Source organism: Primulina eburnea, chromosome 17 (assembly GCF_022965805.1).
Source record: "Primulina eburnea isolate SZY01 chromosome 17, ASM2296580v1, whole genome shotgun sequence".
NCBI classification, from domain to species: Eukaryota; Viridiplantae; Streptophyta; class Magnoliopsida; order Lamiales; family Gesneriaceae; genus Primulina; species Primulina eburnea.
The window spans coordinates 1,356,243-1,425,804 of NC_133117.1; the positions used below are offsets into that span (position 1 = coordinate 1,356,243).

General features: G+C 34.2%; 13 protein-coding genes across 19 annotated transcripts in view; 4 read left to right on the forward strand and 9 right to left on the reverse strand.

The window, feature by feature from the left end:
- The first annotated feature begins 7,184 nt into the window (after positions 1-7,184).
- On the forward strand, positions 7,185-9,496 carry LOC140818301 (myb family transcription factor PHL5-like). Its single transcript, XM_073178226.1, has 7 exons — positions 7,185-8,028; positions 8,121-8,289; positions 8,377-8,453; positions 8,558-8,597; positions 8,741-8,795; positions 8,871-8,940; positions 9,029-9,496. The coding sequence occupies exons 1-7, from the start codon at positions 7,495-7,497 to the stop codon at positions 9,113-9,115; spliced, it is 1,032 nt and encodes a 343-aa protein (XP_073034327.1). The 5' UTR covers positions 7,185-7,494; the 3' UTR covers positions 9,116-9,496.
- Positions 9,497-11,265: 1,769 nt separating this feature from the next.
- Positions 11,266-12,666, forward strand: LOC140818756 (uncharacterized). Of its 2 annotated transcripts, none has more exons than XM_073178807.1 (2): positions 11,266-11,533; positions 11,985-12,666. In XM_073178807.1, the coding sequence occupies exon 2, from the start codon at positions 12,021-12,023 to the stop codon at positions 12,450-12,452; it is 432 nt and encodes a 143-aa protein (XP_073034908.1). In that variant the 5' UTR covers positions 11,266-11,533; positions 11,985-12,020; the 3' UTR covers positions 12,453-12,666. The 2 variants fall into 2 exon arrangements, with proteins under 2 accessions (XP_073034908.1, XP_073034909.1); XM_073178808.1 differs by having other exon boundaries at positions 11,266-11,470.
- Positions 12,667-12,734: 68 nt separating this feature from the next.
- Positions 12,735-14,569, reverse strand: LOC140818755 (uncharacterized). The gene is made up of 4 exons (XM_073178806.1): positions 14,414-14,569; positions 13,590-14,105; positions 13,235-13,300; positions 12,735-13,139 (listed from the first exon to the last, which is right to left on the reverse strand). The coding sequence occupies exons 1-4, from the start codon at positions 14,495-14,497 to the stop codon at positions 13,080-13,082; spliced, it is 726 nt and encodes a 241-aa protein (XP_073034907.1). The 5' UTR covers positions 14,498-14,569; the 3' UTR covers positions 12,735-13,079.
- Positions 14,570-15,362: 793 nt separating this feature from the next.
- Positions 15,363-19,487, forward strand: LOC140818228 (rhodanese-like domain-containing protein 9, chloroplastic). Its single transcript, XM_073178129.1, has 6 exons — positions 15,363-15,603; positions 16,355-16,605; positions 16,690-16,840; positions 18,821-18,906; positions 18,984-19,088; positions 19,173-19,487. Exons 1-6 carry the CDS (start codon positions 15,557-15,559, stop codon positions 19,241-19,243), a joined length of 711 nt encoding a protein of 236 aa, XP_073034230.1. The 5' UTR covers positions 15,363-15,556; the 3' UTR covers positions 19,244-19,487.
- Positions 19,488-19,636: 149 nt separating this feature from the next.
- LOC140818754 (uncharacterized) lies at positions 19,637-23,857 on the reverse strand. Of its 2 annotated transcripts, none has more exons than XM_073178805.1 (9): positions 23,217-23,857; positions 22,665-22,805; positions 22,073-22,453; positions 21,564-21,668; positions 21,123-21,267; positions 20,666-20,865; positions 20,427-20,519; positions 20,181-20,292; positions 19,637-20,090 (listed from the first exon to the last, which is right to left on the reverse strand). In XM_073178805.1, exons 1-9 carry the CDS (start codon positions 23,703-23,705, stop codon positions 20,047-20,049), a joined length of 1,710 nt encoding a protein of 569 aa, XP_073034906.1. In that variant the 5' UTR covers positions 23,706-23,857; the 3' UTR covers positions 19,637-20,046. The 2 variants fall into 2 exon arrangements, with proteins under 2 accessions (XP_073034906.1, XP_073034904.1); XM_073178803.1 differs by having other exon boundaries at positions 20,666-20,869; positions 21,127-21,267; positions 23,217-23,851.
- A 386-nt stretch (positions 23,858-24,243) lies between these two features.
- On the reverse strand, positions 24,244-27,373 carry LOC140818460 (FT-interacting protein 1-like). The gene is given in 3 exon segments (XM_073178414.1): positions 24,244-24,383; positions 24,386-26,276; positions 26,278-27,373. Coding segments are annotated over 3 exon segments (2,391 nt in total). The 5' UTR covers positions 26,731-27,373; the 3' UTR covers positions 24,244-24,336.
- Positions 27,374-29,875: 2,502 nt separating this feature from the next.
- On the reverse strand, positions 29,876-32,125 carry LOC140818196 (cytochrome P450 93A3-like). The gene is given in 3 exon segments (XM_073178080.1): positions 29,876-30,911; positions 31,035-31,790; positions 31,792-32,125. Coding segments are annotated over 3 exon segments (1,548 nt in total). The 5' UTR covers positions 31,942-32,125; the 3' UTR covers positions 29,876-30,269.
- Positions 32,126-33,683: 1,558 nt separating this feature from the next.
- Positions 33,684-36,323, reverse strand: LOC140818213 (protein POLYCHOME). Of its 3 annotated transcripts, none has more exons than XM_073178104.1 (3): positions 36,093-36,154; positions 35,551-36,006; positions 33,684-34,449 (listed from the first exon to the last, which is right to left on the reverse strand). In XM_073178104.1, the coding sequence occupies exons 2-3, from the start codon at positions 35,977-35,979 to the stop codon at positions 34,063-34,065; spliced, it is 816 nt and encodes a 271-aa protein (XP_073034205.1). In that variant the 5' UTR covers positions 35,980-36,006; positions 36,093-36,154; the 3' UTR covers positions 33,684-34,062. The 3 variants fall into 3 exon arrangements, with proteins under 3 accessions (XP_073034205.1, XP_073034203.1, XP_073034202.1); XM_073178102.1 differs by having other exon boundaries at positions 33,685-34,449; positions 35,551-35,991; positions 36,148-36,323; XM_073178101.1 differs by having other exon boundaries at positions 33,685-34,449; positions 36,148-36,323.
- Positions 36,324-37,161: 838 nt separating this feature from the next.
- Positions 37,162-39,862, reverse strand: LOC140818481 (receptor protein kinase-like protein ZAR1). The gene is made up of 2 exons (XM_073178439.1): positions 38,296-39,862; positions 37,162-37,897 (listed from the first exon to the last, which is right to left on the reverse strand). The coding sequence occupies exons 1-2, from the start codon at positions 39,557-39,559 to the stop codon at positions 37,281-37,283; spliced, it is 1,881 nt and encodes a 626-aa protein (XP_073034540.1). The 5' UTR covers positions 39,560-39,862; the 3' UTR covers positions 37,162-37,280.
- A 5,640-nt stretch (positions 39,863-45,502) lies between these two features.
- Positions 45,503-48,445, forward strand: LOC140818166 (uncharacterized). The gene is given in 4 exon segments (XM_073178053.1): positions 45,503-46,236; positions 46,967-47,073; positions 47,076-47,297; positions 47,849-48,445. Coding segments are annotated over 4 exon segments (1,431 nt in total). The 5' UTR covers positions 45,503-45,622; the 3' UTR covers positions 48,337-48,445.
- Positions 48,446-50,387: 1,942 nt separating this feature from the next.
- Positions 50,388-53,885, reverse strand: LOC140818168 (zinc finger A20 and AN1 domain-containing stress-associated protein 8-like). 2 transcript variants are annotated; one of them, XM_073178054.1, is made up of 2 exons: positions 53,728-53,885; positions 50,388-51,190 (listed from the first exon to the last, which is right to left on the reverse strand). In XM_073178054.1, exon 2 carries the CDS (start codon positions 51,177-51,179, stop codon positions 50,658-50,660), a length of 522 nt encoding a protein of 173 aa, XP_073034155.1. In that variant the 5' UTR covers positions 51,180-51,190; positions 53,728-53,885; the 3' UTR covers positions 50,388-50,657. The 2 variants fall into 2 exon arrangements, with proteins under 2 accessions (XP_073034155.1, XP_073034156.1); XM_073178055.1 differs by having other exon boundaries at positions 50,388-51,229; positions 53,728-53,858.
- Positions 53,886-59,929: 6,044 nt separating this feature from the next.
- On the reverse strand, positions 59,930-62,066 carry LOC140818045 (H/ACA ribonucleoprotein complex subunit 4-like). Its single transcript, XM_073177853.1, has one exon. The coding sequence runs from the start codon at positions 62,006-62,008 to the stop codon at positions 60,206-60,208; it is 1,803 nt and encodes a 600-aa protein (XP_073033954.1). The 5' UTR covers positions 62,009-62,066; the 3' UTR covers positions 59,930-60,205.
- Positions 62,067-66,325: 4,259 nt separating this feature from the next.
- The window catches only part of LOC140818799 (DNA-directed RNA polymerase I subunit 1), a 16,701-nt gene continuing 13,464 nt past the window's right edge, over positions 66,326-69,562 (reverse strand). The window contains exons 18-21 of one of the 2 annotated variants that reach the window (XM_073178848.1): positions 69,264-69,562; positions 68,473-68,613; positions 67,185-67,947; positions 66,326-67,070 (exon numbers count right to left, since the gene is read on the reverse strand). The exon at positions 69,264-69,562 is cut by the window's right edge and continues 39 nt beyond it. In XM_073178848.1, the coding sequence (XP_073034949.1) occupies positions 66,456-67,070; positions 67,185-67,947; positions 68,473-68,613; positions 69,264-69,562 (1,818 nt within the window). In that variant the 3' untranslated portion in view covers positions 66,326-66,455. The remainder of the gene's footprint in view (positions 67,071-67,184; positions 67,948-68,472; positions 68,614-69,263) is intronic. The other variant, XM_073178847.1, reaches the window with a different exon arrangement.

Consider the following 69,562-nt stretch of genomic DNA (forward strand, 5'->3'; position numbering starts at 1 on the left):
GACGGAAGAATAATAGGATAAGATCATTAAATGAATGCTTGACAATAATAAAATAAATACATTGAATCTTGCATGCCCACATCAAACAAGATAATATTGAGGAGACGATATATATATATGTAATGAAATCAAGTTGTATATATTGGTGACTAAGGAAGATATCAACTTTTGAATGGCAAAAGCTGTGAAGATACACCGAATCAACCACAACACCCTTTTTAGTTTGGAAAACCAAATGAAGTTGTTCACGTTTGGAACACAAATATATATATGTCAATCATTGGAACCCCTAAATGTCTTCATCATAACATAGTAATCGTATTTAATTAGACATACGCGCCATATTATATATATTATCAATATTTTTACAATTTCTTTCTCAAATCTACATAAACTTTTGTATGATAGTCTCACGAGTCAATCTTGTCAGATAAATATCTTATTTAGGTCACTCATGAAAAAATATTAGTTATTATTATACAAATGAGCATGATTGATTCATTTCACGTAAAAGGATCCGTGAGACTGTCTGTCTCACAACATACATACTATTTAATATAAGTTCAACCTATAACTGGATATTGATGATTTAAATAGTCGATTGGTTTTTACGCGATCTTCGTGTATAGAACGTATGCAACCGCGCGTATGTAAGTGCTGACATAGGGTTTCTTCCAGCTTCATAACATGATGCAGTTCGTAGCTGCAAATGTATTAGGATTTCTACGTCCTATGCATTCATTATATGCACAATGACAACACATGCATGCATGTATTAGCTCAAGTGTTTCGTGTTCATGTATGAAAGATTTAGCAAATAAATGGTGACGCCATTTTCTTTGCCGCTTCATGCATGCATGTATTTTACAATATTAATTGTATTTTCTACCTCAGTTTATTATCAAGAATTAATTAATTTATTTTATTAGGGCTTCAACTAATTAATGATATATACAGGGAGTGTTGGACATACAATTTAGACGTACGATTTTTTTTATTAATATTTTTCAAGATTTAGGACAAACCAAAAATGTTTTAAAAATATTTGTCTTACCTTAATATCTTTTTAGGCAAAAATTTGTGTAAGACGGTCTCACGGGTCGTATTTTGTGAGACAAATCTCTTATTTGGGTCATCCATGAAAAAATATTATTTTTTATGATAATAATATTACTTTTAGAGTGGGTCTCATGTGAGACCGTCTCACGGATCCTAATCTGCGAGACGGGTCAACCCTATCCATATTCACAATAAAAAGTAACACTCTTAGCATAAAAAATTAAAATTTTTTATGGATAACCCAAATAAGAGATTTGTCTCACAAATACGACCCGTAAGATCGTCTCACACAAGTTTTTGCCAACTTTTTATTGTGAATATAGGATTGACCCGTCTCACGGATAAACATCCGTGAGACCGTCTCACAAGAGGCCTACTCATCTTTTTAATATATATGTAATTTTAAAATCACTATTGTGTGAAAAAATACAAGATTTTTATTTAGAGCAAGACACGATTAAAATCTTAATTTGTATATTGGGCAAATAAAATTATCAACTGGTGCCCAATAATAAAACAAACAAACAAATAAAAGATAGAAAAGCCAGAGATGGAGAAATAAATAAGTGATTTGCTTCTAGTAATACCAGAGCTAGCATAAAACATTCACAAACAATGCAAAAACCAATCATTCTATTATGATATTAATCTCCATCGTTGCCTCATAGTTTTCCAGATAATTCATGATAGTCGCCAATAACAAGATATCATACTTGGGCTTAGGACCAGAGCCGATCCTAACAATTTTTAAGCTAGAATTTAACTTTAAAAGAGATATCTAAATTATAATGTGTATTCATATTCTTTTAGATTCTTAACTTTATTGAGTTAATAACTAAATTAAGTAATAAGATCAAACATGTATCTTGGAATTTTAAAGTTACAAATACCACTCAAATTATTCAGTACTTCTTTATCAATTGATAACATAACCGATTCATTCAATATTTTTTTTGTGCCATGATTGATTGAAGAGAAAGTTTTTGATGAACTTTAACTTTGACAAATTTCGTTTAACACTAGTATATGATAAGTTTTGTAAAAAAATTATGGACCAAAAAAAATAAGCCCAAGTCGAACGACTTTTTACCTCCAAATAAGAACGGACCTGCCTTGGACTCACAATATAAGTAGATAATATATAAAGTTTAGACATTTAACAAGAAGTCACGTTAACTTTAGTTGGGTATTTGTTTCTATCGCTGCTTTTTTAAATAAATAAAAAAATTATGGAGAATTCTTAGCTGCTACTTTTTAGATATGTACTGAGTAAATGATCGTGCTTAATTAACGTTGTAATTCACTTTCTATTTCTATTGTTGTTCTTAATATTCAGACCAGTTGATACATTAATGGGAATATCCAACTTTTATTTACTTTAATTTCTAGATTATTCATGAAATCAATTAAGTCATTTTCAATAATTCACGTACCGATTTGACAATTTATCAATGGTTCGTTCGTGTACTAAAATGATTTTAATTTATGGATTAGCTCGGTAACAACTACCATGGATATGATTGTCAAGGTCGCAGTTGGATCAGTGTAATTGAATTTAGAAATTAAAATTAATTAAAACATTTGAAAATTCTAAGGTTTTGAAACATTAATATATAGTTAATAGACATTTGAAAATTTTCAAAATGTATAAAGAAAAGTGTTGGAGAAGAATTTTAAAATTGAAATGCCTAGCAAAAAAATACACATAATGGATTTGAATTAAAAATTTAAAATAAATTAAAAGTATTTAGATATTTGCATGAAATTATGAATAAATCTTATAGTGGAATCTTTCGGTAAATAGAAGTAGGAGAGAAATAGAAATATCTGACATTGAAACTGCCATAAGACAAACTTGTCTCTATTCAATCTATCGCATTTACTTATTGGTATTGTTTTGGTAGCCGTCGTTGAAATAATTTATGTGTTATATGAAATACGAAAATTATTTGTTTGTTAGTTTTAAATTAATTGAACAATGTGGTGGGAAGTCGTTCAAAATGGAACAAATAAGGTTAGATGAGTTAGCTTATATACTATTTCACTTCATGGAAGCGTAGAATGTTGTAAGCCAAGATGATATCTCTCCGCATAGGTGCACAAGAGAATGCAAATCAAGGGCTCGATTTGTACTGATAGCTCGACTCTTGCATGAGCTGAGGCCTGGGCGGTCCAAGCCAAAACTGGTCAACTCGGCTACTTACTTCCAATAGATATATATCTACTGACTCGGAGACAATGTCTACTGACTTCCAGTAGATTAACACTGTCAACCAGTGAGTGATCTTGTGGCCTATGGGTTTGATCCAAAAAGCATGCTGAGTTTCCGGGCTGACGCTATGATATTTCAGCACCAAACCCAATAGTTAAAAATAAATAAATTAATGAAGCGTTTATATATCAAGAAGTAAATAAAATTTGACTATATATATATATATATAGTCATATTATTTAATCGATCAGTTGATAATGATATATATGTATATAGATAATATCTTCAAATAATATTTTTTCCCAAAATTATATAGTGTGACATCACCTCCATAACTCTATATTCTCTGTTTTTGTGCTATCTATTATTAATTACTATATATTTACAAAAGAAAATTCATAATATAAACCCAATATTATGAAATTATTGTAAGTAAATTCATCTTGTTATTATTAATATTGATTTTCTAAAAATTATCAAATTCGTAAAAAAAATCTAATATATATATATATATATATATATATATATATATATATATATATATATATATATATATATATATATATATATATATATATATATATATATATATATATATATATATGCTAGAACCTAACATTTAAATTGATCCCCGTGAAAATATATATATAATTTATTGATTTTATCGACCAAATTAACTTGTCGATGAGTCGATTATTATGATCCTCACATCAATATGAACTCTACACAATTTTCTTTTCTTTTTTATCCGTAAATATCCTTTAACTGCTCGTGAACTCTAATATATTGGCTAATATTTAATAAAAATATTTTTTAGGCTTCAAGTTGAGTCTATATATGTGTGCGCGCGCGTGTGCGTGTGCGCGCGCGTGTACGTGAACAAAAAAATCGGTTTTAGTTAAACCGTTCCTATTTCCTTACTATTAGCAATGGTTTCATAACCGCTTTAGTTGCACCATTCAAATATCCCTCGGCTGGATTTTATCCGGTACTATGAAAGTAAGTCGATTACGATGACCAATAAGCCTAAAGTCGATTTGTCTTGGGTCGATGCCGAAGTGACCAATATCGACTGCATGATTTAGCTAGGCTGCGGGTCTGATTTCATGAATCACATAAATTATTCTACATGTTAATTGGAGTCTGTTAAAAAATTCCAAAGAAATTTCTATACATAATTAGATAGGAATCTTCAAATAAAGCATCTAATTCTAGCTTTACTTTTATTTTATTTGAGATTAGACAAACATATTAAATAACAATAATAATAATAATAGAAATTAAAATTTATATGTATATTGTTTATTCATGGATGAATATGATTCCAAGTTTTGTCCTATTTAACATTTTGGTCCCATCCTCTCCGCAAGTTTAATTTGTAACTCTCTTGGAAGTACTGAATTCAAGCTTAAGTACTTTGCACGAATGAATCATTTACCCGTTACCCGTCCCACGCCCGTTTCTAGACCTGTTGACCGAGTTTAAACTTTAGATCCGATCTATTGTCATCTCTAAATCTGACTGACTAGTTAAATCTAATTAAGAACCTAGGATGCAACGTTGGATTTTCATTTCATTTACGTACTGTTGATTGTCTTCTAAATGAGGTAGAGTAACTTATAAAATGGATGCATCACTTCTAATCCATAAAATCAAGAAATTATCGAAAATCTCTTCATTAATTATAAAAAATATTATAAAAATCCATGTTCAAAGTTATTAATTTACGTATAAATTCTAGATTTTTTTAGAGGAATTAAGTTAGTTTGATTAAAATATAATACACAAGAAAACAAGTTCTAAATGTACAAGCAATGTATAAAATATTGGTAATATTCATTAAATAATTTAACCAATATATGATATGATTATAATAAGAGCCTTTTTCCTCTTAAAAAAATGTGTCCTTTGAGGGATTTAAGGGGCAAATAGATGTAGTTTTCTATGTGACCTAACAAGAAAAAATGTCTTTTCTAATTGTTGAATCACACTATCTGTTTCCTGAATTTCCCAAGATCCATTTGCTGGCATTTTAGGATACATGCTTTGCATTTGATCCTTTCCAAATTATTAATTATTTTATAGGTCTTCCCATATCTATAAAAAAAAAAAAATATTGCAAAAACAATTTATTTAATAAAAATATTTGAATTAAAGAATATTTCTAAGTTTCCTACATGCCTCAAATCTTGAATTTTCATGTCTGAAATGAGGATGTCAACTCTACTTATATATCATGATTTCTTTATTTTTTTTTAATCGATTTATTTGGTTTCTTTTAAGAAAGCAACATCGAGTCGTGGCGTCTAGCTTGTCAATCATTAGTTTATAATATACAAATTTGAGTTTGGCAAGCAAAATCCCTAGCCTCCAACCTTTTAATTCATACTACGTTTGTATCTTGTTTAATTTATGTCACCCCCCATCATCTTTACCGGGAGATCGATCAACACATAATATTTGAGCTGCTAGTTGTATGGTTTTAGCATAGCGATCGACACGTGACACATGAGCTGTTATTCTATTTTAAAAAAAAAATTGAAATTATACTATTATCATTGTGTATAACTTTTGATAAAACTTTTGATAAACAATGACGTACCGAGAGAACTAATATTGTTTGAGGCTGTCTGGGTTCGATTGGATTATCGGAGGTCCCAATTTCAAAGTTGTAAAATTCAGGCTGACAAGTCTAATTAGCTGTCTCCATCTTATATTTATGCACACAATAATTCGAGTTGTCCTTTAATGTTTTATTATTTGGTTTTCATTTGTTTGTTTCATGGGAATGGATGCTAACGAGAATCAGTTTTGGACCGTCTTAAAATTAATTATGTCATTTTATTTTGAGGATAAGTAATTTTATATATGCTTGAAAATGGCTGCGGTAAATTATTAATGCACGAGCAGTAATTTTCAGTGTTTAAAGCTTGTCGGGTAAAAAGTTGAGGTAAAAACTTATGTGAGTCGATCTCACGGATCGTATTTTACGAGACGGATATCTTATTTGGTTCATCAATGAAAAATTATTATTTTTTACGTTAATAGTATTACTTTTTATTGTGAATACCTACTCACAAGTGGAAGAAAACGTGAGTTTTCTTTTTGTTTTTTTTTTTTATTTATTTTGGATTTGGATTTTGTTATGGTTGGTTGTCGAGATAAATTATAAATTATAGAATGTCTATTCGTGAGATCGTCTCACGAATTTTTATCTGTAAGACGGTTCAACCTCCTGGTCCCCTACCGATATTCATAATAAAAAGTAACACTCTTAACATAAAAAGTAATATTTTTTCATGAATAGCCCAAATAAGAGATCTGTCTCACAAAATACGACACGTGAGATCGTCTCACACCAACTTTTACCTATAATTTATCGGTATGTGGCCAAGAAAATGGAGATTAATTAAAAGTGTGTGTAATTAAACTATGTAATATCATTAGTATACTCAACAGAATCTTTGCTTTAATATTTTGGAGAAGGTGAAATTTTACGTTCGAATCCATTATTTTTCTTTGAGTGTTTTCCCCCCTCTTAATTCTCTTTTTTCGTCCACGTCTAGGAATCTTAAAATTCGAATTTTCTTGGCTTTTAGATAGTAATTCTATTGGAACTTTTTTCTGGAAAGTTCGTCCAAATTCCCACTACGTCAATAAGATATATTCAATAAGAACAATATAGAATATATTCCAAGAACACTATACTCTGATTATCTCCTAACTTACATTTATTATGATCTTTGAAAATCATACTAACCAAGAATTTCTGTGCGTGTGTCTGTGTGTGTGTCTGTATGTGTGTATGTGTATATATATATATATATATATATATATATATATATATATATATATATATATATATGTATATTTGCTGAGTTTTATAACAATGTTGTTATTTTAATATGCTTTGGTTTTGTCAAAACTTCACACTTCATACCTATCCACTTGAAAGAACCATTAAAATATATATTGATTGCACTCAACAGTTGAAATATTCACAGTTATATTTCGAGATTTGCAGCATGTATATAAAAAGGCTTTCATGACAGATACCTGAATCTGATCAACATTGCTACTTGTCCTCTCAGCCGATCCAAATTCGTTTCATTCTTATTGTCGCGTTCTCGATAGAGGTCTGTATTTTCTAAGAAACAAACCAATGAGAAGGAAAGAATTTGATACATTTTTCCTTTGTTGTTAGTCCTGAAGATTTTTGTAAAATGAAGGGAATGCAGCAGAACTATGGTTTTTCTAGCGATTTTTCGACAGATTTTCAATATTATTTTCCACAAAACTCTGGTGCTTGGCATCAATCTGCACCAATGGAACTCGATACTCGGTTGATAGCAGCAGAAAACGGCTCACAGCAAAGGAATTTCAGGCATGAAAATTCATCTAATACCATCTTCAGCAGGATTGGATCACAGGCTTCTGGTTTTTATGCAACCGAATTTCTCATGGGATTACCTCAATTTGGTTTCCAAGAAAATAACTCCATTCCTTGCTCCCAACAATTCAAGGATTCTTATAGAAAATTACCCAATTTTCAATCCCATAACGGCCTATTATCAGTTCCAAGAACTCTAACTTCAAACGGATTATATACCAGGCCTGACGGATTGTTCGAAAATCAATTCAGCGACCTTTCAGAGAAAGAACAGATTCTATACCTAAAAAACAGGCTACTAGGCGATCTTGATGATTCGTGTAGGGGTACCCCTTCTGCTCCATTGGATGCAAATCAGGATTTTTGTGTAAGTCCTACAACAATTAGCTTTTTTTTTTCCTTTCACACAATGACCCTTCATGATTGATATGTTAGTTTTGAACTAAATATGTGAAACAGGAACCGCAAAATTTATATGCATCTCATTCCACACATGTAAACGAGTTCGGATTGAGTACTAGCTCTGCATCTTCTGGAGCAGTTTCATCTAGCAAGAAACGAATTAGGTGGTCTCCAGATCTTCACGATCGATTCGTTAACTGTGTGAATCAGCTTGGTGGCCCTGAAAGTAAGTAATCTTTAACATTATGCATAGTTCTCTCAACACGTGATCATGACACAGGGTGGTTAATTGGATTCTGTAAATATAACATAGAGGCGACACCGAAGGCCATACTAAATCTGATGGACACTGAAGGACTTACAATCTTTCATATCAAAAGCCATTTGCAGGTACACAATGAACAGAGTCCCTTTCTTCAAAAATGGTTGTTATTTATATAAATTTTCTGAACCAGTGCTTTTTTTTGGGCCATGTTTATGTCTTCTTCTTCTAGAAATATCGAAATGCCAAGTACATACAAGAATCTATTGAAGGTATGTAACTTTATTCAGGTTTCTCAATTCATCAAGAAAATAATAGTCTTTTGAATGGAAACTTTAGCTTAGCCCAATAAAGAATCTCCGAGACAGATATGGTGTTAGTGTATGATAAACTGTTTTCTTTTCTGATCATGCAGAAAAATCTGGGAAGAAAACAAGTACAAGTGATGAATCACTGGTCGACCTCAAAACGTAAGACTTCATTTTTTCTTGTCATTTGTATCAAAACCAAACTTTTAGTTTGTGTTTAAAAGTTCTTTTTGGCAGTGGAATGCAACTCAAGGAGGCATTGCAGCAACAATTAGACTTCCAAAGGCATCTTTATGAGCAACTAGAGGTATACAAAATTTCAACATTGTTCCAATGTTGCTCCTTCGACTTAAGATAGTGTAAAAATACCTATGAATCATCTCTGTGGTATGCAGACTCAACGAAACTTACAGATAAGAATCGAAGAACAAACCAAGCAGCTCAAAAAGTTGTTTGAGCAGCAACAAAAAACGGCTAATTAAATCTTAGTGTATCCGAGTTATCCTGACAGCAAATGTCCTGAGAAAATATCAACTACATTTGAAGACATGAGTTTCCCATCCAAATTAAGCAGTCTAGTCGCCACCGAAATATGAACATCGAGCAAAGTACAGTGCGAAGTAATGTCATCATCAGATCTCTTCTAAGGCAACTTGTACAGTTGTATATCTCTCAATTTCTTGCATGCGTGAAGAATACATGAGTCGGCTATTCGCCAGCTCGAAAAAAAACACAAACCTTTCCGTGATTCATTAGAGTACACATCTCGTGTATTCGGAGTAAACATTAATGCTATATTTTTGTAAGTGAAATTCAAGATTGTCATGTGTGAAGTGTTGAAGAAGAATCATTGATTAGTTTTGTTGCTTGCTGAATGCAAACTTGAAATGAGTGAATAAATCATCCATGCGTGGTTCAAGAAAAGGTGGTCGAAAACATCGAATGGGCCGAGGCCGAGTTAAATTATAGAGCTAAAAATAGCCTGATTCCAAACCCTACCCGGTTCACATAATATTTTTCATGTGGCTGGGTTTTAGTTTTTAATATCCAAAGTCAACATAAAATAAAATATGTTGAAAAAATATAGGCCGGCCCAGCATTCGATCACCTCGGACCAAATCAACTAAATAAACTGGTTTCAGTTGCAAACTCCACTTTGAACTGGAACACTTGAAGTGAGCAAAGTTATATGTCACATTGGACGTGATATCCACCGTTCATAGGTATGAGGATGGTGTAGTACGTGTTCATAACATTTTCCCTTATTTGATGTACTCATCCTTCGTCTGAATCGTGTCTTATCCATTTATCCTCTCGATACATAGATTTTCCAAAGACAGCGAAATGTTATCAATTAAGTTTATGCTAAGTATGAAGGGAAGCCTTTCGACGTTGTTCTCAGTGTTCCTTTAGTAAGTCAGAGTATGTTAAGTATTTTGATGTAACAATTGCTTATGTTAGAACTTTTGTACAGTTTAAAATATTTGAGTTATTCAATTATCATCAATTATAATATTTAGTAAAATAACAAACGTTCGGTTCTATGTTATTATATCTCACGTGTTTCATCTGTGTTTTGATTATATCCGGCATTGAAGGAGTCAATACTAGAAGTAAAAAGACAATTGTGAATTTCACATTATATTCATTTCTTTTTCAGAAAGAACTCACCATTTCTTCAATTTTCAAGTCGTATAAACCCAATTCAAATCTGACCAAGATTCTGAGCCCACTTGAAAGAGCAATTTCACAAATGATGGCAAACGGCTGCTCTACGTGTGGTCCCCAAGCTACAATAAAATATGCACCCATAGGGCTACACAAAAAAATGCACAGGGGCCTTTTAGTCATTTCAACAGTTGGCATGCACTTAATGTACTTGAAAGAAAAAAACAAGAACAAAAGTGAAATTAAAGGCCTCTGCTTTGTGTTTGAAGATTTCAACTACCAAACAAGGAATTATATATTGTTGTCTATGTATGGTGTGATAGTCATAATGAGTCGCATCTAACCAATGCAAATTGTCACTTTAAAATTTAATTATTGGCTAAGTATTAGGGAAAGAGAGAGAGACTTTAATTTGTTATATTATTGTGAAAATTCTGATTTTTGTCGATTTAAAATGCATAAAGAAGAAAGTCATAGATTTTTGGTCTTTCATTTAATATCTAATAAAATTTGTGGAAAAAGTATTTTTTTGAACAAGTATTGTGGAAATTAGTAGTGATTCTGATTTTTTTTTTTTGTCAAAAGCTTGTGTGAGATGGTCTCACGGATCATATTTTATGAGATAGATCTCTTATTTGGATCATCCATGAAAATACTTTTTTTTATGCTAAGAGTATTACTTTTATTGTGAATATCGATAAGATTGACATGTTTCATAGATAAAAATTCACACGACTGTCTCACAAGAAATCTTTTTTTTTTTTTTTTGGTATCATGGAATTTATAAATTTAAAAAGTTAATTCTTACCAAAATGTGAATTTTTTTTTTAATGTAACAAGTTTCATTCTTTTGTTTATTCAACAATATTTGGTTAGCTTCATTCATACTTCATTACCCTGAATTCCCAAAATGCCCTTCGAAATAATTAAATTATCCTTTCACCACTTAACCGCACGCATTACTTTCACTCTTCATTTCTTTCTCACAAATTTGCAGTCTTTGCCTCCTCACCTCATTGGCTTAGTTAGCTTTCTTCAACATTCCAATGGGAAAAATTAAAAATAAAATGTTTTGAATCTTACCGAATCTTGTTTGCTTCAATCTCCGATCTGGGTTTTGTTCTTTTTTTAACCTCCTTTGCGGGTTCATGCTCTAGAAACTTCATCAGGTTATTGGATTTTAAATAGAACTTTTGATAAGTATGCAGTTCGCTGCGGCTGTTTCTTCTGAGGTCATCTTCATATAGCGTGTGCTTTTTTCTTCTTCTTTTTTTCCAACCTTTTGAACACTTAATTAATCAAAATTTGATGTGGTTTTGTGGGTTTATGATGAGTCATATTGACTTAATCTTCCACTTTTTTGTTTTCCTTTTTGTTTACCAAGTGTTTTGGTGCAAGTAAGTTTGTGCTTTATGTATAATAAGTTGATGAATGCCTGTTTACTTCGATTCTCTCTTTTAGGTCATTAGGTGGTTGTAATTTCTTTCTATGGGTGAGAGTAGATGAGCCTCAGTTTTACTTTGTTACGACATAAATAGGATATACTTTTGGCTGTGCTGTTAGACTTCTGTGTTATTGTTCATATTCACTTTCTTGGTTATTTCCAGTGGACTTGTGAAATCCATCATGTGGTTGAAGAAGGAAATTTCTTAGAATTTTGTATGGTTGTGTTCTGTCTCGCAGATTTCTTTTGTTTGATTCAAAGAGCTGAGTTGAAAAATGGGTAGAGGTAGAGGAAAAGGGAAGAAACAGTCGGTGATCGCTGCTCGTGATGATACTCGGAACAGTGGGGAAGAGAACTTACCTTTGAAGAGAAGAGTAGGAAGGCCACATAAGCCATTGAAGGATGATATTGAGAATGAAAATGAAAATGAATGTCAGATGGTAAAAGAAGAAGATGGAGGCCACGAGGACATGAAAAGTTGGGTATCTAGTGAAAGTAGCAAGAATCAATCTTGTATGGATGATGGAAGGAAGAGAAAGAGGGCTTCATTGAAGGATAATGCAGATTTAGTGAAAGAGGAAAATGATATCGTTACCAAGGCTAATGCCACCGTCTTGGTCAAGCCATCAGTTGGGTACAGACAAATTGGGAGGAGAAGGAAAAGTACACCAAGGCGGGCTGCTGAAGTTGGCGTTGAGTGCAAATGAAGATTTCATTGTATTGCTTTGAGACTATCTATTAGAGACAAGATTTTTCATTAATGGAGAAGGCTGTCAATAGTTTTTGCTATCAGATAGCTCAACTCTTATTTTTTTTGTTTTCCTATAATATTTGCTGCACAATCTTTGCTCCTCACCTAGACCATATTAATTTCCAGAGTCTTTTATTTGGAATTCGTGATACTTTTGTGTTCATCTCACATTCACAAGTATGTGTGTCTTGCCATTCAAGTACATGATATAAACTCTAATAATAATAATAAAACAATATAATGCAAAAGTGGTGATCCAAGACATCAACCGCCCTCGAGGTAACCAAACATTAATGTAAGTTACATATACGAGTGTTATCCCCTTTTTTAGATCAAAGAATTTAAAAGGCAGGACGAGGAAGAGGAAACCAACTTTCGAAATTACATCAGAGCAAATTGACTGTTTTTACATATCATGTGCTGTGGTTGGCTTGAGCTTCAAATGGCGGCAAGACATACCAGAATTCCAGGGATCCACCCCAATCATAACTCGAAAATTGCAACGACAGCATTCTCACTAGATCGACAGTCTCCGCTCTTCAGCATTATGACCAAAATTTTGAACATCTAAACAACTATCCATCTAGTGATCATCCTCATTAATCCCAGGGCAGTCAGATAAAAGTGCCTCCATTGTCTCATACTAAATATTACAAGATGAACAAATGAGAAATGACACTGAAAGATCAATCTTTTTTATATCTTTCCCATTCTTGTACACTCAGGAAGATGACGTACCTGACATCCACAAAAGAGGCAGTAACGAAACTTGTTTCTTAGCTTCATTAATACGTTTATCAAATCCTGCATCAAAAGAAACAATAGATAACCAGACCTAAGTTATTACCATAATATTTTACATTCTGAGCTGCCAACATTTTGGATTTGATTCAAGAAAAGCACACTCCTTGCTCTAGAATTCCTGATTTACCATAGTGCAGGTATAAGAAAAATAGTTCCACTTACACAGAAGAAGTTTGAGAAAACTTGCATCCATCATAATTATACATATAATCCATTAGATTAATCTACAAAGTATTAGGATTTCAACTGACTAAGGCACAATTGCAAATAAAAAATAAAAAGAAAGTACCTCCTCCGTAATATCTTCTTCCTCTTCCTCTTCATTTTCCCCATCATCATCTCCCTTCTTCTCGATTTCAACATCCCTGTTTTCCAGCTGTGCTAGTGCATCCTCTGCCTTGCGATAATTCACAATAATCCTCCTTCCCTTCCATCGTTCCTTCTGGCGACTCCCAAAATCTACAATCAATTCCTCCACTTTTCTCTTTCTAGTCTCGGCGATCTGTTTCTCTCTCTTCATCTTTTCTACCTTCGGATCCTCTCTGCCAATTCCTGCTCGCCCCCTTCTTAACTCCAGCCCCACAGGTTCAGTTCTACCACAACCTTCCTTTCCCAACGCCGAACCAGGAGTGTAGCCCATTTGCTTCAACAGTTTGAACCCAATATTGGATTCTGGAATAGCTAAAGCTAAGTTTTCCATGGTTTGTTGATCCTCATCTATTTGCTTCCGCCCCCGATTCAGTTTTCTCTGCTCCTGCCAATTTGGGCCTTCCAATTTCTTATTCAAAGAATTTAAGCTGAGACCCTACAGAATGTATGCAAAAGTTCATTAAAAAGGGACAAATATCAAATTCAGTAACTCAAATAAATTAAACGCCTAGGATTGGGCAAAGTAGACAACAAAGCCCTTTAATTTTCTTTAACAAAAGAAATCATCTGCAAGAATATAAACTCTAAATTTGTAAATAAGGCCAAAAATCAATACAATTAAATGATTATCAAAGATCGGCAACTCGGAAATTTTTTAAAATTAGGGTTATGGGGAATTAAATATTCGAATACAGAAAAAACATAAATTGATTGAACATAATGTACAAAGATCGAAAATTTTACCTGTTTTGAGGAAGATTTAGGAATTTCTGGCGGTAGAAACTGTGAAACGTCCCCCATGTAGTCATCCTCTTCTCCTCCCGCCATTAGATTATGTTCCAGCTGCAGCAACAGTTAGACCAAGACAACTAAAATTATATTTTCAATTTATATTCACTAAAAATATTTTCTCTAGAAAAATATTGAATTAAAATATATAATATCTAATATTTTTTCAATACATAAAGAATCACAAAAATAGAAAATTTTACTCATAGAACAGATTATCACTTTAATTTTATTTTAATTTATGTTAATCTAAACATAGATATTTAAAAATGATGAACTACTTAAAAATAATTATGAGCACCACACCCCAACATTACCCATATATTTTTGAGCAAGTCTCTTGTGAGACGGGTCAAACATATCGATATTCATAAGAAAAAAGTAATATTTTTAGCATAAAATTTAATACTTTTTCATGAATGACCCAAATAGATATCCGTCCACAAAATACGATCCGTAAGACCATTTCGCACAAGTTTTTGTCTATATTTTTCCAAGTTTCTTAGTATGCTCCTTCAACTATTGTGAACTTTTACCACAATTCAAGGTCAAGAAAATTCTTAAGACAACTTTTGTGTAAAATGACGTATTTTCGTTTTATGTCTATAAATCGTCGAAATTTGATTTTAATCTAATAAACATTTTCTTCGTCTTTGGTCTTTTTCGTCAATTAATGTCGTATGACGATAACATGACACAAGTTATTGGACTTTGTTGATACTGCCTGAGTCAAATTAGTTGTCTTTGGTATTTTTCGTCATGACACAAGATATTGGAGTTTGATATGCCGGAGTCTAAATTAGCACCCGTAGCAAAAAAATTAACAAAGATAAAAGTGAAAAGAAAGACCAAATTTTTGAAAGAAACTCGATTTCAACTATTCACAAGATGTAACGTAAAGCGACAATAGACCAAATTGCAGAGATAGGAATGTTTGTGCTGGTTATCCAATCCATTTCACTCCATATGCCACGTGGCAGAAACCCAATGATGTTCTTAAATTTCATTCGATCCTTGGTGGCAACCAGCATCAACAGACACGGTCTGTAAAGATACATAGGGAAAGAGAAGTGGGAGGCTTCGACTACTATCTGAGAAATGACAGGCATCCCTTTCTGTTGCTCCTCCACACTCTCCGTTCGGAGGTACTGTCAAATTTTATCTTATTTCTCTTACCGTTACCATTTCCCAATTTTATTATGGAATTTCTTGCATGTAACTTAGATGTGAGTTGTTTATGTTCATTCAAGATGAGATATTTTCTCCGGATGTTTTTAATTGGTGTTCGTTTTCTCTTGAAAATTCAGAATATTTGTCGTCTGGAGTTTGCTGTGCTTGAAATTTTTTTTACTGTTAGTGTACATTTGGGACGAAGTGATTAGTTGTCCCCAATTTGTGAACATTTTTGAATTTTTGATGAAATTGGTTCAAGATTACATTTCAAAGAACAAATGTAGATCTTCATTTTCGTTCATGGAGGTGTATTATGTTTTTTTTTACTCATTAGTCTTTCTGCTGTTATATTTAACAAGAAATCATTGAATGGGAAATCTTGTTTATATTCTTTCTTTAGAACCTTATATTCTTCTTTGTCTAATTGCGACTATGATCTCATAAGCGAGATATTGTTGCGTCTACACCGGGTCTTGAAATCTGTCATTTGATATATTGTGGCGCGGACTGTGTAAAAAGCTTCGAACATCTGTATGAGCCGCTTAAAGATGAAACAGCCAATTTGTTTTTACAAACTATTCTTGGCGCAAACGTCAAAGTCATTTTTAGTTTATCTTGCTGTTAAAACTTTTTCATCGCTTTAGGAGAAATTTTGTTTGCAATAACTACAAAGAATAGCGTCTAAATTTTAGGGGGATTAAGATAATATGGATTTGGTTTCAGCAATTTGGTAACATCTTGGTCAGTATTGGGGACTCATCAAGTACAGACACTGAAAGTGAGCCGATTGCATGGAAGAAACTTGGTAATCAAAGCAGAAGTAAATTTTGTGAATTCTGAAGAAGCAAAGAAACTTATTGCAGTTGAGGGATATGCAGTTTTGGATGTTCGTGATAGAATTCAGTTCGAGAGAGCTCATATAAAAGACTGCTATCACACCCCATTATTCATTGAAAACGAAGACAATGACTTAGGTTTGCCTTCATAGCCTTTCAATATAAGTCTCATGGTTTTCAAAACTTTTGGTTTTGCTATTTACTCAGAAGTTTATAATACAGGAACAATTTTAAAGAGGACAGTACACAACAATTTTGCTGGTTTGTTCTTTGGCTTGCCGTTCACTAAACTTAACCCCGAGTTTGTGCAATCTGTTAGGAGCCAGTTTTCACCCGAAAGCAAGCTGTTACTTGTTTGTCAAGAGGGCCTGAGGTCAGTTTCTTTATTCGGTTATAGCTTCTTTTTGTTATTTGGTTTTCAAAAGTATGAAACAAGATTAATGAGGAACATTTATTTGGTATTCACCTCCTCAACTTGTGCTGAAGAGTACGCCAATAAAACATTATTTGGATTTTACTAGTAATTGAAGTTACTGATTGCATCCTTTGTGGTATGAGACATACATGTTGAAGGAATGAAGTTTGAACAAAAGGTTATGTTTCATTTTTCAAATCATTGGTCACATTTGGTATTTGTTCAATATTTTAATGTTTAATTTATGTAACACATGTAGTAGTGTAGTATTATTAGGATTCTGAAACTGGGGTCACCTCTTGTGACTGCTAGAGCCGAAGCAGTATGTTAAACAATGCATGAAAAATGTTCTGTAAGTTTTAAAAGTGTTAGTGATGGAAGGAGAAATGCATCTCTATTAGTATAAAGTTAAAACAAATTGAAGTTGCTTTGAAAAAGTAAAATGTGGAAACTCTCTTCTTATCACTAAAAAAAGCCAGTAAAGATTCTGGATTCACACGGATTTCTGAAGCCTTCACCACACTTCTAACATCAAAACACCCAATCACTAGTACAAACAGCTAACAAATGCTCACTGTTGTCACATCCATAGACCCCTCACTATTGGAACTGTGTTAGGGACTTAAGTAGATTGGGCTTAAATAGTCTGGATAGTTTTATTATTGTGGCTGAAATAAACTAGGACTAGAGGTTACTTGGGGAAGGGTAAAACAGAAAAGAAATAAATAACACTAGAATTTGAAAAAAGAGGGGGTCGAGCAGATGGATGTATCTGTCTAGCTTTGTGCTAGGGCAGGGAGATAGGGGTGCCTTTCTTCTTGTGAAGGATTTAATCCTTGGCTGGGTGTTGTTTGCATTCAGATTAGTGTAGCTTTCTGTTGCTTTGAGTCACGGTAATCGTTCCACGTTGTTCTTTCATCTTTGAGTTACTATTTTCTATATATCAGTTTAGATTCTCCTATTTTGTATTGACGTCCTATCAAACTAGCATACAAATCATCACACTCTAGTACGATTTTGAAGCTTACTTGACCATTCATAAGGATTGGCTGTGCATATATTGATTGATGTTATATGCAAAGATATCATCCAGATGATTTATGACAATAATCTCTCTAACATGTTGGTTAGTGACTCTTCAGTTGACTATGAAATGAATGACTTAACTTTTCTAGCTCGTCTCTCTTCTGTTTCCACCATCACTTCTTGGTTTTGATGAAATTTTGCAATTCTCCTTACTTTTTTTTTTACCTTAATTAGTTCTTATATATAGTATAAGACCAAAGGTCCAAAGGAAGCTAGTCGGTATGAGTTATTTTATCTGATCGAAAAACTTGTCTTATACTGGAAGTTATCATTTCCGAATATGTTTTTGCTGGTTTATTTTCCTGATGTTGTCTCAGATGGTTGACAGCTATGCTAGTCAACACTGGTCTATTTGTTATGTTTCCGGTTGAGAGAAACTCTATTTCACTTCCGATTGAGACAACTTCCGACTAAGACAATTCTGATCTGCTGCCGGTTAAGGCAGTTCTATTTGGCTTCTGATAGATACTTCTTGTTGAAATGAGAATGCAGCTTCTAGATCTTCTTGTTGAATTCCTTTCAACTTGTCGGATAAATATAGCTCTATCTGCGCAATTAATGAAACATGTTAGAAATACAAAACTAGTTTTGTTGTCACCAAAATAATTTTGTTGCTATTCCGGTAACCCGAAAAGCTTTTTACTTTGTTCTCGTTTATGTGTAATAGCGATTAATTTTGGTCCATCATTAAACAGTTTGAGATCCAAGAATACATATTGGAATCAGATATGATAATATTAAGGTTATAATTTATACATCTTTGATATGGGTTGATTCAATCAACTAGCCCTAGTCTTTTGTATCCAGAATCCTTTACAGAATCAAAGCTAATTTTTTCTTCACCTATCTAAGGTCGGCCTCTGCCACCTACGAATTACAGGAAGCTGGATATCAGAATATAGCATGCATAACATCAGGCCTTCAATCTGTGACAACAGGTGCATTTCTGCTTATTCAAAAATCTTGGTCATGTATTTAAGCCGGTGTTGAATACCGAAAGATTATACTGTTACAGGGACATTTGACTCTATCGGTTCGACGGAGCTGAAAGATGCGGGAAAGGCCGGTTTAGTCACCATACAAGGCAAAATTTCTGCCGTACTAGGGACTGTACTTATCTGTAAGTTCAAAAGGACCAAGTCCAAGTTTTCTTGAATATTGTTCTTCGATTTTTTTCACTAATCTTAAGTTGATCACATTCCAGGTGCATTTCTGTTCATTACTTTCTTCCCAGATCAAGCTGAGAAGCTATTTCAACTGGCTCCAACAAGCTAGCACTTAGCCACCTTCACAATTAGTTCGTTGTTGAATGTAGATCGACTGTATTTGATTTTGGGTCGAGGAATGGAGACATTTTGGGTTGCATAGTGTACATTAGTTTATGTTCGGAAAGGGTATAATTGCTGATACTTGTAAATGAAGAGTTATGCCTATGTATCGTTTAGCTTGCATTGCTTTTAATACCTACAGAAAAATTATTTGTAATAAATGGTTATTTTAATAAAAGCCCTTTTCAGAATTGAATTGAATTCACACACACACACACATATTGAGATATTTAATTTAAAGACACTTTTTTATTTTTTTGATAATTATTTTATGATATACTTATGAGAGTATTTTACTTTATTTAAATATTTAATTATATAATAACACAAACCACTTCAATGTAAGTTAGATGTACATATAACTTACATTATATTTTTAATAAACATTATGTTCATAAAATAATATAAAAACTATTCTTATAACATTGATCAACCATTTTTGCAAAGCAAGATGGTTAGTGGAAAGGCTTTTAAAAAAAAAACAGGCTGTTAAATGGAATTTCCACTCTGAGATTCAGGTCTTTCATCCCTCAGAAACATGTACTTGAATTTAACAGCACCATTATTCTGGCAACACAGTAGTACAAATACAATTCAGCTTTAAACGTGTTTGATTTGATTGCAATCTACCATCCTCCTCACTAAACACCATCAAAGTCCCAGAACCTCTAGCATTAAAAAAAATGGCAAGAGGGACTTCCAACTGGTTGAATCAAGTTCTCTTCCAGCTACTATGCGTCCAGGCTGCGGCTACTCGCCGGGTAAGCAGTACAGCTGCCTGATATTTCCTGATGCTGTCAAGTCATATAAAGTTGCATCACATTTATCGTATGACTGCAAAGAAAGTAAATAAAAATGTGGCTATATTATGTAACAAATTTTACCATATAACCAATCTTTAAAACACGAGTGGATAGCACTAGATAGTTCTCGTTTACGGCTCTCTTCAAGTGGAGTTTCCCTCAAGATTTGCTTGACTTCTTCCAAATTTTTGTGCTGAGGTTCAAGAAACAAGTAAACAATCATTTTGAAATTTGAGTTTACAAAATAGCTCAAAAAGAACCAGAGTAAAGGAGTGCGTGAAATTGTATCCATAGGTGTCATCTGCTCATCTCAGCACTTGAACATACATTTTTCTGTTGTGATGCAAGATAGGCATCAGGCAAAGGGAATGGATTGTCTTTCGTAGAACCAGGTTGTTCACTTCCCAAACAGTTGGGTATCTGTGTGTGTCACCAAATCGTACATTAATTGCATCAACAGAGGAACTTAAACTAAAAACATGGAAAATATAGACCGCCAAAAAGAATAAAAATGCAATCCATTTACAGAATTTGACTACGCATAGAAAACCAATTAATGCGCATACCACAAAATTAGTATACTGATCTGGGTCAAGGCGGATGGCAGATTCGGCTTGAACATCTGCAACACCAGCTGGATGGGATAATGAGTCATGTGGATCCACCACTCCAAGTACTACAGGTTCATCCCACTTGTTGATTTTAGGATCAATTCCAACTTGATTCATGTGCTCCTCCAATTGTGAGTAGAATGTATTATATGGTGCTACCTGTTTTTAGTTAAACAGAAAAGGAAGAAAAAAAATCTGTGTGAAAATGTTTGAGAACATAAAGGAAAGGAATGACTTAAAACTCATTTCGAAGGTTAACAAGATGCATGAATATAATAAAATTCCATGCACTATGAAAGTATAAACGCTTGCAAACAGGATTATTAACCCAGAGAATTATAACTCAAAATGGATATGGTGATTACAGAACAATGAGTAGATTTAACTTTTAAGTAACAAAAGAAATGGAAACTCACCTGCAACTTATGGTTATCTCCAACAACAAGGGGTTGCTGGTTTACCCCTAAGAAGAACAGACATTCACGGCAATTCACAATGCAGATGCGTTTTGCGGCAGTGATTAGATGAACGCGTTCACAATGTTCAACTCTGACGGCCTATTAGGTGCAATGAAGCAGGAATAAGAAGTATTTGATGTTAACATCTGATATACTCAGTTAAAAGAAATCAACAAGTAAATGATATGAAAACGAGTATCATAAACATACATGCATAGGCAATGAAGTTATTGATAATGTCTAGCACACATTATGATAGATCATATACAAGGTAATAGCTAGAGTAACCATCTTGGCAATCGAAATACAATGCTATTTATTTGAAGACTCCATCAACACCAGAACTACATGTACATGCAAGAAGAATCATATTAATAGGTTCAACCATGCAGTACCTTCCCAATGGCTCCCAGAACAATTGTGGCATCAGAGCATCCATAGACCGTGGCATATTTTAGTGGTGCCAATATGTAAATTGCTGATTCGTGGCAATTTACAACCTGAGAATAACATTTACTACATAGTTATTAGGTGCATGGTGAATGAAAAATTTGTAAATGAGGAGCAAGATGCATGATTTATCAAAGCAAGGACCACTAAGGCGTAAAAATTGAAGAAACATTTATCAATATCATCAAATATATACTTATAATGACTTGTCATTTTTCCCATCTACCAAGATGACTTTTCACTAACAATAGAATTTGACAATTACAATGCAGTTACTTTAAATTTCAGATAATTTACTAAACAAATCTAGAGAATCTCAATATCCCATGATTAAAAAACTCAAATGACCAGAATTTAACACGCAAATAAATTTGATGGAAATCTTTGCAATGTTTCAACCAAAATTGTGAGAGAATTACAAGGAATGTGAGATGCAAAGATGGCTGCTTTTCACCTTCACAGATGCGCTCTTGAGATCAGATGCTTGTTTTACAACTGATGATTTGGAGACCCCCTCGATGAAACTTGGACCTCGAGGACTGCTAGAGGGCTTTGCTGAACTTGTATTGATATCAGCCATCGGAACATCCTGGTCAGAAAAACTGTTGGGCACATTTTCTTTTGGAGATACCCTATCAGCAATGTGTTCCAGAGTAGTAGATATATTTTGAAGAAGCCAATCAAGAACTTGTGATGCAGGGACAGGAACATCAGGCATGTCAGGATCCGAATTCGCAAAAAATGGAGTATTCTGGCACAAGGGAATTCTCTCGGATCCCTTTTCACCAAAATTAATCATAAATCCAAGATGCTCAAATCTATCCATAGATAGAACCTGGAACAAAAGAATACTCAGAGTTATAGTATAAAGCTCAAGAAAACATGCCAACTAGAACATGAATTACAAGTTTTATTAGACCATAACCATATGAACAAAACCATCAAGTAAAACAGAATGCGGTAAGGACAACAGATGATGGCGCCATCTCAACATAATTATTTAACAGCGAATTCAACATTAACACAAAATAAGCCAATGGACATACCATTGATTCATCATCTTCCCCATCCACTGAGTCAGCCAAAAGGGATAAAATATTGCCTAGGTGTTTTTGCAAATACGATAGCTGATGAGCTTCTTCATCAGCTTGTGATGGCATAAACCTTCGACTATTGCTGCGTACTAACTGTCATATGTAGAACCATACATATTAATAATGATAATAAATTAACAATTATATGTTAATGACATGTACAACGAAAGTCATCATCTCTTAACTGCGGGACCATAGGAAATTAAGAGCAACTGATATTAACACAAATCACAAGTAAAGTGAATAATCGCATATATAAATAAGCTACATGTCCAAAATATAACTCCACGCTCACTTCTCAATAAATCCACAACACCACCTAAAGTAGAGACATTTCAATCCAAAATGCATTTCTAATGCATCCCCAACAATATCAGGCATCACATGCTTACACACACCCAAAAACAACATCAACAAAAACATAAAATCACTTTCATATCTCAACAACCAGCTTCAACCAATAAATATTTCACCCACATTGCACATCTTAGAAAAAACTAACACCTGCAATGGTGAGAGAGCAGATAAAAACCCATCAAAAGCCGACGTTGAAGGCCACACATCAGCAACTGCCGCGGAGTCCTTGTGCCCTTTAGGCAGCAACCTCTTATAACTCTGTATATACAAGAAAACCAACAAATCAAACACATCAACGCCGACTTCATCGATATCTTTTGGGACCCTAGCATTCGCCAAAGGATCGGAATCTTTGTGGAGAACAGAGGATAGGGTTTCTAGCAGAAGCCGCGCGTGATCTATGGGAACCTGCAACACTCGGGATAGCGTTTCCGAGCTGACTCGGTAATTAGAATCCGACGAGAGGAGAACAGATTTGATTTGGGATAGCGTCTGCGTGCCATCGGTGAATATAAGTTTGGGAATGGGGAGAAGTCCGTGCTCGAAGGGCTCGCGGCGGGGGTGGAGATAGTACGTGGGAGCTACGGGGGTGGACGGTGGTTGCTCCGGTTGAGGTTCGGTGGCGGAATCCATCATCGAGGTGGCGCGTGGATCAGTAGGGGCATAAATGGAACTTTAAGTGTCGAATGTTCAGGATGAAGGAAATTATTGCAGTCAGAACGTCCAGTTGGAAGGGTAACATAAGGCAATGGACGTAAATATCGGTCCGGACCCGGCCCGAATTAATTAGCGACCACGCGATAAATGTGTTCTCTAGAAAATTATATAATAAAATTGTCTTTTTATAATTTAAAGTGTAAATTATTACTTTTTGAAATTAAAATTATAAAAAAGAAAAAATATTATGTGTTTTTTTATGGAAATATTTTTTGTTTTCTTACATAATTATTTAGTTATGATTTTTTACTTAGTAAATTATAGAATAAAACAAATTTTAACTCGTATGAGTGACCTTTCGAGACAAAAAAAGTAAATTCTTAGATTAATGATATCATTAGAAAAAATATCGGAGAAAAATCCAAATTATGATTAATTGATAAACCTTAAAAAACTCAAAATGTTTGGGATGTTCAGGCCAGCAGCCAGCCGCAAATGGCGATCACAGAACATCAAACGGACAAAGAGAGTTAAGGAAGAAACACTGCAAATCGAAAATAACAAATAAGGCAAAAATACATCATAAGATTCAGACAAAGTTGGAACTTCTCTATAACATGCTATCAGATCGAGCCGGTAATCGCCTGAAGAAATTGCTGGGACGGAGGGCATCTTGCTTCGAAATCTGGGGTGCCGAAGCATAAACAAGCCCGCTAACAGAATCACGATCTTGAATGGAGTTATATACAGAGCAACGGCCGCACAGAGACAGAAAACCACGAATATGCTCGTCGCTCTCGGGTCCCTCCAGCCCAGCAGCGCATGAAACCTTTCACCCTGTGTCGCCATGTCTCCCACAACCGTCTGTATCCTCCCCGCCACGCTTCTGAGCCTATCGTACCTCATCCGGATGATATCTTGAGGTTTAGACGTGGGGAACGTGTCGAATTCCTCGTCTAGTTCATCTGGGTGCACCGCTTCTGCCCAAGATATTTTTGTGTCCATGTGTGGTGGGTTTCTTGGTTTGTGTCTGAAGTTCCAAAGTCCGATCAGAAACATGTAGAGGAATGTCGTGGGGAGGATTAGTTCGGGGTAGCAGATCAGTATGCAGAAGAGAATGTGGACTAAAATGGTGGTGATTGGGTTCTTCCATTGGCAGACCTCGACAAGCCATTTGCTTATGGAGATGAAGCCCGTAAAGAGTGAGACGATTCGAAAGAAATTGGCCTTACTTCTGCGCATGCTCCACATATGTGAATCCACGTCTATCATGTATTCAACCACTTCTTTTCTCAGTGGTGGCTCAGCTCTTCCGAGTCTTGATGCCACAATGTTCATCGCTTGATACCTTAAGCTGTCTAATTGGCTGACTGTAAATGGATGCAGATAGTGCATTTTGGGGAGTAATGGCCGGCTGTAAAGGTACACCATGTGTGCTAATGAGAGGCAAGTGAATCGAAACGCTATCTGGAGTTCGCCTGTTTTCTTCAAACCAGATGGTTGCAGCACAAGGAGTGGGTAAGAATGGGTATAGATCCTATCAGTTTCTAATGTCGAGAGCCGGATTCTTACTTTACCTATTCTTGAATCTCTTCCGGAACCATTGCCGGCTGCTGATTTCTCCTTCCCTCCCAAGTGGCAGTTGTCAAAAACTCCAATTGTGATCACCGTGCAGGGATCATACACCTCCCACGTGTATTGCTCATTCCATTTGGGGCTCATGCTATCTACTATGGTTCGAGTTCTTACCCACTTCTGCCCGTATTTAGCTACGCAGTAAGCATCTGTAGTACCTCTTCCATCTCGTGTTTTCATCGGTAGAAGCCCTTGTGCACTCAACAGCCCTACTTCAAGAATCCCAATTGGCTGCTTCCACAGTTGCCTAGCAGTAGGCTTTTGATCACTGATATACATAGTGGACTCATCTAGTACATGGTATCCACCTTCAAGACAGGCTCTCAAATGAAGCCTTGTTGAAAATTTTAGCTCTTTTCTTCTATCTCCCTCCAAAACACCGAACCCAAACTTCTCAAGATCGAACCAACGAGAATGCACAGGCCTGTGATCCAAACGCCTCTCAAAGATGGTTAATGGCAAGCTTACCTTCCCAACAAGCTCATCTTTAGATGCGGTCAGCTTATTTTCGATAGTGAGGAATAGTTGCTCTTCGAAAGGCTCGGCAGCAACAAAGATCAAATCTTCATTCCAAAACGGATTAATGGTTCTACTTGGGCAGAGCTTAGTCTTGAGTATCTGGTTCCCAACATGAGCTTTAACAAACACCTGTGGGAGCTGGCTTTTGTCTTCTGATTCCACGTCCTGTGCCTCAATCACATTAACACGTAAGTACCACAGTTTAGGCGAGACATACACCTTTGATCTTACACTGAAAACACCTTCTCCTTGCACTAAAGCAGCATCTGAATGCCAAGATTCAGGAAAAGCTTCATCAGCTTGCGTCCCCATCCAAACTGCAACCATAACTTCCCCTTTCAATTTATTTTCGCCCCGACGATCTTCGAGGCGATACCATTGAGGGGCTAAAGGACTAGTCTGGTGGAACTCTTGTGGGCACTTCATTCATATCAAACACAACTTTTCCAAGATAATCATCCCTTGTTACCATCTCTCTGTCTCTAACAAACACTTCAAGAACAGAGGACTGAATCTTCTCTTTCGAGAATGCGAACACTTGATTCCACTCCGGGTTCGTTTTCTTCTCAAATCTCTGAGTTTTACCCTTGTAGTTCCCTAGCTTCACCTCCACATAAGGATCGCAGTTTCCTGTCACAGGGTTTGGAGGGAGGTCTCGAGCTTTCACCACGCGAACATATAGATAATACATTTGCTCGACAAGATCATACGTACTCGTAACTCTGTCACTACTAATCCACCCTCCACCACCTCGAGCTCCTCCATAAGGCCATCGCTCGCCTAACTGTGGCTTTGTTTCTTTAATCTTGTATTCATCTTGAGGAGGGTTTGAAGGTGCACGAGTGTTCATCACGTAAATCAAATTTCTTGATGTTTTTTCGGTTTGGGAAAGAATTTATCTATCTTGAGTTTGGTTCTTCGAACTTGGATTACTGGAACAATGGATGAAAAACACGCATCAGCTTTAGCTAGACCACATAAGTCTCTACCCAAGAATCCTATTTTTTTAAATGAAGATTTCATCACCTTTTGTGTAAATTTAAACTCTGAAATATGCTTCATCTTCTTTCTCACTGCCTGTGTCACCAGCTAATCATATTCTTGATTTTTTTGATGCTTCATTGAACTTAGGTTTGATTAAGGGACCAGGTAGTGTGAAATGATTAAAAGGGTATGTGCATTTGCTTTGTTTAAGCGCATTTCTCAAGTTGTCCACTTTACTTATGCTTATAAAACCTCAAAAAAACTAGAATATTGGCAACAAAAGCTTCAAATATTCTGCAATTTATCAAAAGTAGTTCTAATGGCTTATGCATGATGACAAAGGTTGTCTTTTGGACTTGAAAAACCATTTTGGCTTTTTAAGATTCTTTGATTTGTTTTTTGAAAATTTGAAGCTAATAATCATGCCCTTCATTGGAAATTTGATATCCTTATCATGTTGTAACACTTGTTGTCATCGCAATCAATATAAGCCTATGCGAATATGATTTAAATGTTGCGTAGAGTATACGTTTAAAGTAACTAGCATGATGCACGTGCGTTGTACGTAATTTCAATTATATTATAAAAATTAAATAAAAATGATTTTCTAAAAAATAATTTGAATCATTTTGTTATTTATCTGAACTTAATTTATTATCATATTAGACGATTTATAAAAACTTATATAACTTACTTTCAAAATTGTTTCCCAGATTAAAATTCAACAGTTGATTTTATGTTATATAATAAATTGTAATGAACATAATATATAAAACAAAATGAACCGAAACAAATTTTTTTAAAAAAATTATATATTCAAACACAACGTATAAATCATAATTACCTAAAAATCAACCAAATTATGTATTTTATCAATGTATAAATCATAATCTACAAAAGCTAAGCGTACTAAAGACAAATAATTATCAATTTAAAATCACTATGACTAACTCTTAAAAACAATATTAATACAAATGAAATAGTAATATTGATAGTAAAATATAACTCATAATATTTAATTTAACCTCTTTTTTTTCTTTTCTTTTTTTTTTACAATTCTATATATCATGGATAATAAATTTTATATACCGCTCTTTCGTAAACTAACATTGATGACTGTTAATTTCTTGTTAAATAAGTTTTAAAATAATAAATAAATCAATATATGTAGAAAAACGGACATTCAAATAAGATTATATGGTATATCAAATAAACTCATATAATAATTATTAAATATAGCCTTGAAACTATATGATTTTAACCATTAAAATTTGAAATATAACAAAAGAAATAGAAGTTCATATATATTTTTGTGATACTATAATTTATTACTTAATTAGAAATCTAGAACCTTCAGGTAATCTCGATCCTCATATACAATAACATCAAACCCCGATTTGCCGAAAAGATGGATCTATTGAAACAATGATCGTGAAACTATGTTGCTGATTCACACGGGATTCCACGTGTCCCATGCTACTCGGGTCAGAGCTGAACCGATCTTACCAAAATACACCATAGGTACTATGAGTATTATATCTATCATGACCATTGGACCATTTGTATCTATATGCATCAGGATCCCCATTCATGGATCTCTCGGTTGCAATAAAAATATAATTAAAAAATTACAATAAAATCATTGGAAAAACATGTAGAGAGAATATAAAGATAAAACATTTAAATGTAGTATAAAGATGAGTTATTTGATAAAATCAATATATGTAAAAAAACGGACATTCAAATAAGATTATATGGTAAATATCAAATAAACTCGTACAATAATTATTAAATATAGATTTGAAACTATATGATTTTAACCATTAAAATTTGAAATATAACAAAAGAAATAGATGTTCATATATATTTTTGTGATACTATAATTTATTACTTAATTAGAAATTGCAATAAAAATATAATTACAAAATTACAATAAAATCATTGGAAAAACATGTAGAGAGAATTAAAAGGATAAAACATTTAAATGTAGTATAAAGATGTGTTATTTGATAAAATTAATATATGAGTTACATTCTAATCTTGAAGTGTGTATAGAAGGTTAATTTTGTTATTGCACAATTGGAAAACAATGCCCTTCATCCACACTTTTATAGATATATAGATTTAAGGTCGGCTCTGATATCATATATCATGTTCTGAAACACGATATTTAGTTGGAGGTGAAGGGCATGATCACGGGCGGAGCCATGTGTTGCTCCGTCCGAGTGACTCTTTTTTCCGATATTTTTTTTTACATAAAATTTTGTCTTATTTTCCGGTAGTTCGGGATTCTATTTGTCAATATTAGCTCAACTATAGTTTAAAAAATCTAACTCGAGTAAAAATGAAAACCTAGCTCCGTCACTGGGCATGACAATGACTCGTGTAACTTGACATTCGATTACTTCGCCATGAGTGCATTAGAAATAAGAAGATTGAAGGGTTAAATTCCAAGAGATGACTAAACTAAACATGATGAAGCTTTAGAGAAGGGGTGAGAACATGCATGATTCTTGGCAATAAAGATGCTTTTAAACTTTATTCCTCTTTTGTTTACTTAAGCTTTGAGGTGTCAATATTAATACTTTCTTCATCAAAAGATTAAATGCGATTCCATTTGTTTTACTTTAGAGAAAACTCCGTACCTTTTTAATATATGTGAATTCATTCAAAATTAAAATATTTAACCCATAGAATTTTTACATATAATATTGTAATAAAATTAGAAAAACCAGTTAACAAAATATTTTTGTAATCTAAAATTTTCTTTGAATAACATTTTTGTAGCACGAAAATAAAGGGTTTACATGGCTAGACAAAAACTTGTGTGAGACGGTCTCACGGGTCGAATTTGTGAGACGGATCCCTTATTTGGATTATCCATGAAAAAGTATAATTTTTTATACTAAGAGTATTACTTTTTATTGTGAATATGGGTAGGGTTGACCCGTCTCACAGATTAATATCCGTGAGACGGTCTCACATGAGACCCACTCATATGGCTATTACTTGTACAGATTTTTTGAAATAATATATTGAGGAATATATTCTCACACTTTGCTCATCCATAGGAAAGATGCTCTTAAAATCAAAGCTAAGGTTGACAAAAGAAAAGGTCAAAATCAAGATCTTTACTATATTTAACCTAAAACTTTATTTATCCCCAACATAAGTAAATGTCTTCTTTTGGCATTTATTGATTTATGTTTCTAATAATAAATTTATGAAAATTATATTACGAAATGTGATGTATGTTTATTTTTTTTTAATTTTGTATTTGGATATATGGAAGAATTTAGGTGGATTTAATTTCCAATGAAGAAACGTGAAAATGTTAAATTTGTAGAAAAAACAATTCAAAATCTTTGCAAGGTAACCAATTATGTAAATGAACACCTTCAAAAGTCACATAGATGAAACGGGAATAGGTTGGAACCTAGCCACAGGAAAGCAAACCAAAGGATTAGCCCTTGGCAGTGTTATTCCAATCCCTTCCTCCATATTCACACTCCCATTTCCTCCCTCAACCCTCCACTCGAAACACTGGATCATGGCGGCTAAGGTTGTCTGAACGATCTGCAATGCCAATGAAGATCCGGGGCATCCTCTTCGCCCGCTCCCGAACGGCAAAAGATGGTAGTTTTGTCCCCTCACATCCAGCTGCCCTTTCACACTTCCATCATCATTCAAGAATCGATCGGGCTTGAATTCGAGTGCGTTTTCCCAATGACTACCATCCCTTCCAATAGCCCAAACATTGACAAATAGTCTAGTTTTAGATGGGATGTGGTAATTTCCAATGGTGCAGTCTTTGCTCGATTCTCTGATGATTAATGGGGCAGTGGGGTGGAGCCTTAGTGTTTCTTTTATGATGGCTTGGATGTATGGAAGGTTTGGGATATCGGATTCTTCAACGACCTTGTTGTGTCCTACGATGGTGTCAATTTCTTGAACTGCCTTTTGCATAATGTTTGGATGGTTGATTAGCTCTGACAATGCCCACTCCACTGTGATTGCTGATGTATCTGTTCCGGCAGCGAATATGTCCTGATACATGTACAAAAACAACGTATCGTTCTGTCAAAAATGACTTGAGTTTCTTCACAATAATGTCACAAAACTTGTTCATGAATATGCTGGTAAAAACGTTAATAAAGCCATGTTTGTTACCAAGATAAAAGCCTTTATATTTTCCCTTGTTAGCTTGATTTCTGAGTTTTTATCTTCGGATATATCAAGTAAAATGTGAAGGAAATCCTTCACAATCCCTACTTCCCCTTTTTGCTTCACTGATCTTCTTGCTTCTTGATGTTCGTCTATAATATTCTCCATCAACTCATCAAACTTGTCGCGGACGTCTTTCAAACGCTTACCAAATCCCTGTAAGTCCAAGTTTTTGCAGAACCAAATATAATCTGATAGATTAAATTTTCCTGTAAGTTCAGCAGTTTCTTGAATCAGTTTCCTGACTTCCCCTGCTCCACTTTCGTCCCCGGAACATCTTTGGCCCATCGTCATTCTAGATATCGAATTGTTTGTCATTCTGATAAGCTCCTTCCCAACCTCAACAGAAGTACCAGACTCGGCCTTCTTCAAAAAAAGTTCAACAAGATTCCTCATTTCACTACGCCTAGTCGGCATCATCAAGTCTAACGTCTGGCCTCCAAGAAGTCCAGACATGCACAGTTTCTTGATGAACTTCCAATACGGTCCATAAGGAGCAAATGAGAAATCTTGAGAACCGTAACTTAAGTAATCCGTGGCAGCTGTTTGGGGTCGATCCGAGAAAGAGCCTTCGTGTGTTTTGAGAACTTCTCTCGCCGTTTCCGGTGATGAAGCAACTAAACAAGGAACTGAGCCAAGGTATATGTGAATCAAGGGTCCATATTGAGACGCAAGTTTGGCTAGAGCTTGATGAGGTACTGGGAGCCAAGAGATGGAGGTGTCCAATGATCGGTAAGGCTAGAGGGCTCGGTGGAAGACATTTGGAAGAGTGTTTCTTCAACGTTGCTCGAACAAGTATCGTAGAAATGAGCAAAACGAGGAAAAGACCAAAATATTCCCAGATTTCGGCCATGGAATTTAATCTCAGAATTATGAGTATAACTTGATATACATCATAGATTCTTGTATATTAGGAGTTTGATGTACCATGAGTTCAAAATTCTTTAGCAGACTCAAGATTTTTATATGGTGTTTTCATTCAACTTCATTGATCGGCAGTGTCTGAAAATGTTTAACATGTAGTTCCCTTTCCCTGTAATGACAGTTAAGTTTAGCATATAATTATATGGATTTAGGCTTAGTTTATTCAGCTTTCTTAACCAGTTGCATCCATTATTCTTGGCATTTTGAATATTTTTATTGGGTAGTTCCAACGTACAAACAAAGTTTGATCGAAAACAACACATAGACATCTTTCGAATATTTTTATTAGGGATAGTTCCAACTTCATTGAAGGAAAACGTGTTTTGAATAACTTTTATTACGGTAATTCCAGTGTCCAATCAAAGTTTGTTTGCTCGATTGATGTTAATTAAACTAATAAAGAATGACCGATGAACTCAAGAAAGTTACCTCACCAATAAACAAATCTTTTGGGACAATATCTCTCTTGGTTTATAATATAATCTTCTTCACTTTAATTAATTATAATTCATTCTTTATTCATTTAACATATTGATATGGGACGTTTGGATATTTCACTTCGAATGTTTCGAACATAGAAAAGTGAATTTTATACATGATACACGAAATGCTTCGAAATTGTTATATACCTTAGTGGACATTTTCGAAAATATATATGATACTGATAGTGATACTGATACAATGTATAGAGGATAGGACAAAAAAGGTATCCAAAATTTTTAAAAAGAATTTCAGAATTTTGTATAAATGATTGAAAAATAGAATAGTTTGGATTTATTTATAAAGGAAAATTACTTTTATAAACGACTCACTATATTTAATTTATTTTATAAGCTTAAAAAAATAATGTTTCCTTAATTTTAATTTGAAGTAAGGTATTTATAAAATATGAAAGGTATGTCAACAGTCTAAAAATTAAAAGTTGAAAAAAAAAAATTGATGGAGAGCGGAGAAGGCAAAAACCTAAACTTCATTCATTAATTAATTAATTATTGCAAGTTCAAAAAAAAGGTTTGAGATGAGAAGTGAACTAGGAATTTTAAATTAACTAAATTTTGTTAAAGTTATAAAATAATTATATATTAAACAAAAATGTTAGAATATTAGATGTGTGTGTGTGTATCGAGAGCATATGTAATAAAAAAAAGTTACTTGTGAACCGTCACATAATTATTAGCTAAAAGCAAGATTGATGAACTTGAAATTTAATAATAATAATAATAAATAATAATAATAATAATAATAAAATAAAAATAAAAAAGATAGTAGCATTATTGTCATTGGACTGTTGAAAGAATCCAGCATTTGAAGGCCCATAATACCAATCCCTATGCCTTTGCACATTATTGATGCTTTGAACCTTGCGCAATAGAATTTAACAAGAAACTCAATTGTTTCCGATCACATTGAATATCGATGATTCAATGTGGCTTAGACTACAAATAAACACATAATAAAATTGGATACATACCAAAACATGAACCTGCTGTAGAAGCACTTCACATTTAATATCAGCCTTTTAAAGGTTTCTTCAAGTTTCCAAGTAGTGGGTCATGTATCTCAGTATCTGCCAAATCCACAGATTCGAGAAAAACAGTGGAGAAATAAGCTTGTAGAAAGATTCTATGCCACCAGAACCCATCAGAATTTTGAGGGTCCTCAATCAAAATCATGCACAAACTATAGCAGATCAAGCAAATAACAACACTAGTTATCCCAAAATAGCACTGTCATAAATTGTCATCGGTTCCTAGTCTTGCTTATTTTTCACCTAGATGTCAGCACGAAAGCAGTTGGTATTATTACATTGGAGAGAAGCTATGTTCAAATCAATACAGAGAGTTTGATACTCAGGAAAAAAAACAAGAATGAGTAGTACGAGTGCGAGTCTATCATCAAGTGATGATCAATACAACAAAGAAGTGGATCATCAAGAGATGATCATCCATACCACGCATGCCAGTAGTCCAGAGTCCTTTGACATCCCCAAAACACCACCAGGTCTCAACCTTGATTGAGGTCACACAGAATAATAAACAAATAGTTGAGATCACCGCATTGACATCAAAGTCCGAACTCTTTTTTCCCTCTCAACTTTTTTGGCAGTAGGAGTCCTCTTCAGCTTACGCAGCTCATCCATGACCACTTTTTCTACGTTGTCGATGCTGTTTAGAAGCTTTCTCTGTGGGGTTAAGCAAGCTGTTTCTTCAGCACTCTGTCGTGTGATATCAAGCAATATCTTTGGCACTTTCCCGATAGTTGGTGGGCAGTGCTTAATTCCAATTGTTGGGTGTGGAGATGTCATAGAAATATCGTGCTCGAGCTGAGCACCTGATGTAGACACAGAAGGAACACGAACTGTCTGGTCCTGGGGTATAGGACTCTCAGTTAATAGGCCTTCACTTTCTCCCCGATGCAATCTTCTTCTCTCTATTGCCTGAGGAAAGAATCATCTTAACGTAAATTTAAACAAATTGAAAGAGAACAAGTCTTTGATAATCGTTACCTGCTCAAGCGAACCTCGATATGAAGTCAAGAAAAAAAATATATCCAACCTCTATCCAGCCAACAGGTCTATTAATTAAGGTAAAGTTGAAAAGGATGAATATTTAAACACATACCGTATTTAAACACTTGATTATCAAGGATGAATATTAACTCAGTGAAAATGGATTGTTAGGCTTTTAGAAGAGTTAAGCGAATGACACTACCGCAACTCAACACTGAAAGTTTTGAAAGTTGGTACAGAATTAAGTTAGTTATAGGACAAATCAATAAATATTTTAATTTAGAAATATGGAGAAAGCATTGACCTGCAACTGAACAAATACAAAATAAAATTTAAGAATTCCATGATAAATCAACATAAAGAAAGATGATACACCCTCACAGAACAAACTAAGAACAAAAATGACAGAACAACACATCATTCAAAGTAAGTGCAAATAAAAATCCAATTCAAATTTATATTAAACTGATTTGACAGTGAAGATTCTACGGACATAGCTCAACGAGGTTTAACATAATCAGCTGAAAAAGAAAATCATGATATGCCGGACTTTATGTTGCCACTAGCCAACAAACTGTAGATAAGAAACATCTATTCCTATGGCGAAACAGAGTCTTGTTCATAATTCCAAATCCTGAGTAATTAATCATAAATCGCCTCACGCAATAATTAAGTAATGCCTGAAATATGCCAGCTTAATATTGTTACAAATCAATCCCCTGAATGCATAAATCGAATTATAGACCGAGTTTATGAACAGTACATAAAGGTGTGTGTTCAGGATTTTATTATTGTGAGATCTTTCTGCATTAAAACATAACAATCAACCAAACTTGTGCATCACTTATTCGCAAGACACAAGAAATAAAGGCTAAAAGCTTAACTCAGAGATTAGATATTAAGACTCAAAATACCAGATCAGTGCTTCATCCAAAAGCCCTCGAAGTCCAAATTAATTTACTCCATTTCTCGAAATACATAATCACAAGATGAACTCATTTCCAAGTAAAAAGGGAATTTGTGCATTACCCTCGCTACAGCAGTGATGTCACGAAGAGGTCTTCTTGGATACCAAGCGGGCAAAACGCTACTTCCACGGACACGGTAACCGCCTCGACCACGGCCACTGCCAATCATGGGAGACAAATTTTCACGCCCAAAGACTGATGCAGGTGACCGTAAAAAATAACCGCCTCGCCCGATTCTTGGACTTCCAACAATTCCCCTCCCACGGCCACCACCACCACCAGAAGCCTCTGCCGTTGGCCCAGTCATTGCCGTATCTCGCCATCTGAACGGAGTTTCAGCACGCTGCCCCTCGTCAGCATCATCTTGTCGAACAAATATCAACGAGTCACCTCTCCCAATGCTTCGATCGCCAGTGTTTGAGTTTCTTCTTCTGCTGTAATTCGCCACTACGTCATCTTCCCTCGACAACCGGTCTCTTGCCTCCGGCATTATATCAACAACCTTCAAACACTTGAACTGAATCAACCATTAAAAAAAACATGAATGCGCGCATGAAAAATTTTATGAAGACGATGAAAATTTTATCATGTTCGAAAACCCACATCAATAACATGCGAGAAAAGCTCTGAACACTTAAAATTTGAAGTTTCTTGATACCTTAGACAACTATTCTGTGAGATTTCTTTACGTACTTCTGTGGAATCGAAGGTGCTAAGTAGGAACAACAATGGAGGTGGGTCTGGCGTGGTGTGCGTGGATTTGTAGGGCGATCAGTGAGGGAAAAGGAGAAGAAAACTGAAAACGCATGGAGCGAGAATGGTGAAATTGGCAAATTTTCAAAATGAAATTTGGGCGGTATATAATGCAGTAGCTGAAATGTCAGCTGTAGGGTCTGTTTGGTTGGAATCGCTCTCTGTTGTCTCTTGTCATAGTGAAAATTTATTTTTATTTTTACATCTTATTTTTAGTTTTCATTCAAATTAATTATTTCTTATCATAATATATATTATATAAAAAAAATTAAACAAGATTATATTTTTCCATATTGAAGTAATTAGTTCGCTTTCTTTAAAAAAAATCAAATATTGACATCAAACTCGATATTTCGTTCCAAAATCAACACCGCATTTACAAATATCATTGTTTTAGGTATTTAACACAGAATATATTTCATTTCCCATTGAGAATTTAAACAGAGACAAGGATAAGCCCATCAACGGGAATCGGTTCAAACTTGGCCCTTAACCACCGCATCTCGATCGAATTTGAACTAGGTTTGGGTGCAAAAATTTATGTGAAACGGTCTCACGGGTCGTATTTGTGAGACGAATCTTTTATTTGAATTATTCATGAAAAAATATTACTATTTATGTTAAAAATATTACTTTTTACCGTGAATATCGGTAGAATATCTGACATAAGACTCACTCTAGTCTGACGCCATAGCTATTGTTTGAATGTGAATAAAAATTCCACAAATATTTTCACTAGTTTATAATATTAAAAAATAAATCATCTTAAATTAAGTTTAATTTTATTATAGCGTGACCATATTTCAATTTACTAAAATTTGATCATTTAAGTTATAAAATTCGAATTATGATTAGTGAATATTATGCTGCATCAAGAACACTACGATATCCAACAACAACAATACTTGCACGTTCACTCAACGAAAGAACCCCCAGATAGCATTACCGGAAACACAATCATACGAAAGTCAATACCACAATGCTACTACAAGATAGGATTTTCCAAGACAAACACCGCATCTTTACAATATTTTAAGGTCATTTTTCATTCTGTTCGATGCAGTCCAGATTGTCACAAACCTTTCTCATCCTAGGTCGCAACTCGGGGTCCAATTCCGTACAATTTAACGCAACATGAAACGTTGCAACGACTTGCTTTTTAGCATATACCTCGTGCAAAAGAGCAGGATCGATAATTTCAGATAACGGCCTTTCCTCGCGAAACACTTTTCTAACTCGACTCTCGAGTCCTTTACCGTCATCATCAGGCCCACCGTCCGGTAGTCGACCTGTAAGAATCTCTAAAACCACAATACCAAAGGAATAGACGTCGCTTTTTTGGGTCAACTTGCTGCTTGGAGCTCGAGATTCTGGTGCCGTGTACAGGATTGCTGGTAGAGTACTACTAGAACTTTTAGGTGTTATGGAATGAGCACCGGAAGATTTTGGGTTTGTTGGAATGAAACGAGAGAGACCAAACCCGGAGATATACGGTTTTAAGTCATCATCAAGCAGGACTTTTGATGATTTTATGTTCCCGTGGACATACTTTCTTGGGCTGCACTCGTGAATGTGCATCAGACCCCTTGCGGTTTCTCGAATGATCTTCAGTCTTGCTGCCCAAAACAACGGAGGCGATGCATAGGCAGGTCCTCCTGCAGCAACATTCAAATAACAGATTAAAAAATTATTACATTTTTCGTCGAAGACTTGTTGATAAATCCATACACTGAAAACATAACAAGATAACAAAGGTTTCTTCACATACATGCATCTGGTATGTAACACCCTCAAGAAACAGCGTCAGAAAGAAAATCTCGGAAATAATTCATAACATAACGATCAAATAATCTAACTGCAGGTAATGATTCTACTAGTAATAGACTTGGGCAGAGTTTGCAAAACTTATTTTAAGTGATTTTCAGCGCCTAACCAATAAAACGTTTGAAATTTGAAAGAGCTTATTTCATGTGCTTCTAAACGTATGACCGATGAAAATAGGTTCTTGCAAAAAGTACCTTAATCAATTATCAGGAACTGAAAAAATACATACCATGAAGTGCATTGTGCACGCTTCCGTTCCGAATGAATTCGGAAACCAGCAATTTTTCATCGCTGGCATAGTAATAAGCTTTCAGTTTCACAATGTTTGGATGCTCAACTCTACCAATGGCCTCCGCCTCTGCCTCGAACTCCTTAAACTTCAAGGGCTGATCACCCTCACTCAGCCGCCTCACCGCCACCACCGCCTGGCTGCAACCGCCCTTCCCACCACCAACCACCACCTTGTACATTATGCCACTCCTACTTTTGCCGACAACATAAGCTGATGCCCTTAACAAATCCTCTAATTCTAACCCAAACCCCTCATCAACAAGAACGAATTTACCCTTTTGCTCCTCCTCCTTTCTCTCCATTTTCTCCATCCCCAGTTCCTCCTTGCACAAGTTTTCTGTTCCCATTTTGCCCTCCCCCATCTTCCGTTTTTTCTTAATTACATACACTGAAACAAACACTACACCAACAACGAAGGAAACCCCAGAAATCACTGAAATCAACACGGACCCGCCTTTAATCTTTCGATTTTCTACAAACCAATTTGAGGAAACCCCTCCGTCTAGAGGTTTTTGTGGGTTGTTGAAGAATCTTGGGTTCTGAGCTTCTGGCTCTGAGCATGGAGTGTCTAATGGAAACCCACAAAGAAAAGGGTTCCCTGAAAACGCTGTTGGACCCTGGTTCAAAAGTGAACCCACCTCAGGTATTTTTCCAGTGAGGTTATTGTACCGAAGGTCTAAGCTAACAATCACGGGGAACCGCCCATAACTCGCTGGAATTTCACCGGAAAATGCATTGTAAGAAAGGTTCAGGGTCCCTCTCAATTGGGTTAAATAGCTTAGGCTTTCTGGGAGTGAACCATTGAAATTATTACAAGATAAATCGAGATGTACGAGGGTTTGGAGGGTGGAGATAGCATGTGGCAAAGGTCCACAGAAAAAGTTGTGTGAAAGATCAAGAGCCGTCAGAAACGAGAGCGCTCCAACAACTGATGGAATATAGCCAGTGAGATTCTTGCTGGGCAGTGAAATGGAGGTTACTCTATCGTAGGAATGATCACAGGTGACACCAGTCCACCTGCATGGAGTTGAATCTGATTCAGACCAAGAAACGAGAGCTTGCGTTGGATCTTCAGCAATGGCGGCTTTCAGAGCTAACAGTGAAAGGCCATCTGAATTCAGTGAAGCAGTGAAAGAAATGCAGAACGTGAAGAAGTAAAGAAATTTGAGTACTACAGAAGCATTATCGTTCAGATGCTTCATACTTCCTCTAAGTTTTATCAATAAAGTTTCGATCTTTGAGGGCAGAGTTGACCAAGATTCAGTTTTTATGATACATTCAAACCAAACGTGAACAAGTACAATACTTGTATATACAATTCAGCAGATGCTTCTACGACCAGCTGCAACCAGGAGTTGCAGAAAAAACGTGCTGTGTGCGTGAAGTGAGCGGGTGATTCTGCGTTAATGGCGATGAACAGAGATAGGATTTGGAGAAGAGGATTGTACGGGATGATATTATTCTAAATTTTAAATTTGAACGAAGTTAAATGGATGGATTTTCGAGGTCTATATTCAATTCAGGGGTGAAGGGATTTAAATTTTCTGAGTAACGTGGCTTTTTTATATATATTTTTTATTTAATTATGTGAAAAAATATTTAAAATTAAATGCTTCTTTTGGATTTATTAATGTTGTTGGGTTTTGTGCATTTCTTTTTTTTTTTTTAATTAGTTGAATCTAGAAAAATAATTATTAATTTGATTTTTCGATCAAATCTTTGAATTTGGCTATAACCAAAGTTGTGTCATTCAATGTCTTTCGTAGTCATTAATGTTAATATATAAATTACTTTTGTTAAGCAAATTACTACTAACTAAATTTGATATGATATGTTTATTCGAGAAAGTATTGATAGATAACCAAAGTTAAGATGATTCATCAAAAGTTCACTTACTACATCAACTTAAATACTCCTTATGATCATGTCCTACCTATTGTGAGATGCTAATTTGTTTTTGTTTGTTGTTATATATTTTATGGCAAAACTTATATGAGACGGTCTTATGAGTCGTATTTTTTGAGACGGATCTCTTATTTGGATCATCCATTAAAAAGTATTATTTTTTATGCTAAGAGTATTATTTTTTATTGTTAATATCGATAAAATTGACTCGTCTCACAGATAAAGATTCGTGAGACCGTCTCACAAGAGCCATACTCATATTTTATTTATTAATTAAATTAAATATATAAAAGAATATGAACTTACTTTTCCTATTTTTTTCACTCACGATGCTCTCTTTCGGGGAGATTTGTTATGCCTTATTGACTGGAGAGCCACTGGATGGTGGTTTTGACATTTTTCACACTTCAAATTTTAAGATCTTTTTAGTGGTTTTATTTTTAAAGCTGTTTCCTGTTTTCAGTTGATATTTATAAAGTTAGAATGAAAGTTGATGTTAACTCTAAAATGAAATCATGTTGTAAGATATAAATTCCCCCAAAAAGCAACTCTGTTATTTAAATATTTTTAATTGCATGGTTTTACTAAAATAATAAGAAATTATTTTGCTTAAAAATATAGCATAAATATAGTAAGAGTAGGTCTCTTGTGAGACGGTCTCAAGAATCTATATCTGCGAGACGGGTCAATCTTACCGTAGTACTCTTAACATAAAAAGTGATATTTTTTATGGATGACCAAAACAAGATATCTGTTTTACAAAATACGACTCGTGAGACCGTCTCACACAAATTTTTGCCATATACTTTATTATTTCAATTGAATCCATCCTATTAAGCTAGTAAGTATATTGGTTGATTTTCACTTATTAACGCACTTTTTATGATGAATTAAATCATTGTCGATATTTATAGTTTATTTGGCATTATTTTGAAGTTAAGAAATAATTTTGATTTCGAAATCCAATCATAAAATGAATGAATCGGTAATCATGAAAAAGGAAAAAAATTATTGTGTTCCAAGTTTGGATGTCCGCGAGGGAACATTTCACTCTATCTTGTGGGGCACTGTCATCGTGAGAAGATCAAAAGCTCAATTTTAATCGCGTATATGTGAGGTTCACCAATTTCTTTAAAATCAATGGCTCAAATCCTGTAGAGACACTGTCTCACAGGTAACCGAGCACTTTTTTGTAAATACACATAAAATAGGTTTTTTCGTAAATATACATAAAATAGGCTTTTTTGAGGAGTGGGATGTCAGGAAATCATGCAGCCAAAGTACACACGCTCGTTATTACCTTTTCAGAGCATACAACATGTGCCCGTGAGCTTATGCGATTCGATCAAATATGTGATTTTTTTTTTTTTGTCTATACTTAAGATTTAAAATAAATTTATAATAATTACAATGAACTCTTGTACAAACTTAAGTTAATTATTTTCCTAAAATGACGATAAATATGAAATAATTGTTATAAAAATCTATTGTGCAGTCACACAGACACAGGTCCGAGCTCAGGACATGACAATTTATCTCATTATAAAATAAATATATTGATTAAATTTATATTTTTTTATTTTCAAATGAATGATATATTGATCATCTTATACAAAATAAAAACCGGTATCATCTTATATCAATTTCCACTCTGAGGGGTGTTTCGGTACATTCGAGTTGGCCTTGTGCGATCAAAATCCCAGGGGAGAGGATAACTCGAAACAGCAACTCATAGCGAGTGAATGAACGCGCTGAGGTGGCGCTGAAAGCTAGAGAAAGAAAGGAAGACGAAAAAGTATATTAAAACACAGCCGTCCGATCTGGACATATATTGATAATTTGGGTCCACGTGTGAAAAAAAACAAGAAATCATTTTCATATATCACGACTAAAAATCAATATTCATTCATTAGTAATTTAATTTGTATAATATTAATATTTTAATCAACAATTAAAGTATACTGCTGTTTGGTGCGAAATAATTAGATTAATTGATATGAAAATATTATTATTCACTCAAAGCATGATATATTATACACTATTATTTCATAAATTTGTTGACCAAAAATGTTAATTTTACGATGAAATATTTTCAGCATAAAAATTAAAATTTTTCTATAAAATTAGCATATTTACATAATATATGTTTCATAGAGATGAAAATCAGTCGAAAATGGGACGGAGACGAGTTTGTCATTCATATGAATCATATCTACCGAATAATATTCATGTCCTCATTTTCGTCATATGCTCATATTCTACCTAATCGAAGAATCCGTATATATTAATTCAACTTCCTCATCTCCATCCCAATCCCGCTTTGAAAATATCTATTGAGTAGGTCGGTAAACTCTAATCCTGACGAATTTCAGCTTCCAAGCGCAAATGTATTATACTTTCATTACGTCGCCTTTGAATTCCTATCTTCCAGTTTTAAAAGTGCTTGTGTTTTATTTTAAGGCAAAAATTTATGTGAAACGGTGTTAAAAGTCGTATTTTGTGAGACATATATCTTATTTGGGTCATCCATGAAAAATATTACTTTTTACGCTAAAGAGTATTACTTTTTATTGTGAATAACGTTAGAATTGACCCGTCTCACAGATAAAGATTCGTGAGATTGTTTCACAAGAGACATACTCTTATTTTAAAACATTACTTTAAAATTTTTATTATATTAAATTAAGATTGTCGTTCTATAATCATCTTTTTTAAATTATATATGCAAATATGATGATGATGATGATGATGATGATGAAAACTATTTTATAAGTATGTGTCAAATTCTATATTTGGGTTATTTTGATAATTACTTTTTTTTAAAATCATATTTGCCCCCTAATTTAATTCCCTTGCTCCGTTTATAGGTATATTAGACTATTTAACATGAATTTTTGTGTAATATAGTTCAATATGGCTTCTTAGCAATGCCAAAATCAACAAATTTGTGTATATATAATAAGCCACCTAACTCAAAAAATAATAATGACAAAACAAAACACTAACGAAACTAACAACCATTATGTGGCCCCAAATTACAACATTATCATTATCTTATTATTATTGTAGTTGAAGTGTGTACCATCATTTAATTACAAGAATATAACAAAATTACGAATTCAACATAATAATCACCGTCTTGCTGAGTCGACCATTTCGTTATCAATTTTTATCTTATTCGTAGTCCTGAAATCATATATTTGGAATTTACTATAAATAGAAAAAAAAGATAGATATTAAGTCTTTGATATTTAGTGAGTTAATAAAATTGGGCTTATAGATGTTTATAACAAATCCAACAAAAATTTATAAGAACAGTAATTCAATATGAGATATCATGTATATTATGTATCATTATAAAAATATCTTATCAAGTAACATGCAGAATATGTTCAGGATTTTGAAATGAATAACGTATGCTAAAGAGGTGACTTATACCAATATTCGATTAGGCATTTTTTCTCACGTACTTGAGTGGATTTCGTACAATCAATAGTTTACGATCCGAAGTAAACTTATATTTCAAACCGAAGTTACCTTGTTTAGACGAACATATATCAAGTTTTAAATATGTTATTTACTGGATTTACATTTTCGTTCCAAAGTCACGTTGTTTGGTAGACTAGCAATCCTGAACATAGACTGTTGTCAATGCTTAATTAATTCAGTCATTCATTCATATATTCAGTCATTCAATCATTAATAGTCGATCGGTGACCAATCGATAACCAATAAATCCAAAATTTTCAAATATGCAGTACATATGACTAATAATTTTTGATACGTACAACACCATGCAATATATGAATTAATCAGTACTTTATAAACTTTACTTTAAATTCCAAGTCAAGTGTCAAACTTTATTATAGAATAAACCGATAGGAATAACTCACGACGACAATGAAAATCTCACCCTAGTAACTTACTATTCATCTCAGTTGTCGATCACAAGTCAATATAATTTCTATAAATACCGTTCGAGGGATTTTATATCGGTTATGACTAATAATAGATGTTAGAATCTTTTAAAACTCATATTTGTACAAAACTTGTACAATGCAGTTTTATTAACACTTTAAAAATTCATAATAATTAAAATGCATGTCAAAAAATAATCAAAATTTTCAAAAATTCTAAAAGAAAATTCATGGAACTCATTAGCACGTGTGAAAAACGCCACACATGACCGGAATTTTTACAAGAGATTCGTCTTGTAATTTACTATAACTTTTGTTGAATACTTTTCAAAAATCGGAATGAATCAACAACAGATTGGGAAAAACAAGTACGGATGTCAAGCTTGTTTCGGAAGACCAAAAACAACACTTCTAACAACTGTTAGGATGATGACAGACACATACTTAAACTAGAAAACATTGTGAACAACTTTCATATAAAAACTGAAGTAATAATACGAGTAACTGTCCATAACCAAGTGTTGTCATATCTTAATGACACATTTTGGCTATTAAATTTAATTAATAATAAATACTATCTATTAATTAATATAATATTTAAACACTCTCACGAATTTTTACATATGATTATATTATTTATTATATATTTTTATGCATTTAATAAAGTATACTTTTATTTATTTATTTAGATTAATTTTTAAGTTATTTATAATAATTTTATAATCATTTTTCTTATTTTACATATTTTAACATATGTTTTTTAAAAATAATCTTTTCTTTTATTAATCTAAATATTTATATATATATATATATATTTTATTTCCATTTCTATATTTCATTTAAAATATTCATAATCTTTTTAATTAATTGGTATTATTTTAAAAGTACGTTTTTATGTATTTTAGTATTCAATATAAGTCTATTTAAATTTTTATATCAAGAACAATAAATTTTATTTCATCTCGTTACTATATAATAATAGAGTGGACCGTCTCACGGATCTTAATCTGTGAGACGGGTCAACTCTACCTATATTCACGATAAAAAGTAATATTCTTAGCATAAAAAGTAATATTTTTTTAAGGATGACCCAAATAAGATACCCGTCTCACGAATACAACCCGTGAGACCGTCTTACACAAGTTTTTGCCATAATTAATTATTTTTTAAAAAATATTTTAATTAAACAGTTCAAAATTTTGAGATGCTATATTATGCTTCGATAACATGAAAAATCAATACATAGGATAATGTCCTAAATGCGTGACCGAATAAATCGTTGACAAACTACCCAATTTGTTCACTTCAAAAAAAAAAAATTGATTGAATAAAACAACCAATTAATCAAAATATGTGAACTCAATCATTGAATTGAATTGAATTTCATTAATTTGATTTATTCTTTATTCGAAGAACATAATCGCATTGGTTCGGAGATCTGAAATGAGGCAGCCAACCATGAAATTAATCCTATCCATTTTCCACTTCGAAGTTTTTCTTTATTGCACTCTCAGCTGTTTCGTGCAATCCCACTCCGCCACATCGCCGCTCTCCATCCTGCAACCACTCAGCCTCTGCGTGAAGGACTACGGCGCCACCGGCACCGGCGTCGTCTACGACACCGTTCCAATCCAGTACACAATCGACGCCTGCTCTTCCGCCTTCCTCCTCCACCGCCGTACATGCTTCGTCACCTTCCCTCCCGGGAAGTACCTGACTGCCACTCTGTTCCTGAAATCCGGCGTAACGTTGGACATCTCGGAAAACGCTACCATCCTCGGCGGCACTAAGCTGAGTGACTACCCTGAAAAGCAGGAGAGATGGTACGTGGTGGTGGCGGTGGATGCGGTGGACGTGGGGATAACTGGAGGAGGGGAGATCAATGGTCAGGGTTTGAAGTTCGTGACGAGATTCGATGAGAGGAAGAATGTGATGGTGAGCTGGAATCAGACCGGGGCGTGTTTTGATGACGAGTGCAGGCCCAGGTTGGTGGGGTTTATTGGTTGCAAGAATGCGAGGATTTGGAACGTGAGATTGAATGAACCGGCTTATTGGTGGTACGCAATCTTTTTATTTTCTTACTTTTTTGGATGCTCACTGGTTCATTTCTTTGCTATAAAGGTGCCTTTTTTATGGTGGGTATTTGTGTATCCACTTGATTTTGCGAGGGTGTCTATTAGTTTTAGCATTTGCTTATTCGAATTTCGTTTTCTTTACGTGGGAGGTCGAAGCTGGCTCAGTTCTTTTGCCGATTCCGTGTGATGACATTGGTTCAAGAACCCAGAGTTTTATGATTATTTGAATAAATTCTAATTCGGCCCTCGACCAGAGTTGGTTTGAGATTGAGTCTCATGCTGGCCTCGCTGGTACCCGCGTGTTTGTTAAATCATAAGCCTAGGAGTAGATTACAGGTTCAAATGGCCGGAGTATCAGTTAGGAGATTACTAAATATTCCACAATTGGTTGTGGGATCCAAAAATTTCTCATCCCTTGAGAGCCAAAGGCTCAGTGAAATACATTTATTTATTTCACAAAGGGCTTGAAAAGGTATTCAATAGCAATGAACAAATGAGAACAGCTAGAAGAGTGGCTTTAGAAGAAAGCTCCAAGTTTTTCTGATTAATATACCGGCAGTGTAAGTTCTATACAAAAGGTAGCAGGAAGAAAATAAGCTCTTTGGGATACCGTGTCTAAGTCGATTATTCCTTAACTTCTTGTTCTTGTTTTGTTTCTTTTTTAATTTCCCCCAATAATGTTCTTATATGATAATATTATGTGATTATCTAGCTTGCATATTGTCCGGTGCCGAAACACATCGATTCATGATATTTCTATCTATGGAGACTTCAACACACCCAACAACGATGGGATAGATATTGAGGATTCGAACAACACGTCATCACAAGATGCAAAATAGATACTGGAGATGATGCTATATGTCCCAAGACATATACCTCCCCCCTCTATAACCTTACTGCGACCAACTGCTGGATTAAAACAAAGTCCTCAGCCATCAAATTTGGGAGTGCTAGCTCGTATGTGTTCAAAGGTTTGGTGTTTGATAATATAACCATTGTAGAATCTCACAGGGGGCTTGGATTTCAAATACGTGATGGAGGTATGGAATTCTGGCTTTCTTTTGTCATTATTAAGCTTAACTGATTTTATAGAATTAAGCCTCTTGTTTCATTAGCATGTCTTGAACTATATTGTTCAAGGGGGCGTTTGGTTAAGATTACTTCGTAGGCAAATATGTTGGGAAGGTCCTTTGTTTGATAACCAAAGGATTTTGTGTTTGCCTTTGTGCACTGCAAAAATAGTCTCCAATATTGCAACTCTTGTGTGGTCCCTAACAGTTTAAAGATTTGAATTACTCCATCCTATGATTTCTTGGTACAGTGGTAGACCCTTGATGCTATAGCCTTGATTAATCAACAAAATCATCTCATAAAGCTACCAGTAGCGACTTGTTTTTAAGATAACTACTTCCCTATTATAAGCCCGTGAACCACGATGTAGGCACTAAAATTTTAGTGGATATTTCCATCAAACTTGGCCGATCAGCTCCCTCTTAAAGTCGTAGACCAGGGGGAAGTTAATCATATTTGTGTTTGAAGAACGATCTCGAACAACCTATTTCTGTAATCAAAATCTTACTGAATCTTGCAGGAAATGTTAGTGACGTTGTCTTCTCGAACATTAAGATCAGCACAAGATACTATGATCCTTCATGGTGGGGTAGAGCGGAGCCAATATATGTTACCACCTGTCCACGAGACGACAAATCAAAAGCTGGTTCCATATCTAATCTGCAATTCATAAACATAACAGCAACTTCCGAAAATGGCATATTCTTATCAGGGTCGAAAGGCGGAATTCTTAGCAATTTGAAATTTATCAACGTGAACCTGGACTACAAAAGGTGGACGAACTATTCAGGTGGGCTGGTGGACTATAGACCAGGGTGTAAAGGGCTTGTAAATCACAGCACTGCAGGATTCATGATGGAACACATCGATGGTTTGTATGTACAGAATTTGAACATGAGATGGGATGGGAAGAATACAGCGAAGTGGAACAATCCACTGGATTTTCGACCTTCGACTGTGAATAACGTTTCTTTGCGGAATTTCTACTCTGGATTATACAAACAGTGAGGACCACAATGTTACACTTACGACACTTTGGTGGGAAAAGAATGGACGACACTTGTTTCTTTAATATGCTTTGAGTTTCTTATTAATAAATGAGAGTGTGATTACTTGAGTACTAGAGAGATGCCTCACCTTTATCAATTCTTCAGGCTGTATCAATAGCTCGATAAAATCCAAGTTCAAAGATGAACATAAAGGTACAAACTAACAATGTTTAACTCAATTTCATTCATTTACACCTCTACATCATGACTAAATATAAATTGCAACAAATTATTTGCAAATGATAATAGCGAACCAATTAATCCAGATGCGTTGGTCAAAATTCAGAATCTTCTCTCAATTCATACGATGGAGTACCCTACACTACTCTAAAAAAGTAAAGGAAAGGAAGGGGTATGTTACAGATTAATGGATTAAAGTTAGTCATTTTGAACTTTTCTCTCCCCTTGAACAAGAAGCTGTGGAGTACAAATGTTATTCACACTTTACTTTAAGTGATCATGAACCTCTAACCCAAAGGTTGTCATTTGTTTTTTTTTCTTTCTTTGACTGAAATGTTGATACGATCACTGGTTGTTTCTACTGATGGTGGTTCTGACTCTATAAGTCCCCAGTTTGTTAAATGGTGTCGACAAGATCAGCTTCTATTCTCTTTCTTCTTGCCTCTATGACTGAAAGCATGCATAGTCAGATGATTGGCTGCGACACATCGGCATAGATCGAGAGTTTCACGAATTTTTGCTTCTGGATCCAAGGCTAAAGCTATGGACTATAAACTCCAGCTTCAAACCTTAAAAGAAAGAGGGTTTAAGCATGAAAGATGATATAGCCAAGATGAAAGGGTGCATGGATGTTCTCGCAGCTTGTGGTCATTCTATCTCTGAAGAGGATCAAATCCTCTACATTCTAGGTAGTGTTGGTCTAGAATATGATTCGGTGGTTGTGCATGTGACTTCCCGAGTTGATTCTATATCCTTCTCAGATGTTGGTTCCCTGCTGTTAGCTTATGAGGATGTCTGGATTCCTTCAATCTTTCTGGCGATAATTCCACTCCTACTATCAATGTCGTCATTGGGCCATCATCCAAGAAGAGCACCACTCCTCATCAGTCTTCCCCGTTTTCTTCCATAGCTCGGGGTCGAGGAAGGTCCAGCCGAGTAAAGCATTCGACGTCCTAAGCAACAGCATGGGCACAAGTAAAGGTCATGTTTCTGCAGATGTGATTCGGCTTGTGATGCCAATTCTTAGTGTGGATGTACAAGCTATCGAGATTGATGCGAACTTTTTAAAAAAGGCTCAAGTAGAGAATGCTGAGAGGATCGACCGTGAGCGCTTCATCAGAATCATGAAGTAAGAATCGGGCGACCCAAACTATTGTTCGTTCGTTCGTACCTATAGCTATCCTGGAATAAGATTTGATTTTGCCGAGATTATGATTTTTTTGGGATTCTTAGCTCACTGTTGGTGCTTAGACGTAGCTGTTTCTTTTACATGATGCACATTATGTTGATCTTGATATCAATTTCGTATGTCCATTCAAAATCACAGAACATAAACGTTTGGAAAGGCATGGCTGATCGATGATCAATGAAGTAGAAAAGGCGATTGATGAGTTCATTTCAAACAAGGCTAAACAGGAGAATATCCGTAGGGAGTTCAACAACAGCCTGAAGAAAAGAATCGAACTCAAATAATTTTTCATGCCCATATATAGCTATATATTGCCCTGGATGAAGATTTCATCTTAGAAAATTTAGCTGCGATTTTGATTTTGATTTTGATTTTTTTTTAGGGGAGGGGGTTGTCAGCTTAGTCTTGGTGCTTAGACCTAGCTGTTTCTTTTACATGATAAACGTCATGTTGATCTTTGATATCGATTTGGTGTGTTCCACTTAAAATCACAAAACAGAGACACTTGGAAAAGGGTGTCTGATTCGATTATCCATGATAAGCCAAGCCAACCAAATGCTACGTCAAGCGGTTTAGGGGAGACGGTTTAGCACGATTACGATACAGACCAGCCTGACCATAAAAAAAAATGCACAATAACATGAAGAGCAAGTTGCAAATTTCACAACAATAACGTCATTCATCCAGCAATGACAACTTACACACTGTAACATACCAAACTAATCACTACCCAATTGGCAGCGACACTGGACTCGACATATCCCAATGAAATCACAATGATACCACTCATTTTCTTGCATTACATCGCCCCCACAACACCACCAGAGTCCTATTAAGACAACTGATAAACTTAAATGAGAACGCACAGATAATATATAACGAGAAAGCATCTTAATTCATTTCAAAAACTTCTAGATCTTCTCGAGCTTTTCACCTTTCACAAGTGGATTCGCTTTCGCTATAGCATCCTGAGCAGCAGTCCGGTAATCAAATTGGCAGTCGTGTTTGTCAGAGTAACGGTGAACTGAACAGAAGAGGTGCCCGCATTTACAACTGAATCCCGTTAAACCCACACGCTTGCGGCAAGAAGTGCATCGTTTTGGGCCTTCTACTGCCTTCGTATCTGAACTCTTGCTCGACATCAATTCGGAGGATGACTGTGAAAAAGTAGCTTTCAACTCTACTGCTCCAGCTTCCGTGTTCACCATATCAGCAAGAACTGGTTCTTTCTCATTGATGCTACTTGAACTACCATTGACTATGTTCTCAATGGACGAGGCAGCAAGACTCGCCTGCTGTTGTTGCAACACCATGTCTTTATGGCACTTGGAGCACATATTCATGGTAGCTGCACTTCCAAAGAAGCCACAGTTGTTAATGCAAAGAATAGGGCCTTCGGGAACTTGGCAACCAGTTTCTTTGGAAGATTCCATTCCTTCAAGTCCTGATATTTCCACACAACATGCACTCGATGTGCATAAGGCTATTCAAGAAATGCATCAAAAGTAAAGAGCACTAGCATTTACCCAAGACATTCCCACGCAGGAAAGGAAACACGATTGCAAGAATCTATAACATCCTGATCCAAATTTAATGCCTAAATCAAGTGAGCTTGAATGCAAACTCATTTATCTCAACAAAAGAGTTTACCAAACAAAAACTTTTTAAAGTGTTCTTGTTTCAAAAGGAAAAAAAAGAAGCAGAATCGATACAGATACACAAAATGACACTTTTTGAAGTAGCAACTGCATAGTTGTGTTGCATGCTTGTTGAGAACACATGCATCGAACACATCTCCCATCCACACACAATTCAATAAAGTAGCTAATCTAATTGAACAATCCAGAAACTATAAAAGAAGATAAAGGTTTACAAAAGAGCAAAAAACTGTTTATGCAAAAAAGTAAAGTTATAGACCCAAACCAAGTCTATAGAAGCAAATCAGTCTTGAAGTGCTTAAGAAAGTTAAACAAAGTGAAATAGTAAGGTCGGCGTACAAACCTAGAACTTAATCCATGTATTGTTCTTGCATCAATACAAATCAAGAACTATATAATCTGAGATGAATTCAGACACTTCATTAAACCACTAAGACAAGACAAGGACTGCTTACTCATATAGTCACATGAGCAGATAATGTCAAGTCAATATAACAAGATGCGATACTGAATCTGATATGAATCCTCGTAGGCATGAAAAACAAACACGAAATTGACGTCAATCGTGCACTCAATTCAATGATCAACAAGAATTCTTGTAAAAACTCAGTCCCAATCTTTGAAACAAGTGTATGTGAAATACACCCCTAAACTAGATTGTGATACGATTCCTTGCAAGCAGGGGAAACACAAACATGAGTATATTAAATGTGTGCTCCTCGATACTACACACGGAAACGACCCTATCTTCCTTTTGTCAAGATTCGTATTTCCACCTAAACTCTATGGTTCAGCAACAATTGTAATCAACCGAACCTCCAAATAACTAATCTTTGGCAACCCAATTGAAGAACAATCGACAAACGCCACAAAATTAATAACTTTGATAAATTTGATTTTTTTATGATAAAAACAAGCAGCGGCACAACAAGCCAAAACTTGAAAGAGAGAGAAACTCTGATATAAACTTAATCAATCATCTCTATGTCTAATACAATGAGATATTTATGAGCAAAAGATAATCTAATGTTTCCAAGTAAAACACAAGAATCCCAATTAAGGTATACTCTGTAGATTACGAAATCCGACATCCGTTGGACTTAGGAACTTGTACAACAGAAGAATCCTAATCAACATAAATCAAGATTATGCAATCCAACGTGCGTTGGACTAAGGAACTTAAAATATGATAATTACTAGCTTAACCTAAATAGATAATTTTGAAATTATTTAATTGAACAATCATATTTCAACTTCTTGAATTTCTTAACATTTTCAATCTCTTGGTCTTCAATTTCTTTCTTCAATATATAAGAATCAAGGTACTTTAAAGCTTCATCATTAATTTGCTTGTTTATCATAGTGAGGAACAGAACAGAATCACTCACGACTCAGCAGTTCAAAATTTGTGATAATTTGAACCAAATTTTCAAATCATTCAACTTTTGCAAAACTGAAAATTCCGCTGATGAAAAATAAAGTAACAGACTAAATAGTTGATAAAATAATCATGATACTTGATTACCCATCAAGTGAAAAATAACAAAAAAGTGCACTATAATAGAGCCACACTGTTAGATAACCATTAAATCGCAAGTAATAGAAGGAACAAACACGGGCAGCTATGAACCCATCTTATTCAACTCACTGAAAATGGGCAGCAAAGAACCATCAAAATTCCCAAAAAAGACGAACAAGAGAAGGAAACCAAAGGTAAAAAAATCACAAATGAATAATTTCAATAACTTAAAAAAACATCCAAGCTTCCTTTTTCTCGAAGTCTCTACAGCCCAAACACCAGATAACAAATCCCATAACTTACCTACAAGCAAAATTGACCCCATTTCCCTTCAAAACAAAAATCCCAGAAATCCATCAGCCTCATAAAAATCCTAGATTTCCATATTCTCATAATCACTTAGTTCGAAATCAAAAGAGTAATTCGATAGGTGAAAGAGATTTCAGTCAGAAAGACCGTGAGATTTCAGTCAGAAAGATCGTAAGATTTCCATAAGCAGCATAATTGATACGATAAAATAAAAGTAAGCGCACGCGAAATAAGAAAGAAAGCAAAAGCCAGCAGACACACGCAGAGAAAATTTTCATCTCTAAAATTTAACAAATAACGAGGCTTTATCCCGATCTTGACTTGGCAAAATCAACCCAAGAATTTTAGACTATATCTCGACCCACGAGAAAAGGTATACGAGCAGAAGATTCAATCTTTTTACGGAATGAACAAAACCCATGAGCAGATCACAAAACCGAAGTCAAATTCTTGCAAAAAACAACAGATTTAAAAGCCCAAGAGGGTCGAGAGTACCTTAGATTAAGAGATAATCGGAACGGTTTGAGAGGTGAAGAAAGAAAAAGAAGGAAGAGAGAGAGAACAACACAGAGAAGAGAGTAACTTTTTAATCGATGACCAATTTTTCTTTGTATCTCATCGAAATGGGTAGAAGAGATTCATTGAATATATATCTGAACAGAAAAAACGAATATGGCTTCGTTTGGAAGTCATTATATTTTTTTTCCTTTTTCAATATATTACTTTTTTATTGAAAAAATATGTTTGTTTGAGAGTTTTTAATTGTCTGTTCGAAACTTATTTTTAATTTTTTATTACAAAAAAAAATTATTCTTAATAATCGAAATAATTGGAAAATTATTATGTTAGAAAAACATAGAAAGTATGAACAAATTAACATGATAATCTCAATAATTTAATTTCTTTTATAAAGTATGTGCAAATTGTAATCTATAAAGTTGGGTATTAATTAATTTTAAATTTTTTAATGATAATGTAAAATATAATATTTAAAAATAAAAAGTAGATGTGCAATAATGATATAGATAAAATAACATAATCCAATTCCGATATAGATTGCAATAATAATAATAATATATTAATTTAAAAATATACCTAAGGAGCCTCTTCTAACAAATCGAATAAATCACACTGATTTTAGGTAGGTTAGTTAGTTAATTAATCATTTGTTTTTTTCCAAAAGTTATGAAATAATATTGCTAAACGTCAAGTAACAAAATAACCTCAATTAATATATGACAAAAACTTGTGTGAGGCGGTTTCACGGGTCGTATTTTATGAGACAAATATCTTATTTGAGTCATCCATGAAAAAATTATTACTTTTTATGCTAAAAGTATTACTTTTTATTATGAATATCGGTAAGTTTGACCTGTCTCACAGATAAAAATTTGTAAGATCGTCTCACAAGAATCATACTCTTAATATATTACTTATATGTCATATATAATATTTGTGTATTACTTGTGTATTACGTTATACACGTATTAAGATATCTCGCGGTCCATAAATATAAAAACTAAGAGTGAGTCTCATGTGAGACCGAAAAACGGATCTTAATCTGTGAGACGGGTCAATCTTACCCATATTCAGAATAAAAAGTAATACTTTTTCATGGATGACCCAAATAAGAGATCTGTCTCACAAATACGACCTGTGAGACCGTCTCACACAAATTTTTGCCAAAAACTAAATAGAAAATAAAATAAGGAACAAAAGGGAATATGACCAACTTTTTGGACATAGGAAGAAGCTTCCTGTGCATAGCCCCAACTACCGCAATAAGGAACCCAACAATCGAATTAATTTGCTGTATAACATATTGGCAAGCTTTTAGTTCATAGACGTGACTCGAAAAATCCATATACTATTTGTGTATTTGAACTTCGATCTCATTCACAATTGCTTTTTGAGCTTAAAAGAAATTATTGTATAAATCCTATAATCAAATTCGATATAGAGGTTTCTTGAATTTGACACGTTCGATATTTAATTATAATAATCTACTCGTCCAAAAATATTGATGTACGTAGTGTAACATATTTCAATTTACCTATATGCCTTTTAAGTTGTCACACAATTGCAAATGCAGATTCAAATTGTGAAACTCACTGACCTCTCTTTTTGCCGTTCATTATAAGCAAAAACTTATGTGAGACGGATATCTTATTTGGGTCATCCATAAAAAATTATTATTTTTATGCTAAGAGTATTATTTTTTATTGTGAATATCGGTAGGGTTGAATCGTCTCATAGTTAAAAATTCGTGAGACCGTCTCAAAAGAGACATACTCTTCGTTATGTTAACCGAAATTATTCTAATCAAAATTGTAAAATAACAATACAACATATTTTATATTTATGTATGATTTGCGTATTATTAGTGATCTATATTGTTATTAGAGAGTATTTTTTTACGCATATTTTATTTCGTGTAAAAGTTATTGTAATATCAAATATTTTATTTTATTTATTCAGATATTTTAATACAGAAGATGCATATGCAACAGTTGGCGATGCTCGATAGTACAAACTCAAAACCTCGCCTCTGGACCTGATCACGATCCCTATCAAACTGTGAAGTGAAATCTGTAGTGTCAACGAAAAAAAAGAACCGAAACTGTTCTTTCATTCGGATTTGAATTTTTTTCTTTAAAGTTGGAACCATGATCGTAAATTCACATTAAATTTTATGATATGTACCATTTATTTTACATAATCAAGCTTCTTGTACAATATTGTAATCTTTAAATTTGTTCATCCACAATCTTTAATGCTAATAATAACAACAATCACGCTGAGCAACAATAATCCGAATGCTGAGTGATTGACCGAATGATGAATCAAGAAGCTGAGCTTTCTAATAGTTGGATGTCATCTCAAGCTGATGCTGGGCTAACAGTACACAAGAATCACTTTCCAAGGATTTTGCGGCCGAGTTTTTATGGTTGAAGTCGTCATTGGGTGAATTGAGGATATCAGTTGAGCACCGCACGTCTGGTGCAATGCCAACCTGATCAATGTCGTGGAGGTGGAGCGTCGGAGATAGATACTTGGCCACGGTAATGAGAAGGGCTGATCCGTCATGTAGCTGCGTCACATTCTGTGTCAAAGATTCCAGTTAGTTTCAAAGCCTTACTTATGAAGAGCTCGCCTTTGGGGAGGAAAGAAAAAAAATTAGACAGCAAGTGAAATGAATTTTCAGACGAGAAAATGATAATGCAGTAGCAGGTTGGTTTTTGTTTCTGAAGGTTAGAAAATAATTTTCAGAAACAAACAAATATTTCCTTGGTTCTTTGAAAATGTGGATAACATGAACCAGACAAATCAAGTTATAGCTTGAATATAAAACAAAGGAATTATTTGACTCATTTTAATTCTTTCTGGCCCTTGTTGTGGCATACTATGCTTTCAGAGATATCTGGATCTACTTTTTTTTGTCATTTTTAACAGTGATTTCCTAGCAGCTAGGGAGGCCTCAGGTCGTCTGAAAATGGTAAGTTAAGCTTAACCGGAAATTTTCCTTTGCCAAATGTTCTATGCCCAACAAGAAGTGCTCTGCCATTGTCATGAAGGGCCCCTGCGAGAATCTCACTTGCACTTGCACTCTCTTCATTCACCCTGTTTTTAAGAGAAGACAGGGTTTGGTTACTTCCCGAGAAAAAAACTCTGACCTTCCACTTAGATGCCTCATGCAGTCGAAGAAACGATGTATTCTGGGTAATATCTGCAACAGCTAGAACGGAGAACTGACTAATACAACAAGTGGATCTCGTGTTTAAAAGTGGCCATTGATCATGTTGATAGGTAACATGTTTCCATCCCTGTCGTTAGTGTTCACCAAAGTCCACGTTCCATCAAGCCAAATTTGAGCAACATCTAGTCCAACTTTCACCAAACCACCCTACTATATAACATCTAGTCCAACATCTAGTGAAATTCGAAAAAAAGAGTAGCAAGTTAAAGTTTGAATTTTTATCCGTGAATGAACTTCTGAATAGAATTCCAAAAATTAATGAAACGATTGTATTAAAAAGATAAATAAAGTTTATACATCTTCAGAAGAAACAACACAATAAAGCAGTAACATTATAATCAAAAGCTAACATAATATTCTAACCAAATATAAAATATAGTACATGGCCATAATGTCACATCAAGGTGGTAATCTAAGGTGGCAACATGTTGACAAATCATTAAAATCACAGCGTAACTCCACAATTTCATTAAACTGAGATCAAGAACAGAGGCTAGTCTGCATCCCCTGGTCAAATGCTCATGTTAGGACTGCAGGAACAAGTCGACCCAGCGAAAACTATCTACTCACACGTGAACAACACAACAAGGAGCGTTTGATGGGGGTAGAGAATGAATCTCTGGTAAACAGACCTAATCCAGATTTCACCATGATCCAACACATGTACACGAGACATATCTCAAGACTCTATACAATAATACAACTACACGGGACATACTCTAGAATCCAACGCGATTCGACTATAAAAAAAGATATGAAATGAAACAAAAATATCGTTGTAATTCATTGCAAGAATTACAATGTAACATAAGTAACTTGATCTTCATAGTAGTACCTGCAATGTTTGGTGATTCGTCTTCAAAAAAAGGCTCTTTTTCTCATATTCTACACATGATATATACACATGTTATCAATGCTGTAACTCCCATTTTTCCTAGCTTGGATCCACCACTATATACTCCTCTGAGCACTGCTGTAACCGAGCTCATGTTCTTCTGTATACTCAATCATTCACGTACATAGTTCCAAATATTTACTCACATGTTACATTGAAAAAACAACTGATTCGTCCGCCGTTTTACAAAGCACACAAGTCTTGTCAATAAAATAATTCTGTCAATCCCGAGTGAGCAATTGGAACTACATAACTTGGAGGGATTGATTTTTCATTTTTTGTTTTCTTCTTCGTTTTTTTTTTTGTATTTTTTATATACTCGTTTGTCATTTATTATACACATATATTACCACGAACCAAGTGCACAAAAATAATAAAGTATATTATGTTTGGGTGTCTTTGGAAAAAACATTTTGCTATATGGTTTCGTGTTAGAGGATTATATTGGTGAATATAGTAGATATTGATTTATGTTTTTCCAAGTGAATAGTTTCTTTTGGGTTATCATTGCATACAATAAATTTTGAGTAGGTCTCATGTGAGACCGTCTCACGGATCTTAATATGTGAGACAGACCAACCCCGCTCATATTCACAATAAAAAGTAATACTCTTAGCATAAAAAGTAGTACTTTTTCATGGATTATCCAAATAAATATCCGTCTCACAAAATATGATCCGTGAAACCGTCTCACACAAGTTTTTGCCATAAATTTTTTGATCAACTGATTAATTTAACCTCAGTTTCAAGTCTTGTAATCATGTTTACTTTATCATATTATTTATTAATTGTTTATCTTAATCAATCAAATCATTAATAATTTATCTTACATAGATCGAATTATTGAATTTAATTTATAATATTACTTTTAATAAATAATATATTTAATATTTTATTTTAAAATGACAAAACAATGATTTTATCTCAAATTTAATCAATAAAATCAAATATTATATTAACTATCATTATTTATTTATTATTTCAGACTATTTATCTATTTGTTATTATCATATCTTTATCTTACATATGTCAAATTGAAGTATAATATAACAATATAATACCACATCTAATTTCCTTATAAAACTAAAACCTTCACACAGCTAGCTTGCGAGAAAATATTTTATTTTGTGGCTAATCAAGATTTGCGTTGGCAACCGTGAAAGCATACCGCAAGAACTCTACCGGAGGGATATCCGATTCAAGTGCATTCATCAGTTTGATAGCTGATCGTGTAAAGATCGATCTTTCGGTACACAACATGTTCCCAACTGTTCGTGAGATTCGAGCTGAACCAAACTTTCCTTTGTTCCTCGAGGTGTATTTCCAGTCCGAAAGGATCGGAAGCATAGCCCAAAACAGTAGATTGGCACCTTCCTTTGTTCCTCGAGGTGTATTTCCAGTCCGAAAGGATCGGAAGCATAGCCCAAAACAGTAGATTGGCACCGTAACATAGTTGTACCATAAAAAGATCTACTTAGTAGTGTCAAAAGCCTGCTGGAACTACCAGCAGCAAGCGTTTGGGACTAAGACGTTATACATTTAATCTTAGCACATGTCAAACATGAAAAAAGAAATCACGAGGAAAGGAGCTTAGGAGTGTTTTTATGGACGATTAATACATCCATCAGTGAATGGTTTGACATAATAAAAAGTTGAAAACCACGAGAGCACGAGTTAATTAGGAGAATAGCCGTAATGTAGCAAGTATGAGATTGGATGATTCATGACTGAAAGGTGGAAGCAACCGTGACACAAAATTTGATGGATATACTTAAAAATTTGATGGTATGGAGTCATAGTTAATACACCAATCAAATATGATCGATGTATTTCAGTCTAACCAAGATATGTGCATGTTCAAGTTGATGTCTAAGGAGAGAAGTTCCTCACTTTGCCACAAACTTGAGAGAGAGTAAACATGTTTCTTACCCTCGAACAAAGGTTCAGTTTCATGTTACACACACGCGTTAACCTTTATTCTGTAGCAGCACCTGGCATATACCAACACAACCGCTTAACATTGGCATAAGCACAAATGTTAAAGCATTAAAAAAAAAGCTACTATCTTCATAGATGAAAACACCCAGATTATGAAGTACTTGATCTAGCAGAACAAAAAAAACAGAAAATAGAATGGAAAAGAAAAACATCTTGTAAGGACCTGGGATATGGTCGAAAGCTCAAGGTGGAGGCAGGCAGCCTAAATATGTGTGCCAAATAGACATCAAAATTTGGAAGGATACATTCTCAAGCAAATGATAAATATTACAGGGCACATGCAGTGGTTCTCCAAGATGAAGCACAGACCTAAATCCCCAAGTCTACTCCTCTTCAGCATCCTTATGCTTCTTTTTCTTCTTCTCCTTCTTCTTCGTACTTTTACTTGCTTCATCATCATTTTCAGGCAAACCAGACTCACCATTTTCAGCGTCCTTGTCCTTCTTTTTCTTCCTTTTCTCAGATTTCTCTTCATCTGATTCACCAGGTTCATCCTTCTTGTTCTTATCCTTCTTTGATTTCTCAACATCAAGAGTTACATCTTCAGCTGCACCTTCTTTCTTCTTTTTCTTCTTCTTCTTCTCCTTCCTCTCTGCTTCCACCTTTAAATTTTCAACCTTAGCCGCCTCCAATCCAGCTTTTTCCCTCACCTGCTGAGCCTCTTCTGCTTCTACCTTGGCTTTCTTAAGAACCTCAGGTGCCACACTACCATCAACCTCTTCTAGCTTACGCTTCCGCCCATCCTCTTTGTCATCTTCTTTATCCTTATGTTTCTTCTTCTTCTTCTTCTCTTCAACTTCCACAGCAGCACTCTCCACATTCAATGCATTTGAAGGCTGTGGCTCTTCAGCTGCCGCAAGACTGGCAACCACAGAATCTCCTCCACTAGGCAAAACAACATTCCTCATCCACTCTGCCGGTGTCTTCTCATTTGGCTTCCCATGCTTATCTAACTTCCCCTCAGCAACAAGCCTCTTTTTCATCGATGCCCTAGGACCCAATCCCCATTTCCTTGGATATGTATCCCTATCCATCACCACCCTCTTAATCTTAGCAACTGTCCCATGATCACAGGTAGCCATGACTGCTGTCGTCATCTCTGCAATCCCCAGTGCAATTGCCTCACCCTTTGTCGTCATCAACACCACCTCCTCGCCAACCTCAATATCATTCTCAAACCTCAACAATCCTGGAATCATTAACTTTGCTCCATAACAAATGGCATTGACTGCTGAATCTTTCACCACAAGCCTCTTATAGCTAGTCAGAACCACCTCCAACGGCATAATGACCCTCCTCAAATAACTTTCATCCCTATAGTTATCATAAACCCATTGCCCATCCATCACATCATGCATCGTTACCATATTATCCTTCTCTCCGAGAATCCCAGATCGCACCCTCCTCAACTCCTGCATATGCGCTCCCACACCTAACAAAAGGCCTAAATGCACACACATTGTCCTCACGTACGTCCCCGCCTCACACGAAATCCAGAAAACAACCAAGTGCCTATCAGCATCATACTCAAGCAACTTACTTTCATAGATAGTTCTAATTCTAAGTTGCCTTTTAACGGCAGAAATCAAAGGGGGTCTCTGAAAAACCGCACCTGTAAGAGTCTCCAGCGCTCGAGCCACTTTAGAAACCTCAGGCACCTTCGAATGCAACCTGGCAATACAGACATACTCCTTCCCAGCACCCTGCTGTGATTTCACCAACCGCGTCGCCCTGTCAATGCAAACAATCAAATTACCTGTAACTTTCGGGTCTAGGGTACCCGAATGCCCAGTTTTCTCGACCCGCAAAATGCGCTTAATCCATGCCACCACTTCATGAGAAGATGGGTTGGCGGGTTTGTCCAGATTAAGGATACCATACTTAATGTACTCAGTTAAGGGACGTTTCAAAGGGGAGTAACCGGATGGAAGAGGGGTATAGTGTCCGGTTCTTACATTCAACTTATCGTAGTTTTTTAGCAGAATCGGCCATTGAGAGGTGTCTATGGTGGGAGTGTAGCTCTGAGGCTTTATCAGGAAATCAACGGCGTCGGTTCCTTCATCTTCTTTGGACTTGCTTTTCTTTTTCTTGGTCTTTTCAGAGTGAGCAAGCTGAACGTCAGCCATGGCTCTTGAGAATTGAGGGAAATGGAAGGCTGTTTTTAGGAGGAGGCTTGCAGAGACGCAGACTAGGGTTCTGGGTTTTTATCATAATAATATATGCTGGTGTTTATTGTAATGGGCCAAAGACTTGGCTTTAGGCCCATAAAACAAAATGAAGGCCCAATCATTGTGTAATCATAAACAACCTGACATCTGAAGAATAATAATTATTAAGCACAATGACTTGATTACCAATAAAATCGAATAACGGTATATGAGATCCTACTTATGTGGGGATTATTCTCACTTCATTTCAATGAGTAAGATCTTGTCATACGTATAATTTTTTTAAAAAAAGTGATTACTATATATACATGGACAAATCTTGACGAGATTCATCCTATCATGAAAACAGTTCTCACATGGAAAGGATGAAATATACCATGAATAACAAGGCACACAATGGAACTCACTAATATAATCTAACACATATTTTATTCATTTAAGTTAACAAATTAAATCAATAATTTTTTTAATAAATTTTTTTTATAATTTATTATCTACCGTTAAATGATTTTGAACATTAATATATATTGAATTTATTTATATATCAATGATTTTTCTTTGATGATATTAAAATGAGTGGATTTCTTCATGTTTGCTAAAGAATAATTAATATTCATATCTTATCTTTTCTTTTATTTTACATATAAATACATCACTTTTGTGACAAGTTGTTTTTTAAATATGAACTAAAAAGAATCATACATGTTAGATATTGAAATATATTAAAAATTATTGGTAAGAATATTTTTTTTAACATAAAATTATTCTATGACTGCGGTTTTGCAATAATTTATACAATTATTTTTTAATTGTGGTTTTGCTACTTGTACCTTTCATTGCGTGGGGTATAAAACTTTGTACCATATATGAATGTAACTCCCTTTAATTTTTATAATATAACTAATAAAATATGTGAGTACTTCAACTATATTTTTCCAATTTTCATACTGTTATAAACACGTTATATTATTTTTTATATTTAATTTAATTTGTTTTTATTAATTAATGTCTATAAATTTATGAAACTCTTGATATTTTTATATAGCTGGTAAGAAAGACTAAAAGTTAAAATTTCTAATAAATATTTAATATTTCAGATATAACTAATAAATTTTGTGAACTTTTCAATTTTATTATATGTTTCCAACTTTCTTAGACTAGTACAAATATATTAGATTATTATAAAATAATTTTTTAAAGAACTTAAGAATTTTTTATGTATTTAAATTAAATTTTTTAGTTAATATCAAAGAATTTATTAAGCTCTTCATATTTTTATGTAGATGATAAAAAATTCTAAATGGTGACAAATTCAAATAAATTAATTTAAGTAATAATTAAATAAATAGTTACTCAATAATTTAATGATTTCACTTATGATTCATTACGTGTTATGATAATATTTTAGATAGTAATGTTTTTAAAATTAAAATTTCTATTATTATATATTTTTTATACAATTTTCAGTTGCGTGCTAAGCATAATATAAATTATAATTATATTAGCATTATTCTATTACGAAATCATATATATATATATATATATGTGTGTGTGCGTGTGTGTGAGGGATTTATTGTCTTGTTTGTTCATTTCAACCTTTTCATTAATTTCTCATTGTATATGATGAAATTATATACATAAAAAATACATTTTCCTCTTTTCTACATATTAATTAATTTATTATTATATATGATGAATTTATATACATAAAAACTATTTTTCATATTTCAAAATAACAAAATTGTTATTTAATATTATTCAATTATTAAATTAACTAAGTTATGTACTTATGTTTACCACTTCATTGTACATTATTATTATGATTGCAATTTATTGGAGCATAGGTGAGAACCTAGGGTGGTCACTCTAATAATTAATATTTGTGTTTAAATTATTATTAGTAATTAAAATTTCTTTATGTTCGATGAAATTATTTGATTAGTGAGAATAAATCTGATTTAGAGAAATGATTTTTAGAATGTAAAATAATATTCATATCATATTTGTTAGGTACAATAATCGTTTATGCTAGGTAGAACAATCGAAAACTGACGTTTCAGTTGCGTTACGATTTTAAAAGATTTTAGTTAACGTTGCATCGTTACCACCGGTAAAAATTTTTGGTAAAACGTTAAGTGCTTGATCCTAAAGTTAGTATATATAAGAGCCAAAGTCACGAGATAGATTCTCATAGATTGCAATTAGTGGAATTATTAATATTGTTGGAGTGCAATAATTGTTCTTGTTAGATACATCGATCGAATTATGACGATTGAGCTATTACACCGTTTAAAATATTTGAGTTGCATCGTTACTATAAGATAAGCGACAAATTTCTGGTCCTACCATTGGTATCGGAGTCAATGTCACAAATTTGATTCTCATTTATTGCAAATAGCGCAATTGATGGGTTATAATAATTGTCCATGCTGGATAAATCAACCGAAACGTGAATCATGAGCTACTGTAGATTTTAAAAGATTTGAGTTAACGTTTAAGCATTGTTACCACAACTTATAACTTTTGGTAAAGCGATAAATGCTCTATCCTATAATATTTATTTGTATCGTGACTCAATTAATATATTACATTAATTTAATTAAATAATAAAGTTTGAATTTGAAATTTTTCTTAAATACATTAAGTCAAACAATTGATGAAAATTATTCAAGAAAACTTTCATTGACAAAATGTTTCAAAGAAATCGAGGACTATGTCGACGATATAGTGGTAAAATCAGGCAGAAGGGAAAATCGCATTACTCGATTTGAATTGCAGACCTCAGTTATCATGCTTTTTGAGTTAATGCCAATCTTTCATATAACGAATTCATAAGGATCTTGTACACATAGGACATAGCTTCATTACCTTTTTTCTTTGCTTCTTGTCCGCTCTCGTAGAGTGAGCTAACAAAGTCCTTAAATGGGCTAGCTGCGAGTGCTGCGGTGGAAAAAAGATTTACCGAGTAACGAAATTTAGAAGATGCTGCTCTTATCCATATGGGGTGCTCTTCTATTATGCCTCTATGACTGCCTTTACAATTCCAAAAGAGCATACATCCGTGAGATAGCTAATCAATGGGAAAATATTTCAGTAAACAAAATAAATTATTTTATTTTTATTTTTATTTTTTTTCAAACCTTGAATCATAAATTCTTAATTATAATTGAAAAATTCGAAAACTATCATCATTTTTCTCTATCAATTCCCATTTTTTTTAAATAATATTTGACAGTATTCACTATTTTAAAAATGTTTTTATATCTGTTAGGTAATTTTAACTATTATATGGACTTATAAATGCAAGAAAATTAATTAAAAATATAGTGACAATAGCTTAATTGTTTTTTGTAATATTCGACATTATTCAAAATATTGTTTTGCATTATTATTTTATATGTGATATATATTCTAAATTAGTTTTTGAATTGTGTGAATATACACATATTTTTTCATATTTTTATGATGTTATGGCTTAAATTTTTTAAAAACATTTAGTAACATTTGAAATATTAATACCTAAAAATTAGGAGATGTCCCATTATATTTAAAAAAAGGAATAAAATATCATTATATTTAGGACATTTTCTGATGATGAATTTTTTTTTACTTCCTTAATAAATATTTATCGACACACTTTATCTCAATAATTTTTTTATAATATATTATATGCTCTTGAATTTTCATGTATTTTTTCCTAATTTTTATATCAAATAATTATATCAATAATTTTAAAATTAATATATACATCACATTTATTTTAATCAATTCATTTTTTTTTCATTTTTTCTATTAATTATACTTCAAGATTCAAAAGTACATTCTTTTTCATTAACAATTTATTATGCTTAATTATGATTCTATTGCAAAATATATATAATATATGGAAAAACTAAGTGAAACTTCAGGAAAAAAAAAAGATAAAGTGGATTTAAAACCGAAGTATGAACGACTCAAATAAACAAAATGAGAAGACCATAGGAAAAAACACGCAAGCATCAAAAAAATTAATCAAAATCAAATCCGACGTCGAAAAAAGAAACATAAAAATTAGACACGATGATATGATTGTTGAATTTAATCGAAAAAGAAGTAGTAAAATAAAATTAAAATATAAAAAAGATATTGAAAAATTCGAAAAACATACAAAAAAATAATTGAAAATTCTAAATCATAATTGTTTAAAATGATATATAAGCTGTGAAATAATATTTATAATCGAATAAATTGTAAAAAAAATTATGTTTCTACATTCATTTGCAAATTTAAGATCAATATTACTTGAGTTCGTTATCCAACGCACGTGCTTAGCTACTACTAGTAGAATATAAATATATATGGTGTAGTTGAACTTTACAGTACACTAAAGAATGATGGTCAAAAGAACTCACATTACATGGCACCATCAAGCTTCCAATTTTTGCATCAAGTCAAAACAACCAGTCCCCATCTTCACAGGTAAGCCCAGACAAACTCTAGAAGACGGCGTCTCCAAGTCATCTGTTAGCCCGTGAGATGCTGCTTCAACAATAAACTTAGATGCCGTCTCAAATGACATCTTAAGAAACGGCGACAAAGACTCGGAAATGCTTCCATGTCTGCTCATCGGCCGGTATCCACCAGTGTGCGTCATGTAGTCCGCTATCAAACTTAAATGCCTATAATCAATCTTTACTCCATAAATATCGAAAACTTGCTTCACCTCTCTTATAATGGTGGCTCTGGCAGCTTCTACTCCATATGTCTGCAACATTGCATGGATATTATTGGAATATAGACGGCTCGTATCAAGGTCATCACGCATTTCCCAGAAAGATTTGAAATCAACTCCGAATGCCTTTACTGCCCAATAGGCGGCAGCATCCTCTCCATCAGTTTGTGGGTTTTCAGGATCACCCTTTCGTTTTTTATTATCATCCCAAATGACCGTTTTTTCATCTGCATCGTATCGTACCATTTTACACTGACTGATCTTGCCAGCTCTCTTGATGTATACCTTCTTCGCCGTTTTTTGGGCAAGCTGAAAATGAATAGATAAATAAACAAACTCACCAAGAATAATTACTGAACGGAAGGTATAGTAGTGAGTAGTCCAACAATTAATTAGACTTTAAGATGAGGGACTAAGAAGTACCTGAGCAAGAAGTAAATGAGGTTCCTCGGTAAATTTGAAGTGCACTTCAAAAGACAAGCCTTCGGCAGCAGCGTATCTTGCCCTACGCATCTTATCAGATAATTTTCCTGTCTTCACTAGTTTTGACATTTTACGACTTTTGCTATTTGATTTAGCTACTGACGCAACTTCATCCTCATTTAGCACTTTAGACTCCTCATGGTCATTTGCCGAGTCTTCAGTTTCTTCTTCTTTCCTGGTTTCTTCATCCTCAAGATGGTCATCCTCGGTAATTCCTTTTTCCTGTTCCGCCAGTAACTCATGTTCACCAGGTTCAACATCAGATCCATCCTCGTAATCCATCTCATCCGTAGCTTGTTGCTTTCTCTTTTGTACATCTGAACCAAGGTCATCTCCGGCATCCTGTTCTCCATCATCATCATCATCATCATCATCCTTTTCTTGCGTTCCAACACCAGAATCGCCATCGATTTCGTTCAACTCATCTGCTCTAGAACTGGACTTGAAATTTTTAATTCCTAAGATTCGTGATAGAGAAACGACTTGATTCTCTATTGCATCATCCAATTCCTTTACGAACACAGAGTTGAGAGTTTCGTGTGTGTCTTCTAAAGAAACAAACTCGGAATCTTTTAATTTAATTATCAGCTTATAGATTCTAGCTTGTTTACGGTGATCGACTGATAGTTGAACTTCCATGCTCTCCAGCAGATCTGCTACAGTGACCTTCTTCACATTTGAAACAAGAGACACGACATCAGACCTGCAAATGCCAAAAAAGAATATCATAACTGATTCCCTTTAACAAGTAAATGAGACATGTCAGGGATAATTTCCACGGATGTTTATACACACAACAAAGCCGTTAAAAGATCGAGGAAATGTTATCACAGTCTGTAAGTCACCTTGCTCGATGAAGTTATAGACACTTTCCATATGTGAAAGTGTGCGTGCACATATTACTATGGATCCTAATTGCATAGTAATTGTCTAACAGTGCTATCATATCAGTATATAAAACGATTTTTAAATCTAAATTAGTGTATGGAGATCGAACATAATATAATAATAGAATATATTTTGGAGTTATTGAAAAAGTCGAATGAAAAAATAATAATTATATTAGAAGAATAAAAAACGAAGTGAGATTATATTTAAGGGAAAATGAAATAAGATGATAATATATGGTTTTGTTTGGAAAGTAGTATTGCAAATGAAGCCACACAAAGGTCTTCAACTCCCGTTTATAATTTATCTAATCAACGCAAAGATGAAACCCATAACTCACTTCAATCTCCATTGCAAGAATGGGCACGTCAAAATAGGAGTCCTGATTTCTTCTGACGCAGTCATCAAAATCTCCTGGAGACGTGGTATACCAAGCGTAACATTCATTTCACCACGGCCAGCAAGATGAAATGTGTTGAGCCTGAAAACAATACGAGAATCAGACAAGAAATTACTGGCACCCTTACCACAGATCGTTGAATGAAAGCAGATACCTATTTTCAATGGTGAAAGAATAATACAGTCTAGAACTCAGAACCTTCGCCATAATAGAGCACAAAATTCTCTCTTTTACAACCACTTAGATTTAAAAAAATGGATAAAATAAAACAGGCAATTGAAGTTGCTACATGTATTTGAACACCATAGAATCAACTGAATGTCAATCCGAGTGCTAATACAGTAATTGAACCTTTGAAGCAAACTCGTCAAGAAAAGGGTATGAAACACTGATGGTCTTAATACCCTTTCCAATTAAAGCCCATCCGGTGGGAAAATATCACCAAAAAGCTCTGAGCAAAAATTGCTTGATACTCGGATGAGAAAAGGTTAAATGTTTAGGCAAAAGTAAGTTTGTACCGTAACCATTTTGTCCATTTTTCCCAAACAGTTATCACTTGTGCGTTTAATGCAAAAGCACACAACATACTAAAGTAATTTTCCGCTACAAAATAATTTCATGAGATGTAAACCGAATTATCGAGATAACCGAGAAACAAATAGGTATAATCTAAAAAAGAAAGAGTGACATTCAGTGAGAAAGTAAATAGTAGATGATAGAAACTATCTTACGTCATCTGGGTTGATGGTTCCCCTACAGACTGAGCAGCAATGACACCAACAGGTTCTCCTGCTTGTGCTAGGCTTGATAGATACTTTTGCTTCACCAAATCTATAAACTTGTCTGGCTTCTTTACAGTTGTCGTTAGTTTATCTGATAGATGCTTGTTACTTGTTGCCTTTTGTCTTTTATGAAGTTTATTGATCACATTCATCTTCCCTATTTCTGATTTCTTTTTTGCCATTTCAATATAGCGATTGGCTTCTTCTTCAAGGCCCTCAGGCAACTTTTCAATGTAAGCATTGAACTC

What these genes read in the sequence shown, in the direction of transcription:
- LOC140818301 (XM_073178226.1), top strand. Translation starts at nt 7,495, where the DNA reads ATGAAGGGAATGCAGCAGAACTATGGTTTTTCTAGCGATTTTTCGACA. An exon ending in ATATCAAAAGCCATTTGCAG is followed by an intron (nt 8,454 to 8,557) that starts GTACACAATGAA and finishes TTCTTCTTCTAG; the next exon opens with AAATATCGAAATGCCAAGTA. An exon ending in TCACTGGTCGACCTCAAAAC is followed by an intron (nt 8,796 to 8,870) that starts GTAAGACTTCAT and finishes TCTTTTTGGCAG; the next exon opens with TGGAATGCAACTCAAGGAGG.
- LOC140818754 (XM_073178805.1), bottom strand. Translation starts at nt 23,705, where the DNA reads ATGATGGATTCCGCCACCGAACCTCAACCGGAGCAACCACCGTCCACC. An exon ending in CTGCTCTCTCACCATTGCAG is followed by an intron (nt 22,806 to 23,216) that starts GTGTTAGTTTTT and finishes TACATATGACAG; the next exon opens with TTAGTACGCAGCAATAGTCG. An exon ending in TCAAGAGCGCATCTGTGAAG is followed by an intron (nt 21,669 to 22,072) that starts GTGAAAAGCAGC and finishes TGTTATTCTCAG; the next exon opens with GTTGTAAATTGCCACGAATC.
- LOC140818213 (XM_073178104.1), bottom strand. Translation starts at nt 35,979, where the DNA reads ATGCCGGAGGCAAGAGACCGGTTGTCGAGGGAAGATGACGTAGTGGCG. An exon ending in ACATCACTGCTGTAGCGAGG is followed by an intron (nt 34,450 to 35,550) that starts GTAATGCACAAA and finishes TTCTTTCCTCAG; the next exon opens with GCAATAGAGAGAAGAAGATT.
- LOC140818756 (XM_073178807.1), top strand. Translation starts at nt 12,021, where the DNA reads ATGGGTAGAGGTAGAGGAAAAGGGAAGAAACAGTCGGTGATCGCTGCT.
- LOC140818168 (XM_073178054.1), bottom strand. Translation starts at nt 51,179, where the DNA reads ATGGAATCTTCCAAAGAAACTGGTTGCCAAGTTCCCGAAGGCCCTATT.
- LOC140818228 (XM_073178129.1), top strand. Translation starts at nt 15,557, where the DNA reads ATGACAGGCATCCCTTTCTGTTGCTCCTCCACACTCTCCGTTCGGAG. An exon ending in AAACGAAGACAATGACTTAG is followed by an intron (nt 16,606 to 16,689) that starts GTTTGCCTTCAT and finishes TTTATAATACAG; the next exon opens with GAACAATTTTAAAGAGGACA. An exon ending in GTTTGTCAAGAGGGCCTGAG is followed by an intron (nt 16,841 to 18,820) that starts GTCAGTTTCTTT and finishes CACCTATCTAAG; the next exon opens with GTCGGCCTCTGCCACCTACG.
- LOC140818045 (XM_073177853.1), bottom strand. Translation starts at nt 62,008, where the DNA reads ATGGCTGACGTTCAGCTTGCTCACTCTGAAAAGACCAAGAAAAAGAAA.
- LOC140818755 (XM_073178806.1), bottom strand. Translation starts at nt 14,497, where the DNA reads ATGGCGGGAGGAGAAGAGGATGACTACATGGGGGACGTTTCACAGTTT. An exon ending in CTAAATCTTCCTCAAAACAG is followed by an intron (nt 14,106 to 14,413) that starts GTAAAATTTTCG and finishes TACATTCTGTAG; the next exon opens with GGTCTCAGCTTAAATTCTTT. An exon ending in AAGAAGATATTACGGAGGAG is followed by an intron (nt 13,301 to 13,589) that starts GTACTTTCTTTT and finishes CTTTTGATGCAG; the next exon opens with GATTTGATAAACGTATTAAT.
- LOC140818481 (XM_073178439.1), bottom strand. Translation starts at nt 39,559, where the DNA reads ATGAAGCATCTGAACGATAATGCTTCTGTAGTACTCAAATTTCTTTAC. An exon ending in CGTGCACAATGCACTTCATG is followed by an intron (nt 37,898 to 38,295) that starts GTATGTATTTTT and finishes ATGTTGCTGCAG; the next exon opens with GAGGACCTGCCTATGCATCG.